The 55,603-nt window shown below is 37.6% G+C and overlaps 3 protein-coding genes across 6 annotated transcripts; 2 read left to right on the forward strand and 1 right to left on the reverse strand.

Moving 5' to 3' along the window:
* The first annotated feature begins 2,970 nt into the window (after nt 1-2,970).
* On the forward strand, nt 2,971-17,390 carry LOC129358705 (high affinity cationic amino acid transporter 1-like). The gene is made up of 12 exons (XM_055027794.1): nt 2,971-3,056; nt 9,089-9,489; nt 9,575-9,730; nt 10,386-10,557; nt 10,644-10,777; nt 10,861-11,083; nt 12,145-12,284; nt 12,875-12,977; nt 13,423-13,601; nt 13,684-13,835; nt 14,300-14,408; nt 14,497-17,390. Exons 2-12 carry the CDS (start codon nt 9,120-9,122, stop codon nt 14,664-14,666), a joined length of 1,908 nt encoding a protein of 635 aa, XP_054883769.1. The 5' UTR covers nt 2,971-3,056; nt 9,089-9,119; the 3' UTR covers nt 14,667-17,390.
* Nucleotides 17,391-18,108: 718 nt separating this feature from the next.
* Nucleotides 18,109-43,287, forward strand: mtus2b (microtubule associated tumor suppressor candidate 2b). Of its 4 annotated transcripts, XM_055027789.1 has the most exons (16): nt 18,109-18,213; nt 18,916-19,049; nt 25,300-27,249; nt 27,429-27,612; nt 27,943-28,122; nt 30,906-31,088; nt 32,796-32,894; nt 33,711-33,898; nt 38,250-38,316; nt 38,587-38,801; nt 38,933-39,038; nt 39,110-39,183; nt 39,262-39,360; nt 39,442-39,561; nt 39,845-39,942; nt 40,884-43,287. In XM_055027789.1, the coding sequence occupies exons 3-16, from the start codon at nt 25,516-25,518 to the stop codon at nt 41,089-41,091; spliced, it is 3,555 nt and encodes a 1,184-aa protein (XP_054883764.1). In that variant the 5' UTR covers nt 18,109-18,213; nt 18,916-19,049; nt 25,300-25,515; the 3' UTR covers nt 41,092-43,287. The 4 variants fall into 4 exon arrangements, with proteins under 4 accessions (XP_054883764.1, XP_054883765.1, XP_054883766.1 ...); XM_055027790.1 differs by lacking the exon at nt 30,906-31,088 and having other exon boundaries at nt 39,842-39,942; XM_055027791.1 differs by lacking the exons at nt 18,109-18,213; nt 18,916-19,049; nt 25,300-27,249; ... (3 more) ...; nt 32,796-32,894; nt 33,711-33,898 and adding an exon at nt 35,841-36,043 and having other exon boundaries at nt 39,842-39,942.
* Nucleotides 43,288-43,302: 15 nt separating this feature from the next.
* slc25a15a (solute carrier family 25 member 15a) lies at nt 43,303-54,353 on the reverse strand. The gene is made up of 14 exons (XM_055028094.1): nt 54,044-54,353; nt 53,826-53,888; nt 53,070-53,328; nt 51,753-51,893; nt 51,486-51,661; nt 51,250-51,408; nt 50,818-50,936; nt 49,123-49,222; nt 46,915-47,018; nt 46,116-46,188; nt 45,923-46,005; nt 45,624-45,827; nt 44,948-45,082; nt 43,303-44,831 (listed from the first exon to the last, which is right to left on the reverse strand). The coding sequence occupies exons 2-14, from the start codon at nt 53,878-53,880 to the stop codon at nt 44,640-44,642; spliced, it is 1,800 nt and encodes a 599-aa protein (XP_054884069.1). The 5' UTR covers nt 53,881-53,888; nt 54,044-54,353; the 3' UTR covers nt 43,303-44,639.
* Nucleotides 54,354-55,603: the final 1,250 nt, after the last annotated feature.

Raw genomic sequence — 55,603 nt, forward strand, 5'->3', positions numbered from 1 at the left:
TCCACATTACACACCACTGTGCAGCTTTTTGAGGGAATGGTACATGATGTTTATGAACAATAAGCTCCTGTAGCTTTGAACACCTGTTACACACAGCATGAAATCCTATTCCATTTAGACTAACAACTTTAGATGTTTTTTTGTGGTTGCTGTTCTTTGAAAAGAGTGCTCCCTCAAGATGTGTTGCTTCTAATATTTCTAGTTTTGATATATATTTTTTTTAATTGGAGAAGATTTGAAAAATTTGAAACATAATTTCTAAACATTTCTTAAAATTTCAATTATCACCACACATGATTGCAGCAAATGAGTCAAAATAATATGAAGCAAATACAGACACGGCTCTGTGTTATTTCAGTAATTTAATCGAATAAGTGAAATTTGTATTTTATACAAATTAATTATAAGGTGATGGTTACATATTTTTATGGAGACTCAACCATTGATATTTTTAAGCATATCTATTAAGCAGATGGCACATTTTCATGTCTTGATCAATAAAGAAATGGACACTGTACGCACTTAAAAAAATCTAAACATTAGTTCTTGTACAAATTTTAGTAAGCTTTTCATCTTTTAACAAGCTTTGACAGTATTTTGTTTTTGCATGTAGTTGGCTTTATGATGTGCAAACTGAACACATGCATAATTAATGTATGACTTCAGTTTGTTTTGATTAGGAAGTTAAATTGGAACTTGGGATATTGTTCTTTATCATGCAAAACCCCTTTTTCAGTCCTTTTCTGTCCAGAACCTTAAGAGTCTTTGAAAGTCTGAAAATATCAATAGATGTGTTTTTAAAGCATGCTCAGCTCTGTGACTTTAATGTAATTGGTTTACACAACAGACACAAACAGAAGCTTTTGAAGCGCTTGTATGGCTTCTGTTTTTACAGAAGCTTGCACATTTTTCTTTTCTTTTTTTTTTTTTTTTTTGCTATAAAAGTGAATCAATGTCAGTCTCTTCTACTAAAACTTTTGGGAATGGTGATTAATCATATTTTCCGCAAATCTTGTGATATTCTCCGCAGCACATAGCTGTGAAGCTGAGCTTTGTGGTTGTTGTATGACCAAATGTGGAACAATTCTTTCGTATTAGTATTTTGCGTGGTACTACATGTTATATTTTTTTTCTTCTAGCTGTATTAATTATTAGTCTTCACATTGCACAAATATTTGGGATTCAAAGTTAGACTTTATGTTACTAAGAAACTAGCTTCATTTATTAAAATGATCATTTACAAAGAGGGAACTTCCCTCAAGACGTGTGTCTTTCTGCTGAGCCGGAAAGAAGTAGAGATCTGATTTAATATGTCTTTTGAATCCCTTCCTTCCCTGAGAACTTTGTTGCTACAAAAATCACCTAAGAGCATCTATTACCATTCATCAAGTATACCCACAATTGGCCTACGGGGTGTGTAGCAGTTAGTAATATATCTAAAAATGTCAGACGAGGCAATCCGAAGTGCTTCTTCTATTCCAATAATGTTTTGATACATGGTACTAGCTGTAGTGAAGTAGCTGTAGTAAAAGAGGAAGTCATTCCAGTAATGAAAGAATCCAATTGATGTCAACAACCGACACGGACAAAATTACTTCTCTGGTTTGCAGACATATTGTCAAAAGCATTAAGTGTTGAAATGGTTGGTTTTACACTCACCATCCACTTTATAAAGTTCACCATATTAGCTGCTTGCTAACACACAGAGCCAGTCAGCCAATCACATTGCAGAAACATTGGTCAAAGAGAAAATTACTTCCTTGAATTAAAACCAAACATCAGAACGGCGAAGAAAGAAAATAATTTCAGAAGCAGTAGTTCTGAAACAGCTACTGGAATTTTCACGCACAATCATCTCTCAAGTTTACACAAAGAGATTCTCAAAGAGAAAATAATAAATTGGGCAGCACTTATGTGGATAAATTCCCTTATGTGGAATTTATGCACATAAGTGCTGCTGTGGTAGCAGTGGTCTTCTGCAAAATCAGATGTAAAACAACAGGAAGAATGAATTCAATGAGTCTTGTATCAACAAATCAGGATGGTGATTTTGGGATAATTTCTTGGCACACCCTAAGAACTGCTTCTCAAATTGTCCACCTCTTTATTTTAGCAGCATCTCTGTCTTCTGAGGACCGCTTCCAGGAACATTCTGAACTCTGTCACAAAGCTTAAATAATCTCAGACTAGTTTCCAGTGGAATGCACAGTCACAAGATCCCAACGCAATTGAGAAGTTTTGTGAAGTTGTGGAACAAATACTTATCACGGATCGCCACAGAAATCTGCAGTGACTGTGTGACAGTGTCATGTCAATGCTGACCAAGATCTCAGAGCAATGTTTCTGACACCTTGAGGAATGCACTCCATGAGGAAATTAGGCGGTGATGAAAGCAAGGTGAAGTCCAACTCATTACTATTAAGAAAGATGTACCTAATAAATTGACCTATGAGTGTAACAGTGACTTTTGCATTAAATGCTGGAAAAGTTGTGTAGATAAACCCAAATCCTGATGTAGATTTGTGTTATCTATGAAGATCCAGGCCGGGATAAGAGGATCACCACCACTCAGCCACAGCAGGACACTGAGAATGGAGGTAGCAGCTTTGTTTCCCCCCACAGAGTCTTTTACAACTTCACAAGAAATTCCTAATCATCCAGCGTTGAAAAGAACAGCAGGGACAGATGTGAAGGCATGCATACTGATGGGCTATAGGGGTAATTTTAAAAGTGAGACAAGGCCGCAGGGCACCGTGTGCTCTGATCTCCGTCCTCGGTACCTCGGAGAGAGAGATCCTAAGGACGACCTGGAGGCGCATTAACTTGTGAACCGCGCCATCTAGCGGCTGTGCGAATCACCTGCAGCGCACAGCATCGGGTGGAGCCACGGGCGCCACCGACAGCTGGGTGGGTGGAGTCCTTCTTTCTTTTTCTTTTTCTTTTTTCTTGTCTGTGTGTGAGAGAGAATACTGAACACCTCCACGAGCCTTCCTACGGAATCATCTATCAGTTTCCTAAAAGGGGAAAAACTAAAGCTGTTTGTTGCTGATCTGAAAGTAAGTGATTGATAATTATTTTGTTTTAGAATGAAAGAGGAGGAAAAACTCTGCAGCAGCAGCAGCAGCGGCGCGGTTTCTTCTGAGCCACGCTCAGTTGTTAATGAGGAAGCAGCAGCGGCGCACATGGACTCCGAAAAGGACGAACGGATCATCCGGCTGACGCAATAAAACTTCAGGGCATCTCAGAGAAGATCCACTCTCCACATTAGCAGACTTTGAAGCCGCAGAGTGTGGTGTAAATTGTCAGGAAACCTAAGCATCGAGGCGAGTTTAAGGAGGTTTTTTGTTGATGTTTACACTCTTAAAAAGCGTGAGCGCTGCAGGCGGAGGAACATTTCCTTTTATAGGAGTCCGCTTCACAGCTGTAGTACTGGCGGATGAACTCACGCGAACCCAAGACACGTATGAATGAAACTTCCTGTTCTCGCTGGCAGGTTTAGAACCTGTTTTAATTTATCTACAGTGAATCAGAAAGGAATCCAGGTCACTGAGATCAGAACGTTTTAAAAGTGTCACATTCTAAATCAGTTGTGTTACATTGTGAAAGTTAATTATTTCCAGAGATGACACAAAGTTATCTGAGGTTATGATGTGTGTTGGGGAAAGCATGGTGTCCACATGAGGAAAATGTAGTGCAGAATGGCTTCATTTAATGTAATAATGACAAAAGGTTAATAATTATTTCAGAATAAGTTAGGCGATCATTTTTATATATTTTATCTGCAGATGATATTTGTTGATTTATTTTACTATCGGCCTTCCAGAGACTGAATGCACCAAACTTAACTATGCCGGTCAGATTTCATACCATCATAGCATCCTGACTCTTTGTAAAAGGAAAACAAAATTCAAAGCGGAGTAACAGAGTTCTTAAATTCAGCATCCGCATCGGTCGCTCTTTCTCCCAACAGAACCCATGCTTATCCTAATACTTGGCTGGAAATATGTCTTTTTTGCAGAGGGAATGAAATTAGGGGTGTTGTTAACAAATATTTTAGTAATCGAATAATCGGATTTAAAAAAAAAGATACAGTAAAACATTGGTGTATCTAATGTAACAACATCAGCTATCGGATATCAGCATCAGTCTACTTTTACACATTTGAGCTTCTGTAATAATAACTTTTCTGTAGTTTAGAAAATTAACCCGTAACAATAAAAGCTCACTTTCTGAGTTAACCTGAAGAAAAGTTATACAAAAATCTGAAATCATATTCAATTCAATAATAAAGAGGAAGGCTTAAAAATACGCTTATAAAAAAAATGTCAGTACTCTAGATTTTCATTTATGTATTCATCTTCAGTCAATTAAATAGATGAACTTTGACCTTGCCCAGACATTTCTAGCTTTTCTGTTTTCTGTTAGCGACAGGATTTGACATCTTCGTTCGTCACATAGCATGTGTTCGCCGGAACACGGTGCGCTAAATAATAAAATATAACTTAACGAAGCTTCGAGGCAGATGCATTTTCCTCTAAAAATTCTAATAATCAAGGTACTCAAATCACTCGAGGAATAGTTTTCATCCCTAAATGAAATGACACATTATTTGTTTTAAAGTTATTGCTATGATGATTGTGTATTTGTTTCTACAACTTGAGTTTGAAAATGAACACCAATTACTACAATGAAGAAATTAACAAATAACTCAAGCTTCATAGTTTTTGTCATAACAGTTAATTAGCCTTACCAAGGTTCATAAAATAAATGCAAATACATTCAAGGTAGTAATTAATCCTCCTAATAAGTAGTGTTGCCACCTGACAAGGAAACATAAAATTAATAGTTCTTTTTTAATATATTTTTGGAACAATGCTGCAGGCAGGGTTATTACCAAGAGGTCATGCACTTATCAAGGATACATGAGGAGATATGAGATAAAGTTTCTGTTTTATATTGTGCTGTAGCTTCCCTTGCCTCCTTCAACCTTTTCATTCTGTTGGAAATGTATGCTGCAACATAACTGGAAAAACTGCAGAAAGAAAAAAATATCCATACTTTCGAATATTTTTTTTAGAAATGAAAATGTAAACTTTGCCATTGGTATTCAGCTGCCATTGAGTCAATGTGGTGTGGAACTACCTTTGACTGCAGTTATATCTACACATCTCCATATTGTTTTCATGTTCTCGTGTAGCAGGAGACTGAGATGTTTGTCAATTTGTCTTTAGCTCAAGTTCAGTCATGTTGGATAGAAAACATGGACATAGAGTTTTGTCATAGATTCTCGGTTGTGTATGCACCAGCTTGTTTGGTCTGTCTCATAAAGTGGCAATAAATTGCATTGAAGTTTGTGGTTTTAATGTTGCAAAACTTGGTAGACTAGGTGCTACGTGCTAGGCACTGTAAAGTGTAAAGCATGTGGGTAATTAGCTTGAAAAAATTTGAAGTAGCTATGGTATGTCAACATTGCATCATCAAGCTGAGCACCAGTGATTGGCAATCTTTACTCATGAATATCTTTTGAGCTCAGCCATTCACTTGTAGATCTAGCTATAGGGTTATTCACCTGGAAAGATGTAAATCAAATACAAAGACAAATACATGCCACACTTCTCAGATTTGTGTTTGTGGAAGCATTAAAACATATGTGTTATGCAACAAGCTGGTGCATAATAACTTCACATTATGCACCAGCTTGTTTGTTCTGTCTCATAAAGTGGCAATAAATTGCATTGAAGTTTGGTTTTAATGTTGCAAAACTTGGTAGACTAGGCGCTATGTGCTAGGCACTGTAAAGTGTAAAACATGTTGGTAATTAGCTTGAAAAAAATTGAAGTAGCTATGGTATGTCAACATTGCATCATCAAGCTGAGCCCCAGTGAGCAGGCAGTGTGTGTACACTTCCAGTCCACTCACATTCGCTTTATATTCAAAAACTTGTGTCTGAAACCAATGTTTACATGAAGAGAGGCTAATCAAATGTGTAATTACTTTGTAATTTATGCATTCCTTAGCTGATCTGCTTTTAGAAGTTGTCTTTGAGGCCTAAGTGTGACTGTAGGTATAAAAGTCATTTGAAGGAGTAAATGTATTGTGCCTGCAGGCAAACATTAAAGGCTATGGGACCAATTGCCTTCCTAAATTCATGCACATGCCGATATGAGTCATCAGCACAGAGATTGGCTGAGATGAGGGCAGGGTCCCTTCCTTCCCACCCCCCTTTTTTAGCTCAACTAAGACACGTCACATCATGTTCATTCTGCTGTGTATCTGTGTTGTTAATTCGGAACCACTGACTCATCTCAACACTCCTTTTTTTTCCCCCCGGGACAGAGATGTGGCTAATGATCCCAGTCACCAGCAGCATATAAGGAAACATTGCTGCTAGCCAATTTTAGCTCCAGAAGAAGGAAACACTTATAGTTTCAGATTTTTTTTTTTTCCATTAGATTTTTTTTTCCCCAAGTGTCTATATTTGACTATTTGGTTCAGTTTGTTTTGGCAACTGCGTATAAGTCAGTGTAACAGTTCACTGCGACCTGGGCATGCACCTTAAAATTACTGGCTTTATCTGAGGTTTGTTCACTGCTTGAAATAGATAATGAGCCAGCAATATAATACCATTTTTTATTACAAATATTACAATATCATCCAGGGAAATTGTAAATTGCATATATTCAGGCAAAAATACAATGGTAAAGTTGCCACAGTATCTTTACTGAAACTTATCATTCTAGGAGCATTTCAGACCGTCCTATACTTAGTCACATCCCAGACTATAAATGTTGTATAGGATATATAAACAGATATAAAACTTTGGATAAGAGCTTGCTTTTCTGTTTCAGTTGAATTAACACAATCCTGTACTGTGTTACTATGACTGTCACATCAGCAAACAAAAAACACGACTAACTTTCTGCCCCCTCCAAAACCGAGATGGAAATAAACTCTGGTTGTAAATATCTATTTTATTCATCAGTCAGATACTCATATTTTAAAAATGACTAATACTTGATACTGATGTTAGTGCCACTATCTCATGCATTTATTACAGGCATATTATTCTCTCTGCTTTGTTCTAAACCTTCGAAATCAAACAGTATCCTTTCAAGAAAAAAAAAAAATCATCAAAATGTTAAGGGATGTTTCACCAATACATTTTTTAGACCACATTAACATAACATTTAAAATCTGCTCAGGATTTGCTTGATGTAAGTTTCTAGATGTTGCTGCTATAACAAAAAGAAATAGTCCTATTAAGTTGTCTCTACCTTTATATGAACTTGAAATGGTCTCAGAAGAGGCAGGGGGGTTATTGGTGTCAAGACAGCTGCCTCTGAGGCCATGTGATATATCACTGTTCTATTTGTACACCAAATACCTGAATGGTTTGTACACAAATTGGCATTTGTGTCACATGTCAAGCCCTTGAGTGTAAATATGTCATCTAAAACTGGTGGTAAAGTGATGTACCATCTGGACAACCAAGCTTGGGAGCATTGTGAGGTTGTAGGCAGCAGTGAAAGCCAGGTATCTGTGCTGATTTTGTTGTAAAGCAGATGTGAGAACTTTTCTTTATCATTTCAATTGCTGATGTATTGTTTTTAGCGGAAGCTTGAAGCGATGACTGTTGTATCACAATTGTTTAGTAGATTCTGTTGATGAGAAATTGTCTCCTTCTATTTTAACTCTTTTCAGTAGCAGAATATTGTACATGTTAGCTCCCTTAGTAATTGATATAGAAAACTACAATAAAGCTGCAGGCTCGAACAAATTTGAAAGGAGCTAATTTAGCTTTCTGGAAGAATGGAGCATAATTGATGTAACTAATTGATATTCAAATGGTTAGATCACCCATATTTTAGGTGTGGACATCAAACGTCAATCTCTCACTGGTTTCTGATTGAGGTGTGTTCAATAACCAGAAAGCTGCCCTAGACATTTTCAGATTAAATGCTGGATTTGTGGCATTTAGCCTGATTGGATGTTGTAAATTAGCACCATAAACTGATGAGTCTCTTTCCTGGAATGCCCTGCATAGACGGTAAAAAGATGTGATCTTAAGGTCATGTTTTCTACACTGAGCACGGACGCAGTGCCTTGTAAAATCTTTGCACTCTTTTGACATTTTGTCGTGCCGTGTCACAACCACAAACGTCAATGCATTTCATCAGGAATTTACAAAAAGGATCAGCACAAATGAGTGCACAACTGGGAAGTGGAAGAGAAATGATAAAGGGTTTTAATTTTTGTTTTACAAATAAGATTGTTAAAAGTGGCACACACATTTGCTATGAGCGGCTCTGCAATTTTCTGTAATTGTAAATTCAAGCCTTTTCAGTAGAGTTGGATTTAAATAGTCGATATGGACTTAAAGATTTATCACAATATTTTTTGTTACCACTTTGATAACCACACAAGGAACAATAAGAACTATTGTTTTGGAGAATGTCTCCCTCCACATGTTTGCTGTGTTCCATGCTTTTAGCGGCAAATACAAATAAATACAACTACATGATACACTTTCAACCATTTTTGGTAAAACAACTTAAATAACTTCCCGTTCACTTGACAGCTATTCACTACTTTTTGATGTGTCTTAAAAAATTCCAATGAAAATGGAATGCGTAAGAGGTCTGAATACTTTTTGCAAGTCAAAAGCATTGAATATAAGCCTTTTGTAATAATCTATCCATAGTAAATTAAAATGAGCTTTAAAATTTCTACTGGCATTTTTTGAAGAGAAAATTTGTTTATAGACTTTATAATTTGGTTTCGGTTGTTTGTGGTGTTTATTTTGATTTTTTTGTGGTCATTGTGTTTCATTTTGGATATTTAAAATATATCTAGTTCCATTGTGAAGTGTTCTTTACAAAGTTAAAGTTGTTGGTCTATGACAGGGCAAACTTGCATTTTTACACTATCAGCGATATGTTTCTTGAAAATGGTCTGGAAACAAAATTTATCTCAATAATTTCTGGGACAATTTATCATTCAGCAAATTTTTATATTGTGACAGGCTTGACTGAATATCTTGTGTTTACAATTGTGTCATAATCCCATTCCTGTCTTGTTCTGTCCACAGGTATTTTTGTGTCCCTTTGGCACTAACAGAGATGATTCTGGCTAAATTACAAGGCATTGGGAAGCAGCTCCTGAGGGTGAAGGTTGTGGACTGCAGCACAGACGAAACCCGGCTAGCCCGATGCCTCAAGACCGTTGACCTGGTGGCCCTGGGTGTTGGAAGCACATTGGGTGCCGGTGTTTATGTGCTCGCTGGTGCCGTAGCTCGTGATGACGCTGGACCTTCCATTGTCGTCTCATTTCTCATCGCTGCACTAACTTCTGTGCTTGCCGGTCTGTGCTATGCCGAGTTTGGAGCCCGTGTCCCGAGAACCGGGTCAGCTTACCTCTACACTTATGTGACGGTGGGAGAACTGGGGGGGTTTACCTCGGGCTGGGACCTCATTCTCTCCTATATCATTGGTGAGATCACGTAAAAACAGGAAAGGGAAAGACCTGGCTGCTCATTTCTGTGATTTGTGAATTACCTGAAGATTTCTCTGTGCAGGAACTTCAAGTGTGGCGAGGGCTTGGAGCGCTACCTTCGATGAGCTCACCGGAAGGCACATTGAGCAATTTTGTAGACAAAACATGAAAATGGATATACCATGGCTGGCAGAGTATCCAGACATATTTGCTGTCTTGATCATACTCTCTCTGACAGGTTAGACACAATAATGTCTCTCAGTGACTCCAGTACAGTGTGAATATATTTAGAAAAATAATAATTATTTTATTGATCAGAATAAGAAAGACAAGTTAGTCTAGGACATCAGTTTTGTTTCTGCTTTTTATATACATGTTTTTCTAAACGTTGTTGCTATTCGTCCATTTATTTGTTATTCCCTCCTTCCACTTGTCCATTCCTCCTTTAATTATCCATCCATCTAGGGTTACAACCTAAAAATATTTTACTAATCGATTATTTTATTGACTATTCTGATGATTAAGTGCATAAAAAGTTGTTGCATTTTGCAGAATTCTCTTTCAGCTACTTACAGCTTTACCATAATTACTGCTCTGTGTGTTATTTCTCAGCAAATAGCGTTTCTTTGAGTCTGTATACTCCATTTGACAATCAATTGCTAAATTAGTTGACGACTATTCCATTAAACGATTAGTCACGATTAATCTGATTGTTTCAGTTTTACATCCATCTGTCTGTCACTCCTTCTTTTCTTGTTTTTTTCCTTCCTTTGTTTAATTTTTTTTAATTTTTGCGTAAACAATGGGCTTTAAAATTACAAGGTTTCTTCTCTCCACCCTCTCTGTTTCTATCATATATCCTATCATATTTTTTCCTTTTCAACTTTTCACAGCGTTGCTTGCTTTTGGAGTCAAAGAATCGGCCATGGTGAATAAAATATTCACTTGCCTCAATGTGCTTGTCCTGCTGTTTGTGATCATCTCTGGACTGGTTAAAGGAGACTTAAAAAATTGGAAACTGAACCCTGAAAAGATCCTCAATGCCACTGGAAACGCCACCCATAAGTAGGTTCAATGAAGATCGGTGTATCAGGATTATCATCGCTAATTATCTTCATAAAGTAAATAAGTATTTTCTGTTTTACTTCCAGCACCTCATTTCCCCAACCTACAAAAGGAGCTCTTGGTACAGGTGGCTTCATGCCGTTCGGGTGGACAGGAGTCCTCTCTGGTGCTGCTACCTGTTTTTATGCCTTTGTGGGGTTTGACTGCATAGCCACTACAGGTGACAGCAAATGCATTAACATGGATAGTACACACACACGAGCTGTTACCTGACATATCATTTTTTGTTTATGTCCCTCTCAGGAGAGGAAGTGACGAACCCCCAGAGGGCCATTCCCATCGGCATTGTGGCCTCTCTCCTCATCTGTTTTGTGGCTTACTTCGGCGTATCGGCGGCTCTCACTGTTATGATGCCGTACTACTTGCTGGACAAGAACAGCCCTCTTCCAGTGGCCTTTCAGTATGTGGGCTGGGAGGGAGCCACTTATGCAGTAGCCATTGGCTCTTTATGTGCTCTGTCGACCAGGTAAGTGGGTCTCCTACTGCCTCTCAGCATGAGAAGCCACAGAGGGCGCGTAATTGTTCAGCAGGAATCTTTTGAAAATGAATAATTCATTTCAGCTACCCAGAGTAGTGAATTCTTTTACATAACACTTTACTCGTAGCCGACAAGCTGCAGTTAAAGAATAGTAGGTCGGAGGAACTGAGGCAGGAGACAGATTAGAAAGATTATCGTAGTTAGAAACATTTTCTCTGTTTTTTGGTACAGTAAATGCAAATTTAAAATAATTTAGATTCTGAAATTAAATAATGATCCTTGTAGTATTTACTACACAGGCAAATTTCTGGAAAAATATGGAATTTAGCTAATTTCAACGTGTGGATAAATATGGAAAAAGAAAACGATATGAACCTTTTTTTCCTTCTATGTTTCATTCTTTGTTTTTTATTTCTTTGCTTTTTGGTTTCTGTCCTTGTTTGTTTCTTTCTCTTCTTTTTTAATTTCTTCCTTTTTTGTTTGTTTCTGAGGTACTTATGTGTTTCTGTGTTTTATGTTACCTCTTAAGTCTCGATTGAATATTACTGTCTATCTTTAAACAATTAGTTCCCACATTTATTCAAGAGTAGCAGTACCCCATGTGGAGATGCAGAAAGCCCTGCATGGAGGCTTAGGGAGAATATGAAATACTTCAAAAACAACTGGAGTTGCTCAGGAAGCATACAAAAATAAGTGTAATACATTTTTTGCTCTTATTAAAGTAATTGCATATACCACAGTTGGGTAGATCCAAATTTACAACAGACTGGGGAATTATGCAAAAGTTTCAGTGGTGCATAATTTACATTTGCATAATATACTTGCAAAAAACTAACGAAAACCTTAGAGCCATAAAGATACAGCAATGAATTTTTGATAGCTCTTTAAGTCACAGATAAGCATACAGTAAAATGTTAATAAAATGTTTCTGTTGTGACATAAATGGCCTTCATTATATGCTTTTTCTAATATACGTGTACATATTTGAGCTGTGTGTGTGTCTTTTCCTTGACATTGCATGCTCTTTTCTCCCTCCCTGCACCAACCAGCTTGCTGGGCTCCATGTTCCCAATGCCAAGAGTGATCTGGGCCATGGCAGAGGATGGCCTGCTCTTTAAACCTTTGGCTAAAATCAACAAGCGAACCAAAACCCCCCTAACTGCTACAATAACCTCCGGCATAGTTGCAGGTGAGCTCACACCCTAAACTTACTAACTGGCAGAATGCTGCACGACGTGTGGCCAAGCAGGCCCTTCAACACCTAACATGCAAACGCAGCACAAAGGCAGCAAACTTCAGCTGACGCAGCAGCTGTTCTGTTGGGCTGACAATGTTTGAGGGCTCGTGTGGAACAACAGCTATGTTCTAAAGTCTCCTCCTCCTCCCTTCATTTGTGACGTAGCCTCTTTGGGTCCATGTTTCCACTGCCACGCATTATCTTGCTATGGCTCGTGACGGGGTAATTTTCTCGTTTCTGGCTCGTGTCAGCGAGAGGAAGACGCCCATCGTCTCCACCTTGGTGGCAGGGCTGATGTCTGGCAGGTGGCTGAGATAAAGCCAAAGTCAACAGTGCCTCCATGTGGAAGGAGGAGGGAGGGGGAAAAAATCACACATTGTAAATATATTTGATCTTTACAGTAATAGATTGGCAGTTTCCTGCTGTATTGTTAGACATTATTTTAATTAAACTAATGTGTCAATAATATTTAATCTAATTCTGCTGTGTGTTCTTGTTGAAGTCACTCTGCTGATGTGTATTTTCTCCTCTGTGCCCCGCAGCTGTGATGGCTTTCCTGTTTGAGCTAAAGGACCTGGTGGACCTCATGTCTATTGGCACTTTGATGGCCTATACTCTGGTTGCTGCCTGTGTGTTGGTACTGAGGTAATTGTTTTTCTCACCATGTTTCATTAGACGTATAACCAAAACCAAATGCCAAGAAATATGCAATACTCCTGACTTTGAAGTTTAGATATATGCCAGGAGAATAAATGAATTCTTAGATCAGAAATTGAACATTTAAATGACTACCTCTGAATTCTCAAACTTTAGCACATACCTGAAGCTAGATGGTTTAATTATTTCCCCTAAATCTTGATTTTCTCCTAGTTCTCTGGCCTGCTCCCTCCATCTCAGCATATATTTATAATTTTAAACCTACTAGATTATAACACAATCTACAATGAGCTAGATTTTGTATTCATGCATCCAGTTCTTGATAATAAAAAATCAAACATTTGTTTATTGATAAATGATTTCACCTCATTTTTAAGTCCCGCCTCCCCATCCTTAGTGACGTGTCTGCTCTCTGTTCGCCTGTCGCGTGAAGGTACCAGCCTGAGCAGCCGAGTACGGCCTATGAGATATCCAACACCCAGGATGAGCCTGAGTCGTACAGCGAAGGGAACTCCGAAGATACGGTCAGCATCAAGAATCTCCTGTCCCCGTCCAACTCTGAACCCTCTCCTTTGTCTGGTCGAACCGTCAACATCTGCACCAGCATACTTGGTGAGCCACGAGGATGAAAGTGAACAATTCATGTTGAACTGGCTCAAAGTCTGACGAGGTCTCCTTTTTTTTTCTCCACCAGTTGTTCTGATGTGTGTTTTCAGTGTAGTTGCTGCTCAACAAACTCTGGCCCCTTGGGCTGTGGTTCTGATGTGTGTTACCATGGCGGCTTGTGTACTTCTCACCTTTATTATATACAGGCAGCCTCAGAGCAAAGCCAAGCTGGCCTTTAAGGTGAGTTTGAACTTTAAACCTTTTGCTAATGTTTTATTCCTTTAACCTTTTCACTTTCTGGGATGTTACCACCACAAACTTCTGTGCATTTTTGGGACATTTTATGTGCTAGACCAATGCAAAACAGCACCATAGCAGTATATTATTGAAGTAAAGCAGAGGTAAACATGGATTTCAAACTCAGTGCTCCCAGCTGCTTTCAGAAGCAATCCAATTTTGAATAATGTAGTAGCAAGAACAATGTCAGTTTTGAAGTAAACCTGTAAGGCGCCTCAGTTTTTGTTTGCTTCAATTTCTTTTAGAGACTTGCAAACAAAATAAGGAGTTTTTGTCAGATCAGGATGTTGGTTTGTGAACTAATCACACTGCATTTAGTTGTCTGGATTGGAGTTCATTTCAGAACTATGTTTTTGTGAAGGAGTTTTTTTTAAGGACATCGTTTGAAATGGATTCTCTTTCCACAGGTTCCCTTGTTGCCCTTCATTCCCATCCTCAGCATGTTTGTCAATATCTACTTGATGATGCAGCTCAATAAAGGAACCTGGGTGCGCTTTACCATTTGGATGTTGATAGGTACTGTGTCTCAAGAGTGCAACATTTTCTGCCGGCTTTTCTAAGTATAGTCTGACCTCTCTGACCTGATATTCCTCCACTACTACAGGTATCTTCATCTACTTCCTCTATGGCTTTCGGAACAGTGCAGAGGCGACCAGGTCTGATGCCTGCTCAATAAAAGGAGAGCCAATGACCAGAGAGAAGGAGTCCTCGAACACACCAAACTGCATTCGAGATGGAGAGACTGATGAGGAAACGAGTGCTTACACACTTTGAGATTTTCTGAAATATTTGGACAGATATGCTACAAGTTCGCTATCTCCAAACTGACAACATGCCAAAACAACAAACACATTTTCAGTGATATATTTATTTTGCAGAATTAGCTGTGGCTCATAGACTCTGAGCCTAATGTTTTAATATCTGTTGCTTACTGTGAATTACAGAGATTATTGACAGAGCTAACAATCACCCACTCAGTTTTCTGCCAGAACACTTAATGCATATATTAGGTGTTAGGTGGATTGAAAAAAAATTTATTTACGTTACTGAAAACATAGTTGTTTTATGCATTAATTTTACATCTCAAGGAAATGCATTATCCTGCCTTAATGAGCTGCTCAAATTTGAACAATACGTTGACGTATTGCTCTAATCACAAATTAGAATAATGCGTCAACGTGTTGCAAATTAGCCCATCAAAAACAAGTTTGTTGGGTTTAAAGACGAGTATTGTTTTTATGAGGGGAAATTGCAAGTTTCATCTGAAACCTGCAAAGCTGCTAATATGGAGTTTTTATCAGATACTTGAGGGATTGTTTTAAGTGTCTTTTTCCCAAAGAGATGTCACAACTTTAAAGGTGAGAACATTTGATACTTGTTATGAGATGACAATGCAATTTATTGTCTGTACAGTATGCTCTGGTGTATGAAAATCCAGTTTTAAGTAATACGGAAAATTTTATTTTTGGACAATTTTTACATTTTTTGTGCATGTTCATTTAAACAGTAAGAACAGTTTTAGTGTGGTCAGGATTTGTTTGAGTGGTCAAAACTTGCTTAATTTGCTCTTCTCAAACTCACTGTAGCAACTGCAACAAGTGTCTCTTTAAAAAAATTTCATCCCAGGTACAGGTAAAAGCCAATTGTCCAGCAATCAATGCTGAACTTATGCTTCAAAGTTTAGTACCTTTAAAGTTTCTGATTATGTTTCATAATTAATACGTGCTTAGCATTATCACTGTGACTGTGTTGCATTTAACTCACTCACTAGTGATATTCCAGATATTTTTTCACAAGAGCAGACAATATTTTGACCTTTCTGGTATTTTGCAGGTCAGTCTTGCATGTCCAAAAATATGTCTTAGAGCCACAAAGTAAATTTACATATTTCTCCTGTTAACTGTGCTTTCATGTGGAACATGCTAGGCTAATGCTAGCATGTTGATTCAATTTTGATGCGACTCGTTGATAATTTGGGAAAATATCTGATTGATTTTAGAAGAAACATGCATTCAAAGGATTACTCTCCTGTTTTATAAACTTAGTGCACTGATCTGATCACCATAAAATGTCATGATCCATGTTTTATCTGCACTCTTGTCTCCATCAACAGCTGTCTGTTGTACAGCATGTAGAACCGGTAATATGATAGACGGACTCAAAGCTGAAAGAGTCTCTTGTCTCTTGTGGTGACCTTCATTGCAAATTATTTTAAACTCTTTTATTGTTTGTGAATATTCAGATTGTTAGATCAACAAAATAATCTGGAACAATTTTGCAACTTCATCTCCTCTGGTTTTATAAAGCTCAGTTTCCTGGGAGGTTGGCTAACATAAAATCACCGTCTGTACACAATTAATGGATATAAAGAGTGAAGCTTACCGACAGATGCCTACACCAGTCATGTAAATGTCTTGCTCTGGACCCTCTTCAAATGCTTGGGATTGTACTAGGACATGCCTAATTAGGATGCACCCCAAGCAGGACTATGCTATGTATGATACAGTTTACTGATGAAAGCTACTGTGACTGTGTGAAGATCCACCAGGCAGCTCAAACATGAATGTTACATATCAAAATGGCAACTAGGTGAAATGTGTGCGTTAGAAAATTTCCATTTTCAAGTGGATTTTCTAACTCAGTTTTCTTGGTTGGATACCATGGATTTACCAATAAACTTGAATATGAATTGCTTTAGGATTGAGTTCTACTTCCGTTTACTTGTCTGCTGGACTTGAATTCAATTCTGGTAAATTTATATTAGTAGAGCAGGATACTGCTCTACTAATTTACATATTGTGTTGATCTTTTTCACAGTGTCAGTGCGCGCTGTCTTTCATGTAAGATCACCAACAATATACATAAAATGTAACTATGCTCAGATTTAGTTAATTGTGTGATTGTGCTTAATAGAGTTGTTTTACCATGTGGTAAATACCAATAACAATATAAAGGAATATGCCAAATTTACTCAAGTTTGGTTGGCTCGTAAAGGTTTTTTTCACCTTCTAAATGAAGGATTTTCCATACAACCTTTAGAGTACAGTGTTCAAATGCTATGTGACAAATTAACAGTTTGCCAGGTGCTCGTTTATATTCATTAACCTAAACGTTTTGCGGCATTCTGGTGAATATCTACAATATATTCTGAAAGTATTTGAGATGCTGTTTTCTGTGTCCACCATCTGTTTATGAATTTATTTGGTTCTGTAAATAAATCATGATGAATGTTAAAACCTAAATTTTCCCTCATTATTATTTTTTTTACATGGTATCGGATCTTCTAATTGCCAAAATTGGAAAAAAATACACTTGAAATTATGTTTAACAATTGTGATGTGACAGTTAAATCTCTTGAAATGTTTCTTATGCTGCGCTGCACATGTCACCTCTCTGTACTTTATGTTTTAAGGAGTCTGCTTTCCAATTTTTTGTAAAGAATCTTAATCATTAGGTCTACAGGCTTTCTGAAGAACTTTAATAAAAGATTTTCACTCATTCTTAGTGAAGTTCCTCATCATTTCAAATGAATATTGTTTATTAAGCCAGTCCCCCCCACTTTCCTACAAAAGGCTGCAAGTCAAGACGTGACCTTGTTATGTCACAAGAGATAACTTAGCAGCCTTTGAACTTTTTCGCATTTTGTCTGATTAGAACCACAACCATTAATGTATGTGTTTTTGAAAAGATACGACACAGTAGGGAAGTGGAAAAGAAAAATGTTTATGAGGTGTTTAATTCATAAAATTCAGAACAGTGTGTAGGACAAATGTGTTTCAGAAATACGTCCCCACAGCATGATTCTGTCACCACCGTGTTTCACCAAGAGGCTGCTGTGGTTAAGGGGCTGTGCGCTGTGCAAAATTGTCCACAGCGCACTTACGTTGGCTTTCACAGAACGTCACTGAAATATTTCAACAATTCAGATGTCATTAAGTGGTTTAATACAAAAAGTAAAGGGCAAAGTCCAAACAAAGCAAATGAATTTTGATTATTTTTGAAAGACTGCCAGAAAAAATCACCCCTACAGGTACGAAGATGTATTCAGTGTTTTATTATTATTACTGCTCTGTGATTTACTTCTGAGCAGTACTTCATCTTGTGTTTGTGAAGTTATTGGATGTAATTACTGGTTCAGACCAGCAGGTGGCAACCGAAACCCACCTCAGCGTCACCTCTCGTCTTCTCACCTCCTCCCTATTTTCCAACAATCCTGCAGACTGATTCCTCTTCATCTCGCCTTAACACCCGATGTTTCGCTTCTCTTCCGTCCTCTCGTCGCCTTGGAGCCCTTCAGGAGAGGACTTGCAGAATCCAGCCGGTAAGCGTCTCCATTCCTGCTGAAGGACAGCAGGTGAGTCCTGCTTGTCTCCGTCTCACTCTCAGGCTCGGGAATAAATGGGATTGATGAAGGCTGCTGCATCTGCTGGGATGCTGCGGGTGAGCCTGTTGGTGCTGGTGTCTGCAATAAGCTGTGGTTAATTGTTTTTTTAGGAGTGGCAGCTTGATTAATATTATCTCCTTCCTGTAGGTGTGCTGACCTTCATTCTGTCAGATTCTGAGTTATCCATATCCTGTATTTCATCTGTTATGTCTGCATTTGCAATATACCTCCTTCCTTTTTCTTTTTTGGATGATGAATATGGATGTATTATATTTGGAAATGATATAAGGAAGGACTGGAGATGAGTAAAACTAAGATGACAGATTCAGCTGGTCACAGTTCACAGTTAGTCCAGATGTGACAGTCACAGCAAAGAACGAAAATGGTCTACATGTAGGGCCTGAAAGCTATAGCTTATGTCATATTTTTATTCATTAACACAGCAAACCATCTGCACACCAAACGCTGCAGACTTCCAGTGGGCACACAAAGAAATCAGAACTACTCAGGCATTAAAAATTGGAGGGAGACTGGTGCCTCCATTTTCATACATCTTCAATATTTCATGAGAATCATGCACAAACCATCCAGTGAAGCTAAGTACACTAAATGTGGGTCTTGATCTCTGTTTTGCTTCAGGATGATAACTCCTGACGCAGAGGAAGCCTCAGCTTCACAGAAGACTACAAGTTATTGCAGTCCACAGTCAAAACAAGTGTACAGATTTCATCACAGCGAAGGTCCTTCCTGGTTGTCAGGAGGCAGGTGGCAGGGTGAGTCGCTGGGTTATGGGGGATGGTGAGAGAGAGAAATATGCTCAGGGAAGCGTGTTGTTAAGACTGGCAAAAATTTCCTAATTATCCCTTGTGCTATAATTATCAGGTTGCCTGAGGTGTTTGAGGAGCTCAGCAACAGCAGGAAAACAAGAAAGAAACTGGCGCACGTGCTAGCATTAATGTAGCGTGCAGCTATAACTGTCCAGCAAAGCATGAGTGTGTTCCCTAAGGAACTGCACTTTATTTGGAATATATCGTATGCACTTTACTTGAGTCCTTACATTTATGATACTTTACTACGTGTTCCAAATTATTATGCAAAATGAATTTAAGTGTCATAAAGATTAAATGTTTTGTTGACTATTAAATTTGTAGATAGTGTGTGTCAGGGCTGTTTGAATCACTATAATTAATTTCAGAGAGCTGGTTGATTAGTTTGTTTGGTGAACTCAATTAAAGGAAATCCACTTCAGAAGGATGTTCCATATTATTAATGTGGAACATTGTAGGTTTAAAGCAATTTGGGAAAGAGGAAGGATCTATCTGCTGACGAAAATCATTAGATAGTGTAGTGCCGTATGACAAGGTTTTACATAAGGGAAAAAAGTTTGATTTCTAGTCTCTTCAACTTGTTTGTGACAAACTTTAAACTTTTGTCTCTTTCCATGATGTCTTTCTGATTTACATTGTTCCATAAAAGCTAGATTTCCTGACTAAAAGTTCTCCTGTCAAATAATTCTCCTACTCAGGCTGAAGAGGTCTGGATTATGAGCTTTTCAGTTTTTTTCCTTTGTATTTAAAAAAAACTGAAAAGCCGTAGGTGTTGCTTTTTTCAACTTTACAGGTGTTCCATAATTGGTCTGTCACATAAGATTTAGATAAATTACATAGACATTTCTGTCTATGTAAAACAAGTTCAAGGAAATAAATGTATGTGCAACATACTGTAAATAATAATTCGACATTGGACATGTTCCGCCTGGGAAAAAAAAGCAGCTTATTTTTTCTTAAAAGTGTGAACAGAATCAAGTTTATCTCTTCAATTACTGTTACACTGTACAAATGTTTTTCTAACTCAAACTGTTCAGAGTTTTGATTGAATAAATCTTTCAAAATGTAATATTGAGAGATACATTTTCAGTATTTGATAGATATGATGTCATATCTGTCACCACTGCTCTGATAAATACTGATGGCCTGGACTGTCTGTGCATTGACTTTGTGCTGGATTGATTTCAAGCTGGAATTCAATTTAAGGCATGGGAAAGCAATCAAGACCATAGCAGAAACAAGCCTTTTTACCCAACTGCAGCTACTTTCTTGAAAAATGATCTCTTGTCAGACATCCCTGGATGTCTGGTTGCCCTAGGTGAGGTCTTAGCTTTATTTGGTGTGAAGAAATTTTATGTGAGCTGGCTCGATACAGGCTGTTGGGATTGATCCGCACAATGAAACTTTAAGAACCACAAAGAGAATTGTAGATAAAATGCTGCAGAGATGAGCTAAACAGACTCGTGCTCATTTCAGAGTTTCTTCATATTTATACGCTTTCAACAGAACGCTTAGGAGAAACTAACACAAGGTTGTTATTTAGACATAACACAGCAGTCATTTGACTATTGTGTTTTTATTCTAGGAGTGTTTTCCATTGCATTTGCTTTTTAGTGATCTTTGACACAAAAAGATACTAATATAAATTGTTGATGTCTTATGGCATGTCAATGAATTCACATGATACAATAAAAACTTTAGATTGTCTACTTGTTTTTGAACAAGCATGTGTGCTTTACACTGACTGGCACATTTATTTGTAATGATGTGTGGGACAAAAAGAGATAAAATAAAGTAACCATTTATCGGAAAGACGAAATCTCACATGGACAGCACATCTCTCACATGACATGTATGTTGCACATATTCTCATTTGTGGTTATAATGTTGCAATAATCATAGAGACTTAATAATAGCATATCACACTACAGCTTGTCTGCACTGCAGTAAATTCAGTCAACTTAGGTGAACATGATGGGATGAACTGCTATGAAATGAATGTCAACAATAAATGACATTTTATTTCCAATGAGTCAGTTGAAATAAAATAAAGCCAAATGGGGACTACTGCTACTGAAAAAGTAAAATACCTGGGTATGATGCACCAGAATACTGTAAATTACATAGTGCATGCGTATTGAAGTGCAATACGCATACACTATGCACTTCAAGTGTGACAGTAATTCTATGACATGTCAGAATTTAATTTTTCTTACATTTAGACAAACATAATATACTAGCAAGATAGGTGACAATATGACAGCAGTTTAAGAGAGCTAAAAATGTGTTCGAATCTCAAACAAAGGGTTCTCAGGTCACCATGTCTCCTCTAGGCCTGTAGGATTTTTCACACAATTATCTAGGTTGCTGATAAGTGTGGAAATATTCAACCTATAACCCACCTGCGAGACCTGAAAGCAGAAATAAATTTACACTTTGATTTCAATAAAACCTCTTGCGTTGCTGTACGAGACCTGATCAGCAGGGACAGGAAGTGCATGTATAAAGGAATCTGATATGTGATTTATCGGTTTGTGTACAGCAGAGGGCTTTGCTGAATCATCTTGTCTCATGTGCCTGCAAGTGCAAAGTAACTGGGGTAAATCTCTGCAGCTTGTCTTCACCTAAGTAACCATAAGTGAAAAGAACTAAACTAGTGAACTGCATTACCTGCATGTAACTTGCAGGCACATGTTTTTGTTCTTGTTGTAGACATATGTCAAGCCTTCACAAGACTGTTTTTATTTGTACTGTGTAAGGCACAGGAATGGGGAGTAAAACCATGAAGCAGAGCAGCATTCAGTAGTTTAGCTTTTTGCTAACAGGCTGGTGTGTGACAAAGACATTTACTAATGTTATGTTGGTGCACAGAGCAAATCAATCAAGCCTTTGTTTAACTCTTTGCAGGTTCACATTTTTGTGAGGAAAAAAAAACACTTATCATTATAATGAGGCTTGGTATCAGGACAGTTTTATTAAATATCCAGTTAGATTTTATGAGCTGAATGAACTTGTAAAACAGCAGCGGATAAATTCTTAGATTTGCCGATGAGAGCTTAATGCAGGTGGATTTGTGGGAACGGCTGAGATCAGAGGGACTTTCAAGGCTCTTTTACTGCACAGGAATTCAGTCAGGAAATCCTTTGCAGACATCCTTTATTACATTTTTTTAACAAAAAGATGAAGGGAAATGGCAGGAAAGTTGTGCCTCTGATTTCCTCCACTTTGCAGAATTGAGCAGCTGCAAAACTTCCTTCAGCAGAGAAATTTGAGAAACCTGTCTGGCACATATGAGCTCATGTGGGTCAAAATGATCCAAGTAAATATTTTGGAGCTTTTTAATTGTATTGTGATCATGTAAGTAAGTAAGTTGGTAAAGTCCACAGATATAAAAAGTATGGAAGTATAAAAATCTAGATATACGCATGTGGAAAAAGGCTCAACTTAAAAATGTATCAGATGTTTTTCTTCTGTGTCAAAACAACTTAAAGACACATTCTTACAAGATTTACCTCTAACCTCACTCCATCTTGTTACATCACTCATGCTTTTGTTTGCAAAACCCTCAGGGAGACTCTGGGCTGTTTTACATTGCAGTTTAGTCTTTAATATGTAGTAAACAGTTTATTAAATGCCAATGAATCTCCAGCCCACAGAAATGAATGAAGTGAATCTTTAACAGCTCTCACTCATGTTACTGCTGTGATATATATGAATGTGCTCAGCTGTTACTAAAGCTATAACCATGACCATGCTGTGGTCAGTGGGATAATGGCCAAGGTGCAGTTGTCTTCTATAGCTGTAACACCATATAAGCATCAGTCATGTAGTCTGTCAGTACATCAATACTGTACTTCGGTGATATGTTAAATTCAAATAGTCCCACAGCTGGACAGGGATCCTCAGCAGCCGTTTCAAACAATATCTCCGTACAAAGTGGGCCTTTAAATGCACAAAGTGCAGAGAAGCTCAAAGTCTGTTAAGAGACATATAATGATTTAAAAATGATCTGTATCATTTACTTTATTAAAGATTCCCATTTCTTTAAAATATTAAAATATCAGAATATCATATCTGGGGTGGACCCAAACTCCAGCTGCTCATGAACAGCAGGAGTGGGACGCCCACTGAGGGAAAAACAACATACTGGATTCCAGTTGGAGACGGATTAATCAGGCATTTCATTGGCTACTTTCAGATGTTTTAACAGTGGCATATAGGATACAGTGCCACTGTATCCTATATATAACCTATGCATCATTTTCTGTGTATTATTCTAATTCAACAAACAAATGTGACACATTATTGGCAATGCCTTGATTAGGGTAATAAAAGAAAGAGATTACAAGTACATCAAGCATTATGACTGGATTTATAATTTCTCAACTAGTGCTCCACAGTACATTGTAAATATATCACAACATTAGTGTCTGCAATAATAAATAATATTACAAACTGTTTGGAATCCACTATCTCATGGTTGTTATATTGCAAGTATCACAAATTCTTCATTTCACTGCAATAAATGTCCACTCTTCACATAGGTGATAGTATCTAAGATTATTAACATTCATCATAATAACAGAAAACCTTAACATGGATTTATTACAATTGGTCACATTATCGTTATACTTACAGTAACATTATGACCTCTGCATCATTTTCAGATATGCAGCCCCATTTCTACCCTTTTTCTATAAGCTCAGACAAGAACAAAAAAGCATTTGCATTACTGAACAGATTCCTACTTGCTATGCTAAATTTATGGTAGAAAATTCAAAATAATATGGCAATGTAACAAATCTTTCAGTGACCTTTTTTGAAGGATTCATCCACCCAAGTTATTGCTTCTGCCAGTATATTAAGAGAACCAAAAACCATTAGCAGTGATGCACAGCTTGAACATGTCTTACTGTCCCTTTAATTCCACAAAATTTCTGAAAATGCAGACCTTTTCAGAGTAAATGCAGCCATCAACAGAGCGAAGAGCCTCCTGTTCTGCCTGCAGCACAGCATGCAACTCTTATTCACTTCTCAGAAGAGACCATAGTTTCTTTCATGTCAGACAGTGATGTAAGCTCTGTCGTTCTTGTTGCATTTACAAGTGCTTGCAAGAAGAAAAAAATCTGAAATTTGAATAGAAAACGCAGCACAAAGTAACAGCTGCCACAAAATGCAGTATTTATGACAATATCTATACAACTGATGGGGAAACAGATAAGTTAAAAAAATTACTTGGCGCATTCTTTGTTTTGTTTTTCTCTATGTTAATGTTACTCAACATTGGAAAAAAAACAGGGCAGATATTCAGTCATTCCTTGATTGTGTGGTTTAAAAATATAATTTGATCATCTCTTTGTTTCTTTCCCTTCAGTCATCATTACTGATAATGTTGTTGTTAAATCCTTCTTTTAGGGCATTGTGGGGTCCAGTGAGGTCTGTCCTAGTTTCTGCTTTTGTTTACAGTCATATTTATACAGGGCATCTGAAGCTTCTGATTGATGAGCTTCTGTGTCCTGTTTTTATTCCACATAGTTTTATCTATGCCACACATAGACCTGGGCAAGTAGCATTAAATATTCATTCATACTACACAATATATACTTCAGGTTAACTTGCTTAGAAACAAGTTTTCTAAAAACTATAAATCCTAGCAGATTAATAGTTATCTGGGGGTCCTGCAAGAACCACTGATATAATTAAAATAATTAATGTGAATCTGTAATACTGAGTCATAGGGACTCAGTATTATAGTGATAGTGATACTGAGTCCCACTATAATGCCTCTTCAAAGTTAAATAAAAAACAAAATTTGATGAGCAGTCAGAAAAAATAATTTTGGATTAACCAATTAATAAATGGATAGTAAAAGGTGCAATATTTAAGCAGGATGAAGTTAAAAATATGCAACCTGAGTTTTGAGTGGAATGTATGTGTACAGATGTTTTCTCCTAAATGCAAAATGTATATTCTTTGTAGAGTTTTGTCTTAATTATGTGAATGCCTGACTTTTCTTGAGTCGGTATACTCCAGTTAACGTTGAATCAATTACTAAATTAGTTGACAATTATTTCAATAATCAATTCATCATGACTAATCCAATGAATCATTTGAACCCTGACGACAAGTATTGTGGGATTAGGCTGTAATACCAACTCTAATGTCATGCTGTTTTTATTTTGCTCTTGTCTTACAGACTCCAGAAAGATCTAATGAGGACATCTCTTCAAAGTTTGCTCTTATCTGAGACAGTCTGATTCCTTCAATGCTGGAAAAGAAAAGCATGTCATTATGTGCGCCTCTTCTGCATGTAAAGCTTTTTAATGAGAAGGCAGAGATTTATAACTGATGCTATGGATGAGTAATGTGAACAACCTCCTTAGGGTGCCACAGACTCTTACCTTTGTCCATAATGTGTGATCAAGTAGAGAAAGCTGATGACCGGGAGTTGAGGAACAACAACCAGCAGGGTGTTGGTGATGCAAACGCCAACAGAGTTCAAACAGAAGAGGATGATGGAAGAACTGGACATACTGGCTCTCTGTTAGGGATAATGACTGAGACAGCAGAGCAAGACAAAATTGTCATCTGGGGCACAGACTCGCAGTGTGACGACCCCGAGCTGGCTGAGTTTGAGATGTTGGAGTGTCAGGAGCTGGAGGCTTATTTAGTTGAGGATGGGGAAGATTTTGTTGGGCTCACAGAGAGGAAGAAACATCAAGAGGAGACCTCATCGTGCAGTAACACCACAGAAAAACAGGCAACAGGCGGTACAAATCGTAAAGGAATGAAGTCTGTTGTGGATGTCGCCTCTGAGCAGGAATCATCAGCGTCTCATGTCTCTGATACTGATGTTTTTGTGTCCTGCTTGTCCATCACTGCTACTCCGACGACAGATTCCTGGCACGTTCCCCCTGGTAACCACTCTGCTCTCTCAGAGGATCTCACTGTGGCCTCCCAAACCTGTAGCATCGTCTCTGAGCGAGACAAAGCCCCCCAAAAACCTGATCTCTCCTTGTCTGCTAGAAAAAGCTCAACACACCAGCAAGATTTAGACATGAATTTAAATTCAACACCTCACCCAGAGATTATTGTACCGCAACAGCAAGTGGAGAATGGTGTCTTAAGCAAGGATGTAAGCAACGAGCAGAACACGGATAATAACCAGAGGAATGTGGAAGGAAAACCCATTTCAAAGAGAAATTGTGATAATACAGACCGCAAAGCTTTATTCTGTGCAGAAAGCAAAACTAAAATGGATAAAAGCACACAAGCCAGTGAAATCCTTGAGTTGATAAAACCAATCAAAAGTGGTGCCAAAGCAACTCAGCCATCAAGTGAACCAAAAGCCATAAGAAAACAAGGCTCATTTGATAACAGTCTAAAGAAACAAAACTCTTTTGACAGGAGTTTCAAAAAGCAGCCGTCCTTTGAGAATTCTTTGAAGAAGCAGCTTTCTTTTGATAACAGCCTGAAAAAGCAGGGCTCCTTTGAGAATAGCTCCAGCTTGTCATCTCAGGAGCGGAGGAAGACGTGGGGAAGCCCTGGTCATTCTGCAACCCCGGCAACTCCCAAAACTATCTCCTGCTCACCTAAAAGACAACCGCCAGGATCTCCAGCTAAAGTCCAGGGCACCAGGGCTTTTAGTTTGGAAAGAAGTGGCGCTTTTCAAAAAAATATTGGTCAGATTGTCAGACTTCCAAATAAAATAAACATAAATAGTGGCATTCCCAAACCTATAATCTCTCAACAAAAAGAAAATGAGTCCAAAATTCCCCTTCTACCACAGAAGCCCAAAAATGTGAGACCAAAAATCATTACATATGTTCGTAAAAGCACACCAACAAAATCACAAGACACCAACAACCAGTCTGAAGGCTTAACAAAGGCAACCCAACCACCATCTTCTTCTGGTGCACAAGCTCAGAGGGACTCAAAGGGGGTTCCTCAATCCAGATCCACTCCAGTACTCAGCTCCTCCAACGTACTGTCCGACAAATATCGACAGGAGTTGCAGAAAGCAGGGTACTATCCGGCAGGTGCAGCTCCAATGGGCGTGAAACCTCAAGGGAACACCACACCTCAGAGGGTGAGCGGGAAATCAGAGAGCTTTCATGAAGAAATGTCGAAGAAATACGTCCAAGAGGTGAGATGTGGATTATGGATTTCACCTATTCCTGCCATACAATGACAATCAAGATGTAACATTATCATTCTTCCTTACCTTTTTCATTTTTTTCACATTACAACCCTAAACTTCAATATTTTCATTGTGAAAGGAAACAGTTCTTGTAACACTAATTGGTTGCTAATGTCCTTCATCAGCATCTTTACCAAGATGGTGGAGGCGTCTATCGCTCACCTAGAACTTTGAGGCCTCAGCTAGGTTTGGGGGCAGTCAACAGACAGCCTGCAGTCAAGACAAAAGTCCTGCAGATGGGTCAGAGGTCAGCTCCACTGACCTGCCGTGCAGCAAGCGTGTCCACCCCAGGCTCCCAGGACCAAACAGGTGAGATGGTGGAAAGTTAACCTCCAACAGTTTGAGAAATCTTTAAAAGGTTAACATTAGGACTTTTTGATAATATTCATTGCATATTTCAACTCTTTCAAGCCCTGTTGTGCTTTGGTGCATGCTGGTCTCTTCTATATCGTGCTCTAAATTTCTGAATAGATGGGTTTTTTTTACTAGGTTTATAATTTTGTGCTTTTATATTTATTTATTTATTTCCATGTGTAAATTAGATACATTTAACCAGTCTTGTCACAACAATTGTAACCTGAAAAGGGTTACAATTTCATGTTGTATTCCACATGAAAAACTGCTTATATTTCTGCCAAGGTCCAGAAATCACGCCCAAACCTGTCCTGCTGAAGTCGGGCCAGTCCGGTTTACGTCCTCCAGGCTTTTCCAGCCTTCCAGCTGCTCAACTAGCTGCTTTAGGCGTCATACGCACCTCCAGCGCCTCATCGTTGTCCAGCAGCCGGTCCAACGACAGCTGTCACAACGACCAATGTCACTGTGAGTCATTATGCTTTTTCTATTCGACTGTGCTCTGATTATACAGGCGCAAGTCAATACATTAGAAAACTGTCGTAACATGTTTTATTTCAGTTATTTGAATAAGAAAGTGAAACTCATTCATTAAACACAGAGTGATTTATTTGAAGTGATGACCATTGGCTTACAGTACTCATGGAATTTAGAATATCACTTCACACAATTAAAAAGTAATTTTATTCCAGAAATGTTATATTGTAGCAATGTTAAAAGTTTTTCTCTCTCCACAATGAGGTGACTTCAATGTTTTTTTCATTAAATTTTGTTTGTTTTTTTAACATTGGGCAACAAACTGAACCTGAAAGGCTTGTTAAGATGTACAGATTAACATCATAATTAAAGCATACCCTTCTTAATATTCACAAATTTGCATCTGATCATAAAAAGAGTGCTGCAGTATTTCAAAGTGTTTCATAATTACAGCTTACAGCAAATACCCCAAATTGATGAGTGATCAATTTGTAAGATTTATTTAAGTGTGATCTATTTTCATAAAAGGATGCTCATTAAAAACTGCAATGTGTTCCAATCAATTTATAACAATTTTATCTTTTGGCTGCAAAAAACATAGCTTTAATCCATCCATGTATGGTCTCCTGAAAATGTGCTGTGGTACCTGGCAGCTCTAACCCACGTCCCTACTGATCCATCCTCTCCTAAGAGAAATTAAAGCTGCATTATGTATCTTTCGTCTTTTTTTTTTTACATATTTGTTAAAACTGTCATTATGTTGTGACAGTATGGCATGAGAGATAATCTGTGAAAAATCTATTTCCTCTGCTTTCTCCCAGTGCTTTCTAGAAACAGCTAATCACAGACAGGAGAGTTTTAGTGCTGTCAATCACAATCTCTGGTGGCTGCTCACCCCTATGCTGCAGCTAGCGCTGCATGTTGTGAATGCTCAGACTAATTAGCTAATGACAGCAATGACAGCAGGTAAATATTTTTCCTGTAACAATATGTTATTTTTCCACCATTAGCACATTTAGTAGTTTAGGTTGATTGTCAGCACTAAGACCCTCCTCCTGGTTCTGATTGGTTGATTTGGCTGGAACATTGCATCACTTTAGCCAGTAATAGTAGTTCAGGAAGGAGGCGGAGGAGATTGATTGTTTTCGCAGATTATCTATTTCATAACAAACTGTCACAACATGGTGACAGCTTTAACAAATATGGAGAAAACATATTTTTTTTTATTAAAGTTATATACTGCAGCTTGAATAAAATGCAACTGCATAGCATTTTTTGAGAAGTCTGGATTACTTCATGTATATTTTGTGTCTTGCCTATGACTGTTGCTCGAGGGGAGAGACATTTAAGTAATATAAAACTAATAGAAAAAATTTAAGCAACCTCCTTGCGTGCTGTGTGTGGACCTTACATGGAACAATATTTACTAGCACAGTAAATATTGTGCTAGTTATCAGTACTGGACCAAAGAAAGCAAGGCAGTTGCAAGCCTTTAAAATTGTGATGCTTTTGGTGGGTCAGATAGACTCAAAAAATTGTAACAGCAGCTGCATGGGGGCTGGTGGGTGGTGTCAATTAAATTTTTTGTAATGGGGCCCAACATTCCTGGTGGCCCTCCACTATGTTTGGTTTTAGCTTGAATAGAATTTTAGCTAAAATAAAAAAAGAACAAGAAAAGAAAACTGATCATAGTAACTAGAATCCAAGAGTTTGTTGCAACTACTAATAGAAAGGTACCAATCAGAGTGCCAGAGGCCTCTTTCTACTCATCGTGTTGTTGTTGTGGAGGTTGAATTAATATTGCACATGCAGCCACGCATGCAAACAACAGCATAAATTGCTGTACAGCTCTGCCTATTAGTAAGTGCTCTTCCTGGGTTGGTATCTGCTTCAGTTAAAGTGAAAATGTGCTGACTCTCCCAGGTGGATTCAGACTGCTGCAGTGTTAAGAGATGCTGCGGTCCCTGTGAAAGTATCACACAGACCTCCACGGTGTTCATTTTAGAACCAGACTATATTAAGCTGCAGCAGTTGTAAGATTCAGGCAGTTAAATGTGTGGTAGTGTACAGTAAAATCTGATCTGGACTAAGGTCACAGTAAAGATGCTCAAGGGCAAAAGACTGTTTTTTTCTTTTTTTCAGTTTGAAAGTGTCACATTACCTATAGAAAGTGGAGTTGTGTCAGCACAACCATTGATTTAGCAGCTGAATATTTTATAAGTATTGTAATCTGTCTGTCTGGTTTTTGACTTCCTGTTTATGTAGACATAGTAAACTTTAATCTGGACATGTTTGTATGTATAAATGGTTAGAAAAAACTCAAATTAAAAACTAGAAATGCACTATGTAGGATATTCCTCGCATTTCCAATTTCACATTATTACCATAATTTATAGTGTAGCAGAGCATAAGGGGGAGGATGCAAGGAGTGCATACTCAAACATGATTGACAGTTCTAAGTAAGACCTTCCTCGTGGCTCTGATTGGTTGTTTCTGAACAATCAATGTATCTCTGAAAATGGCAGTGGTACCACAGTGAGGAGCTTAATTTTTTCCCCTTTTTTGTCTCATTTTGTACAATCATGACAAAGTAACAAGTTTTACCAAATATGTATGAACATGCAATAAAAATGTTTGCAGCAATGCTTTGTTGAGTTGGTTATTTAGAAAATTTGCTACTGGAGTTTCTTTAAGCTGGAAAGACTTCTTTCAATTTGAAATCATATTAACATCAGCTTAAATAGTCTTCCTCTAGCATGTCTGTGTTTTTCCAGACATACCTGCAGGTAAAGCACAGAGATTCACCTTTGTAGATCCCTGCTCTGGCAGTGATGAAACACTTCCACACAAAGCCGTCAGAGGCAGCGAAACCTCCCAGGCTCAGGGCCGGGTCCAGCCCTCCAGCACTACGAGTCTGCAGCATCGTAACCTATCACCCCAACATGGCTCCTCCCTTGGTACAGTCACACATCGCACAGACAGGAGGAAATAGTTTTCCGATATCGAGTTTCAGTGTGTGTGCCTGTGAGCGATTATCAAATTAGAGTTATCCGGAGTTGAGATCATGTTATCCCCATGCCTAGATGTGAATTTTGAAAGATGGGCTGGTTTAGACCTCGAGTTGTGCCCGATCATTTGATTTTGTCACCAAAAAAAAAAAAACATAAAAAAAAGCCATAAAAAAGAAGAATTGCAGAAAAATGCTGCAAACCATTTCTTATTTCTCTTTAATGAAGTTTGTTTTGTATTATTTTTAGACAAAACATTTGAATAGCACTGTTGTTTTTTAGGAAGAAAGAGCTAGGTTCTGGGATCTCTCCAGGTATTCCAGCTTCTTCCCAAACACATGACCATTTGTTAATTGGTCTTTTTATAGTGAATGTGTGTGTGCACGTGTTTTGGTCCTGCTGTGTTTCTGTACTGTGTTGTAACTGGTGACGTGTCCAGTTACAAGGCTACCCTTATCCAATGACCACTGGAAATTGACACAGGCACCCCATTGCCTGGAAAGGACAAACTGGCATAGAAAATAAATGGATAAATTAACTTTTTTTTTCTTACCCAAAATGTTTAAAAAAGGAAAAACAGAAATAATAATTAGGCTTTTCATAGAGCATTGTGTTTTTGTTGAGAGGTTGTGCTTCACTTTCTGCTTTTTTAAGTTGTATCTTACCATGATATTTTAAAACCAAAAACAGAAATTATATAGTGCTTCCTTTATGATCAATAATGCCTTAATGACCAGTTTCCTCACTGATAGTCTAATTAAGGATTTCTGAAAGAATGTGCAGAAAACACCACAACTGCAGGCCTCGGTGCTGTTGTAACTATTGCTTAAGGCTGCAGTTCAGAAGTGATGCAGCACCATACACTGCACTTCCTTTCTGCTCCTGTAGGAGGCAGTGAGCTCGATCAAATTCCTCATGTTAATATTTGATTTGAATGTTGAAAATCAGCACCATCTAGTGGTCATCCTCTGTAATTGGGAGCTGCCTTGTTCATCTGTATTGTCTCCTTTTTAATGGGCAACGCAGCTATGATTTTTACTGTCATACAATTGTTATTTATTCAAGGCAAATATATTTTTAATGTTTTATTTTAATGTTTTTATTGCTTTTCATGAGTCGTAAATGTAATTAGATTACATTTATAAGCTCAAAGTTTCTTACATAATTACACTCTTCAACAATTTTCACATGAATTTAATTGAATTTTGCCCAGACTTCAAAGACCAGCGGAAAGTTTCGGTTATTCAGTCTTTACTAAAAATTGTCTCTTATACTTCATTTTAGTACATAATCTACACATGTTGAAACTATTTTGTTTTCACAATTCTTTTCTGAAAAATTTGTATGAGTTGAAAAGGTTTCAACTTTGTTAAAACCTCTGGGTTTTGACATGTATGCCATGCTGGAGTTTTAGCAAAAGAAGGATATACTTTGAAGAAAGCAAACTCTAAGAAAGAACATCTCTCTAAATTATGTAATGTATTCTTATCGGTAAGCCATTATATAGTAATAATGTTTATTTTTACTAGAATCTATTTTGGAACTCTTGATCTTACCTCCTAATTTTTTAGGAGGTAATTTGTATTGTAGAACGCTTTGGGAAATCAAAGAATGCTTTCATTTTTCAGCAGATTACCAGTTTTCTCCTCTGCACAGTATCAAGGACAGAGCTGCAGAAGGACACAGAGGCTGTGCTTTCACCAAGATCTTCCCCTAAAAGATGTGCTGTGGTTCCACCAAAGCCACAGTCACCCTGTGAGTCTGTCATGTCACACTGCTCACACATCCTCCTCCTCTCTGCTCTACATGCATAATGTACCCAGGTTGTGCCCTATACGCTATGATGTCTCTTAATGTATAGGGCTAAGAGACCCTGTCAATTGCTGCTTCCGTTCCTTTAAAATTTTTAATTACGTTCACAATCTCTGCTCCTCATTTCTTGATCTTACACTGGGCGACCAGACGTTGTCATAGCAACAAGCTACAGTATGCTAGCAATATTGCTGCTGTGGCTCCCTCTGCGCCCGTTCTTCCGGCTCAGATTACATCAGTGCTCGCCACCAGTTTTTGCTTTATTGAGAGACCACTGAGACAGAGTGGTCTCTCAGTAGTAGCATATAGAGTTTCAATACAGGACACACATCATGCGGTCCTACTTGAAAAGTAGGGAAGCTGCTCCTCTTTCCACCATGTGCAGAAATAGATCTTATTTCCTCTTCCCTGCTTGGGGATTTGCCAAGAAAAGAAAATTAATTATACAAAGCAAACGGAGCTCATTGTTATGAAGTTGTATGACTCTTTGCAGTCAGTACAGGTGCACCCCATTAATTTAGAATATCAGCAAAAATAAAAAAAAATTTGTTGATAAAAAATCTTCAAAAAACAAAACCATTCTTTCTTAGATTAAAGGACATTTTAATCTAAGAAGTAAAGTTCATGTATATTATAGATTCAGAAAGAGGGCCATAGTTGCAAAGAAATATCATTAATTAGTATATTTCCTATGATTATTTTTATTTTGACTCTCATCTGATTCTAAGCAATAACATTTTTTGTTATCGGTGCTCCCAGCTCGCGGTCGAACAGCAGCAGTTCCTCGGACAGGACGGTGTCAGGAAGTGGACCGGGCTCTGATCCAGCGGCTACAGGAGCGATGTGAGCAGCAGGCCCTGCAGCTGCAGACTCTCCAGGTCCAGCTGAAGAAGGCCTCCCTGTGTCTGGATGTTTTCAGCATCACCACTCTGCACTTTTGTGATAAGGTAGAATCTACAGAAATAAATACACTTTTAGAGCTAAGATTAGATTCTGTCAGTTCTATGTGAAAAAAACAAAAGTTGCACATAGGGTCAGTTAGTTGTGTTGTCTAAGATTTAGGAGCTTCAGATAAGTAAATTGGTTTTTAGAGGAGAATTTTAAGAATTTGTTTGAATTAGCTTTCTTGTGTCAAAGGAAGCTCTGGGTGAAGCAAATGAGCACAATCACATCATAAGGAAAATGCACAAATTTTATTGTGTAAACAGTATCAGCATTGAACTTGCTTCCATTTAGATTCTCATTTAGCTGCATGGTTTTAAACTATCTATGAACAATAGTGTCTAACTGAGCCAGCTGAGAGAATCTCACTGTGAGCTTCAATGCAACTACAAAACATCCAGCATCCCTTTGTTCAAAAGACACCTGTAGCATCCAGTTGTCTTTTAAAGAAATCAAAGTTACTTTGATTTCTTTCAATCTTTTTTCACATTACGCGTGAGTCTGCAGGATCAGGCCTCGTCAAAACTACTTTGAGGACTTCCCAAGTTTTATATTTATTTAAAATGGGAAAAAGAAGATTAGGTGTATTTTGCCTTTAATATATAAAGTTTGCCTTTAATAATATGATGTTTCAAACTTTTGGTGTGTTTTAGATTGTTTTATGACACTTCAATATAATAGTTAAAAGGGAAGTGTACATTTGGGTGTTGTTTCTACTTAGTCAATAACAAGAAACCTGGTCAGAGATTAGATGATGAAGGGAAACAAATACAGAAAATAATAGATATTCAAAATATCTTTATATCTTTATTGTCCCTCGGTGGAGAATTTTAGGTGTACCACTAGCAAAATAAGAGTCTTGCAGATTTGTGCTTCTATTATTGGATTCATAATTAGATGTGCTAAACAAGTAAGGGCACTTACTGAAGTCCAGATGTATTTGAAGGAAGAGGAATTGACTTAGAGAGTCTAATACAACTATGTGCCACACTTTTCAGTTTTCCAGTCCCATTAAAATACACTTATAACATATATATGTATAAGTTTGTGAATTATATGTGACACTAGGTGAAAAGGTTAAGCTTGAGAACTTTTGCAAGTATTTACTGTGCACTAAGATGTTTCCACTGTGTGATTTGTTGCAGATGTTTTTTTGTGCTTTGTTGACTCTGGGCTGCTTTGCAAATATATTAGTTTGCAATCTTCAAGATATTTAAGAAAGCAAAAAAGATTTCCAAATTAAAGTGCTATACCAAAGTCTGTTTTTATGCTGACATAATAGTAGAGGACTCATTCATTCTCAAAGAGGTCTATGCTAAAATTTGGACTGTGAAACACTTTGGGTATTCCCTGAAAAAACTAAAGAAAATAAAAAAGTTATTTCAATTAATTTCCTTATTATACTTTTGCAAATGTTGATAATGATGCTATGTGTGCTGCTGCTTTTAAACTACTGTCTTGTCCTTTTATCTCTTCTTCTGATAATATTTTATTTATCCTACTATGAGCCCAATTCATTATGAGTAGATTAGCTCATTCTGGGTTGAATTTAAAAAACCCTGTTTGATTTAAAAGTATGAAATGTTTTAAACTGTGCTTGGACTGAACTATTTAGGCAGTTTTTGTCAGATGTATGCATGTCATGTAATTCTGTAGCTTCTGTAGGAGAAAAAAAAAGCCAATATTTCCCCCTAATCTGAAAATCGGTACATTTATCGATCAGGTTACTCACCGGTTTCTTCGTCTGCCGTCAGAGATTCAAAGATGCTGTGTGCGTGTGTCTGTGTGTGCTGCTCTCTGTCATACTTATGACTGTGGTATGGGGCGTGTTGGTGGGGGGTGGAGAGGAGGACAGTCAGAGCTGGGTTGGGTCTAGCTCTCTTTGTTCCAGCAGGGAGAAATGATTCTCGCAAACCAAGAAGCGAGGTGAGTTTTTGGACTTTCCCTTCTCTCCTCTCTTCTCCTCCCTCCCCTCCGCCTGCCTCATCCCTCCCCTCTGCTTTGACATTCTTTCTGCATCTTTCTTTTCACTTCCCATCTATCCCTGCTGCCTCCCCATCAGGCTAAGGGATGCTGCCGTTTGCTAGCCTAATATGGGCCATTGCTGCTGCAGGCTTCATTTTCTCCCTCTCTGCTGTCTGGACCAAACGGTAAAGACAGAGTCTTCTGCAGGCAGTGAGCTTGTTTTTGTCCTGCACCGAGGATTCCTTGATGCATTTGTAGCTGTGCTTGTGTGTGTTTGGTGCTGTGGGAGTCTGAATGCTTGCGTCTATATGATCATCATGTTCACTTGTTTCCTAGCGACAGAGCTGGCAGAGAGCACGGAGCTGGGGATGATTGTGCTGAGTCAAAGCTGCCTGAGTTTCCAGGAAAACGGCATGGAATAATTTTGCAGCTGTGCTTCTTTCTGATATAATAATTTTAGTATTTGGGAGTGTGTGCGTGTGTGTATGCATTTACCGATCAGGTTTCTGTCTGCTGTCCAATGTAAACTTGCTTTTCTGTCAAAATGTCAAATTTCATCCAACTTCCCACACAAGTGATTGCATGTTTTTCAGGAAAATTATTATCCAGACTTCCAGATACAAATTTACTTGACATTTTGCAAATATTTATTTGCAATAGGATCTGAAAACCATGAATCATCTTAGTAATTCTGCATTACATTGTTTTAGTCAAACACAAAATCTTGAAAACCCAAATTAAAAGTTGTTATACTGTGAAAAAAAAATGCAAAGGTTCAAGGAATATAATTACTGTTGCAAAGCACAACAGTTTTAAAATAACTTTTGAAGGAAAGTTCCAACTTTAACAAAAGTTGAAGCTTTTGTTAAAGTTTCAACTTTAACAAACAGGATTTCTTGCAGCCACTCTTGTTCTTCCTGGTCTTTAAATTGTTAGAAGACAAAAACTCCCACCAAATAACAACTACACCACTGAAGACTGAAACAAAAGCTGCATTTAAGCTGGAATAACTGACTGCTTCAAGTTACTTAAACACTCGGTTCAGTGGTTTTCAGAAACTTATTCAATTTATTACTCTGTGTAGTACTACACTAAGCATATTTAGTCAGACATATGTAAAAATGCATTTATTCAAAAATGTAACTTTCCCCCCCTGAAACATTACATAAAAATGTGTTGTTCTATTTCACTGAAGGATTAGCTTGATACTGCCCTTTTGATACTACAAGACAAAATAACCATGAAAAATCTGAATCAACAATTTTATTACATACATATATACTCAATAGTTGCATTTCTAAATTAGATTAAGTTACTTTGCCGGGCAGGAAAAAAAAAAAAAAAAAAAAAAACAGAGAACTGAAAAGCAGAAACCTGGAGGATGGGTGGAGATTCTGTGAATAAAATGATGCTGAACTTGTTTCATCCTTCTTGAGATCATTCCAGTCTCTTAGTGATGATTTTCTGCTGCATAGAAAACCTCTCAGATGGTGACATCATTTCTAGTGGGACATACTGTTGACCGTTTCATACATTTTTCAAAAGCTCCGCTTTGTTCCCCTCTGAGTCTTTCTCTCTTCAGGATCGTTGAGTTATTTTTGGATAAGAGATTTTTCTGCAGACATTAATTATGATCAGATATCTCGTTGCTGTCTTTTACCTCTCGCTCTCTTAAAAAAGCTTATTGGTTCATTCATAATTTGGGTCATTCAATACCTACAGGTGTGTGCCGTACAAATGTGTTGCAAGATGTTAACCTCTAGTAAAACCTAACTGACCCATATCGGCGCAATGCATCTTGGGTCTGTGTAGCAAGTTGAAAAAAGCTTAATGCAAGCCCCGTACCTCTCAGAAAATGCTTACAGTTGTAGATAGCTTAACATTTTTAAGAGATTTGCAATATCTGTAAAGGTAGTATTGATAAAAAAGGTGGAAGTTTATTATTGGAACTTTGTTCATCATCAGATAATTACATTATCTTATTATCTGTTATTACTGACAGGAGGCACATCAGTGTAATAACACCAATTAAATATATCTCTGCTACCAATTACAAGATATTTTTAGCAATAATTTAAAGTAAATCAGGTTTTAATCATTCTTTTCTTTTTTTCAAATATGTTATTCTTGTTAGATCTGGAACAAGGACTTTTAACATCACTTTTTCCTGTTAGTCTCTCAATAAATTTAAGTTTAAAATAGTTAAAACTGTGACAGGCAGAGCCCCCTGAGGATGCAAGTTTATCTTCCAGCCAATGTCTTGACCATTATCTATCATACTGAACATACTGAACATGATGGAAATAAAATTTTGTCATTTTGCAGTTTGCCTTATGAAGTAGCCGCATCAGTTTGTCTCCTTTGAATGTGTCATGTTTTGTTTTTTTCCAGAATGAGAGCGCCATTGTAAAAGAGAGGGAGCTGTCCCTGGAGCTGAGCAGAATCAGGGATGAAGTGGGTAAGTGGGAAACCTCAGGGAGCCAGACTCCCAACATGTGCGTGATAGATGACATCTTCAGAGAATAATTTATATCAGATAAGCACTTTTCAATTACATAACTGCATAAAATGAGTTAAATAAACATGCTAACCAGAATGGTTTATTTAAAGTCAACTATTTATCAGCTGAGGCATAGTACTGAATCTATTATTTTGAACATTTGATGAGAAGCTGATTACCAATATGAGCAATCTGGTGAAGTCAGTTTTGCCTCTGTATGTTTTCCAGCCGTTAGTGTCGCGCACTGGGAGCAGCTGCAGCAGGAAAAGGAGGATCAGGAGCAGCGTTTTGAGGCTGAGCTGCAGGGGCTGCAGGCTCAGCAGCGGAGAGAGCTGGGAGAGCTGGAGGAGAGGCTGAAGGCTCGGCACACAGAGGAGACCGAGAGCCTGCAGGCCCATCAGCGAGCTGAGCTGGAGGAGCTACAGTTCAGACACCAGGAGCAGGTGCAGCATGCAGAAACAGACTCTAATGTCTTAACTTGCTCAGGATTTGAATGATTTGGCATGAAAACTGAAAATGAAGAACTTTTTGTTGAAAACAAAACTAAAAAAATGTTTCAACATTTTTGTTGTAGCTTGAGGAGATGACAGAGAATCATGAGGCATCCTTGACAGAGATGGAGACAGCCCACAATGACACTTTGGACACTTTGCAGGAGGAGCATGCAAGGACAGTGAAGAGTAAGAAGCACTTTAAAAAAATTTCCTTTGTGCGTATTCTACAGTTTGAGATATGTTATGCCTTTTAACAGATCTGAAAATGGCTCATGAACAACAGAAAAAGTCTCTAGAGGAAGAGTTTGAGAAAATCAGACTTTCCCTTCAGGTATGTGTTTTTTATTGTAAGGTCAAATTTACCACCAGAAAAAAAAATCCCTTGCAAATGTGTGTGTTTGATTTCCAGGATCAGGTGGACATGCTTACATTTCAGAACCGCAGCCTGAGAGATCGAGCAAAACGCTTTGAAGAAGCTCTTCGTAAGAGCACAGATGAGCAGATAGTTGTAAGTTTTCATGAAGCAGAACACTATAAGACACTGACAGCTCTGAAAATACCTGCAGAACGAACAACGCTTCTCTTTCAGGACGCTTTGGCTCCATATAAGCATATTGAGGAGGACCTGAAGAGCCTTAAAGAAGTTCTGGAGATGAAGAATCAACAAATTCATCAACAAGAGTTGAAGATTTCAGAACTGGAGAAAATAGTATGCTTCCACTTTTATTCAGAATATTTTGTAAAGTAACAGCAATGACTTTTGAGTGTCTTATATTTATTTTGTAATATTAAATAAAACAAAGATATATTTGAATTTTATAAAATTGCTATACAGTTCTATCCTTTCAAAAACAGTCAAATAGTAATGATCTCAATGAAGTGACCATTTTTGACTGTAAAATCAAATGGCATTACCATCTATATCACTCAAAGCTTTAACTCATTTAAAGACTTTAATGTTTCGCGCTGTTTTCTCCTGTGTTTTTGAGCAGGCTGAAAAGAATGTGCACCTGGAGGAGAGACTGCAAGTGTTGCAGCAGCAGAACGAAGACCTGAGAGAGCAGATAGACAAGAATCTGGCTGTATCCAGGTCTGTTTTATGTGCGTATATTTAGTTCAACATTCCAGGAGCATTCCTTTTTTTTTCATTTCTTTTATTTAAAAACTGAAGTTTTAGTTTATGGATAGTTTTTATGGAGCTAGTTTTTGCTATAGTTACTGCTATATTGCTATATAGCAATTTCTTTCTTTGGCGTATGTCTCTATCAATTTCTTTTCATTGGCGTATGTCTCTATCATTTTTCCACTTCTAAAACCAAATTTTTGCAGGTTTTTCAGTACAATGTGGCTCTTGTTAAATTGGAGAGTGAACATCTGTGAACATCAGTTTTTAGATCTTGCTCCAAATTCAGGATTTTGACTGGGCCCTTCCAACACGTGAGAATAGTTTGATTGAAATCATTCCATTGTTGCATGTTTCGGGTCATTGTCCAGCTGGAAGCTGAACCTTGGTGCCATTCTCAAGTCCTTTGTAGTCTGTAGCTTTTTTTTATAACTGTTTTTTCTACTTTTTTTAATTTTGCAGAAAAAAATAGCACAACACCAATCCACTATTATGTTTTATGGTGGGGGTGTTGTGTTGCGTGTGTGTATGTGTGTTATCTTTTTCACAAACACTGTTTGCTTATAGACCAAAAGGTTTCATCCATGTTTATTGTGTCCCTTATTTGGGTTGACACTGACTAAATGAGACCTTTTTTATCTCTTTTTTTCCTCCCATCAGTGCTGAGAATCTCTGCAGCTCCTTCAGAGATTATCTTAAAAAGTATTAAAATAAATGAGTGTGAATAGAGATGCCACATTTTATATACATTTTACTGTCACTTCAGTAATGGATGTCACATAAAATCTTAATAAAACTCACTTTTGTGATTATAGCATCACAACAATGCTAAAAGTTTAAGGGGCATGAACATGGTAGCTATCAAAATGACTTAAGTTTTTTTTTTCTTTGTCCCTTTTCTAACTCAGGCAACTCTCTGAAGAGAACGCCAACCTGCAGGTGCACGTGGAGTTGGAGAGCAAAGAGAAGAAGCGTCTGAGTCGCACCAACGAAGAGCTGCTGTGGCGTCTGCAGACAGGCGAGCTGAGTCCACACATGACCCCCAGCTCCTCCCCCATCCACCACCCAGCCTCTGGACCGGGCTCCCCCGCCCGCCCCCACTCCTACCACCAGTGACTGTTGGTACCAAACATCTTATTTTACCAGTGTTTTGTTTAACTCTGAAACATTTTTCCTCTATTTTAAAGGAATATTGTACAATCAGTGGACAAAGAGACAGTAATGTTTGTTTAGAGAGAATCTCCTCTCATTTGATGCATTTCCAAAACACGTTTTTTTTTACTTTGACTTCATGAATTGTACGGATAATTCCACAAAGAGTAAAACCTTAGCTTGTTTCTCCAGCAGGTGACAGTTCAGAGAGCATCGCAGTGCCTCATTTACATGTTTTCGCCTCCATCTACATTTTCATCTTCTCCTCCAGCTCTCAGGATGATGGATAAATAAGACATAGAAAACTCAAAAAACATGAAGCGCCTTCCGTTATCCATTCGCTCCCACCAGCAAGGTCCACCTGGGGCTTGGCAGTATTATCAGAAAAAGCCAACTTCAGTTCTCAACATTTTCATGTAGAAACATTTCATTTATCGTGAGCGTATGATTTATACCAAGCCATCTAACCACAAACCATTCATAACGCCACTTTACTGCCAATACAGTGTATGTATATTATGAGTTATTACATGTGTAGACTCTGTAGATGTATGACTATCTTTGCAGCATGGGTTGTCTTCCGATTAGAACAGATTTTCAGATTATTTCATGTATGTATGATGATGAGAAGAATTAAAAAGAAGCACTTCAACATATTTTGGAGAAGAAAGAACCCTCACCCTCAGTTGAATTAAAGAAAAGGTAGTCATCTCACACAAAATAAAACCACCAAAGATGAAGTTCTTAAACTGTAACACTGCACATCAGTTACATGCTTGGAACTCAATGCAGAACACTCGTGCTTCAGACGAAGCCCCTTGAGTTTTTTCACATTTTGGGATGTTTCAAACACAAACTTGAATGTTTTTATTTGGATTTCATAAACTGAAAGCTGAAAAGTATTCCATACATATGTAAGCTAAAAAAAAAAAGTATGCATGTAAGATTCTAACATATGATTATTTCTTCATCTAAGACATTTCAATGTAAATCTGGCGATGATTTGGGCCTACTGGAACCTTTTCACATTCTGGCAGGTTCATCTTTAATTTAGCGGCATTCATTTTCACATCAACTCTGATAAGCTTGAAGCTGCTACCACTGTGTTTCCACAGTGGAAATTGTATTTTTTTCTTTATTCAACCTTTATTTCACCACAATAAAACTTCTTGAGACAAAAATTTAACGTTAATACCCAATTGCCTGCATTTAGATGGGATTAAATCACATATAAATATATATAGCATTACTAACTTTAGAAGTCTTTTTTTTTAATTTGCGAACTACCAATTTCCTTTCATTTTACAATTATGCACTACGTTGCCTTGGTTTATCATATAAAGTCCTAATAAGAAACATTTAAGTTTGTGGTTTCAACGTGACAAATTGTTGAAAAGCTTAAGGTGTATGAATCCTTTTGCAGCAGTAACAGTTTGCTCTATCTTTTCTGTGTGCTGTTCAGTGTTTTTTCATATTTCCATATGTGCAGTTTGAACAGTTAGAGCAATTATAAAGTCTCTCCACCATATCTCTAGCTTGTGTTCCTGTTTTGTAACATTTCTTGAGTCACTTAGAAGAAAGAAATGCAATCTTACCTCATTTTTCATTGTTTTGATTAAGCTCATGTAACCCAGTGTTAAAAACACAAGTGAAAGTTAATTATGTTAATGTGATGTTTTTATTCACAAGATTGGAAAGTATAAATAGATTTTGTGTTTTGTTTTACTTGGAAAAATATATCAAAAAGTGCTAAAAATCTTTAAAAAGCTGGGAAGTAGGCCTTTAGTGATATTTTCTTACTGTTTGTCCAGATTTTATAAGCTCTTTCAGGCTCTTAACGAAAACAACAGTCAGCTGTGAGTAGTGAAAGGGGCGGGACAATCAACCCCATTGCCTGACGCAATATCAGACTACACCAGCCATTGGTTGCCCAATCCATCAGCAAAACAATCACTTAAGGCCTACTTCCCAGCTTTATAAAGATTTTTAGCACTTTTTGATATATTTTTTTAAGTAAAACAAAACACAAAATCTATTTATACTTTCCAATCTTGTGGGAAAAAAAGACATCAAATTAACATCATTAACTTTCACTTGTGTTTTTAACACTGGGTTACACTCAGGATTTGAGAAAATGCATAAGTCATCAAAGGGAAGCAACTGCCATGGTTTTTATTTTATTTAAATTTCATTTATTTTATTCATTCATGTTTACATAATGACAACCAGCCGTCAGAAGTCTGTCTTGCTAAACATTTTTCTTAGATGTTAGCAGTAGGTAGAAATATTCCAAATAGGTCTTTGAAATATATCACTACATAAAGTTGCAGTGAGTAACTTTTAGAAACAATATGTTTTTCACATGTTTATTAAAACATGAGAGAGGCAATCTGTGAAAAATTGAGCTCCTCTGTTTTCTCCCTGTGGTCCTACTGCCATTTGCAGAAATACTCCGCTCAATCAGAAACAACCAATCAGAACCAGGAGGAGGGTGTTACGCTTCTGTCCATGCAGCTCACACGCTCCCCTTGCTCTCAGCTAGTTTGTCACACTGGAGCCTGCCATGAAAGCTAAGGCTAGTTAGCATGGCCACTGATGACAATAGATGACTGGTTTTTTCCATCGAGGAGTGGATACATCAGCATGATTGACAGAATTAAGACCCATGTCCTGGCTCTGATTGGTTGTTTCTGAGTGAATGCAGTATATTACTGCAGATGGCTGCGGAACCACGGAGAGGAAACGGAGGAGCTCAATTGTTTCCCATATTATCTGTCTCATGTTATAATATCATGACATGGTGACAATTTTAACAATTATGCAAATAAATAAATAAATGATTAGAAATGTTCCCTACTGCAGCTTTAAGCATTACAGTATTTCATTTATACATTTCATCTATTGTAATGTGTGTAAACATGTTTAAAGCAGGTATTTGGCTATAGCTGTGTTTATTGGTAGATAAGATAATTACGTTTATTGGGAAGAGGATTTGCTGTATTCTGACAGTGGAAGTTGCCTTTCTCTACATCAGGTACTCCAATTGCACTGATTGCCTCTGTGTCCTGTGGACACCGTCTTGTACACATTTACTGAATGAATAAGAGTTAAGCTTTTGTTTATAGTTTTCATGCAATATCAGAGAGAGGTTGCTGCATCATGTGGATGTTGCTACTTCTGTGGATTGTTGTTAAAAATGATTGTAATCAAATACTCCAGAGAAGTCTCCATGAAAGCATGTCTTTATAAGTTATTTGTGAATTGTTTTTGTTCCTTGCCTACTTCATATGCCCTTCTCTACTGAAACTGTAACTTAGCTGAGGTTAGTAATGAGAGGCTATGGCTATGTATGTTGCACTTTGTATTTAATTATTAAATCACATTAAGCATAATAAGTACACAAAAACAGTGTTTGGTTTGTATTTGCATCAATGAGTAGCTCTTTTTCCTCCCTATTCGAAACATGCAAACTTACTTTGGGACGAAAATAATTGTGCAGGCTACATGGTTCATCACTTTTTCTGCATGAAACTCTGCATCATGTCTATGGGCAGAGGGAAGATTATGGTGGAGTTCTTCTCTGCAGCGATGGCGTTGAGACTCTGCAGGTATCGCAGCTGGAGAGCAGACGGGGCTTCACTGATGACTAGAGCCGCTTCTTTCAGAGCCCGGGAAGCATTCATCTCACCTTCTGCAGCGATGATCTGAAACAGACACAAACAATAATAAGCCTCGCAACCATTTCCCACAATTTTTTTATTTCTATTTTCAGTGATGTAGAGTGTGATATGGAAAGTAAATCTTCCACTGCTGCTCTCACTTTAGCCCTGGCCTCCCGACTGGCCTCCGCCTCTGCAGCCATGGCTCTCTGCAGCTGCTGAGGCAGCTTCACATCCTTGATCTCCACACGCTCCACCTTGATCCCCCATGGGTCAGTGGCTTCATCCAGGGCCGCCTGTGAGAGAACAAATTCTCCTTCAGTTTCATTTCAGAAGTACTGCAAACTCAGACTAAATTATCAAAAATATTTTGAGTAAAGATCTTTGTAAGGCTGCTACTACCTACATAAGTACTCACAAATTTTAGCATTCGATAAAAATGTTTTCACATTTTCTCATGCAACTACAAAATATTTCCCTCTACTGGGATTTTAGTGGTAGACAAACTGAAAGCAGTGAATAGTTGTGAAGTGGAAGGAAAATGATTCATAATTTTGACAAATAAAAATAGTGTAAAGAAAGAACTCCCCTTTGAAGTTAGAGCCATGTTGAGATCACAACAAACATGGAAAATTAATTTAGATTTGTACAAAACTTTGAAAAACCTGCTTTATATCATTTTTCTTTCTTCTCACAATTATTACTATGCTGACTATGTTGATCAGCCGTAACAAATCTTAATATTTTAGTTTGTTGTTCTTGAGGCAATCACTATGTTTCCATGGGACTGTATTTCATTTCAGTACAATTGACTGTTTGTGTCGTCTTTTATCTCACCTGCATGCTCACTGAAATTCCTTCTCTGTCAGACAGTAGTTCTGAAAGGTTTTTGGTGCCGAGTACATTCCTCAGAGTGGTTTGAGCAAGCAGCCGTGTGGAGGAGTGTGCGTTGGACACGTTGGCCACAGCTGAGATGGGACAGTGAATGCGGAAGTAGACGACTCCATCCACGGACACAGTGACCGAGTCTTTAGTCAGGATCTGTGACAAAATACAGATACAAATGAACAGTACATTGGAAGGTTTATTGGAAACACATCCTGGCTTTACATTTTATGTACAAAAGGAAAACGCACCTCTTGTGGAGGGATATCAAAAGACACAGTCCTTAGATCAACTTTCACAAAGTTATCAGTGCAGGGCAAAACAAAAAATAGGCCTAGAAAGAGAGAAACATCAGACTGCATCTGTTTCAAGTTCAACTTTTTTTCTGAAAATCAGTTTCTGGAATGATCTGGTGTGTACAATCCGTCATGTAAAACTGCAAACCTGGTCCTTTAGGTTTCCGATCGGAGATTCGCCCAAGTCTGAAAATGACTGCTCGCTCATACTCCTTTACTATCTGGAGACCAATGAAAGCAAACAGTATAAAGAGCAAAATTATTCTGGGAAGAGTTTTTACTTCTTGGATGTAAAAGAATTCACAATAAAAAAAAATTTCATAATCCTTATTGTAATACTTCTTATTACAATAAAAATATTAAACTAAAAAGTATGCATTTTATATTATATCTAGCTATATCCATCTTTCATTAATGCTCCCACAACATTTTCAATGTGGATAGTCTATAATGTTTTATTATTATTATTATTATTTAGGCCCAAATTCTTCATCTTCATCTTTCTGGATTTTTTTCATAAACCTGAGTTGTTAATCCCCACATCTCCTCTAGAGATGGCCCTCTTGGCTTCATCTCTGGTACATGCTCTCGTTTCACTTGTCAGTTTAGGGTTTTGGGTGTTGTTCTTTGACCTAATCCTTCTCTACACTTCTCAACAACAGTGTCCTGTTTGCCTTGTTTGCTCTTCCTTATATATTTTGCTCACTAAATTGATCTAAAAATCCTCAGAGAAGATAGGATTACCTGATTGTACCAGATTTCATTTAGGGATATTTGAGTAAAGGGGACTAAAAACAAATCCATGCCACACTAAGGTTTTTATTTTTTTGTAAAAGTAAAATGGAAGACATGTGTGTATTATTTCCTTCCAGTTCACAATGAAACCCTCCACTGTTTTGGTCTGTTGTATGCAGCCTGATTAGCAACAAAGAAGAACATTTTCTTACCTTGACACACAGAAACAATGTGATTGGGAAGGTTAGCGCTATAAACAGGAGGGATATGATTACCAGCAGCCAACCAAAACATCCCAACCTGCCTGCATTTTTATCTGTGGAGAAAGAGAAGTTCAAAGTACAACAGGAAGCGTCTGTTTTGTTAAAATTAGATTCTGTTCAATAATAAATACACATCTCTTGCAGTAAGATTGTTGATGGCAGATTAGAAAGTAGTACGATCCAGTGGGAGAACATGGAACATCTTCGCTGTCACATAAGGGCTGCAGTAAATTCACACATCTCATTTGTAACTAATGATGTAATTAATCTCACAGGGAAATTATGAAGAACTAAAGGTTGTCTCAATCAAGACATGTTTTGCAAACAAACTGATATATCATTGCAAATAACCATCATGTTTTCTAGTAACACCAACAAGGAGGATTTATTTGTCATCTCTTGAATTTCTTAAACATTCATTCAATCACAGCACTTTGTATGATCAACTCTTTGAGGTGAGCATATTGAAAGATAAAGAAGGGGAGACAAAAGAGTGGCTGGTAGTGATTAAAACCTCCACCTCTTTGCTGGCCAACATGATCAAGGCCGAATTTTAAGCAAGAGGATAATTCCTTACTGTCCTATCTCTTATTAATTTAGAATAAGAGGAATGAAAGCATACAATTGTACTTCCATAGCTTTATTTTACATTTCTGTGCAATAATAACTGGAAAAATTTACATATTTATCCAAGCTCAAATTTCAATACAGAATGTGAATTTGGATTATGGATGAAAAGAAATAAATCAATTCAGTAAAGCTAGTGAGAAATGTAGCAGCCAATGAATGGTGATCTAGAACACTAGCCATCAAAATCAATATTTATTAGTTTAGCTGCTCCAGGCAGGTGTTGCAGATTTGCAACATCTCAATGCTACTTATCTAATTACTCCACATCCATATTTTAAGAGCTTTTGTCACGCAGCAGTACAACAGAAGGGTTTAGTTGTGCATTTGCAACAGTTTCCCTCCAGCTCTCCACATGGCACTGCTGACTCACTTTCAACATGGCTGAGTCCTTGGTGTCACCGAAACAGATTTCTTAAGCATCAATTTCATGTAAGTATCACTACCAATTTCCATTATTTTGAAATCAATACTACATAAGATGAATCATGAATGTGTATAGATATGACACATGTAAATTAGTAGATTTTATCTCCTCCGGGTTAAAATCGAGCATCTCGATTTCAATGTTGTGGATTTGCAACGTGTGCCCAAACAGGTACCAATGGATGCTACATGCAGATATAAAATTGCAGATCCAGATTTTGTGGAAACTCCTGAAGCTTACAAGTCAGACTCCAGCAAGGACCTGCGTTCTCAACTCCACCAGACGAAATCCCGAGTCCAAAGTGGTATTTTGATCAGTTCGTGGACAAATTTGTGTTTGAACACATTTCTCACCAATCTAACCTGTATGCCATTATAAAGAATGGCCCAGAATTGAAAACAACCCCTGCTGAAATGGAGCAATTCATTGGCTTACACATCTTGATGGCCATAGTACATATCTGTGCAAGGATGGCTACACACAAACGGCCTGCTTGAAGTGCAAAGTACTTTTGTGCTTCACAAAGACCAAGAATTGCTTCATGGACTACCACACAACAAAGTGACTTGCAAAAACGGCCTTCTCAAGAGGTTTTGAAATGTCGGTGGAGAAAAAGTCTGAGAAAAAGTTGTATCTAATTTTGAGAGAGAATTTTTTTTTTTGGGATTTTGTTTTGTTAATTTTTTTGTTTGTGACATTCAGATAAAGTTAATGTTCATATCAGATTCAGTCTTCAGTGTTAATTTACCATTCCGGGCCGTTGTTGCAAGTCTGCAACATCCCAGAATTCATTGCATGTGAAGGTTTCTCTCAAAAAAAAGTCTGAATTGTATATTACTACCCCATATGATTATTTTCTCCAAATATCAGATTTTTCCTGCAACTACAACTTAATTTGAGCCTGAGAGGGTAACATATATTACAATGTGAAAAAAATACTCACTTTAAAAAATGTAATACAATAAAAGGATAAAAGCAGACATTTGCCTCGGAATAATAATTTATTGTACCTCCCTCAACAGGACTCATTTGGAGCTAACGAACATTTCAAACCTACAACATGTATCCATAATGGTTATGGGAAGATCTTAAAAAGTACTTACCTTCAACATTTTCTTCACTGATCTGAAGTTTGCGTGGAGTAACCATCTCCACTGTGCTGCATGTAGTCGAGATCATCCGTGAAGAGTCTGGCGCTTGGAGCTGCAGCAGCACACTTGTTTACTTCCCTCCTCTCTCTGTGGGGTGTGGTCTGTCCATTTCTCTCATCTTGCCTTCTACAAATCTATTGCTGTGGTAACCCGAACCACAGTGCATCCAGCCTTTGCATGCTTCCCACAGTTGAGAACTCCAAATTCAGTCCTCTTGGTATCCTATTATCTTCTTGCCCTCGCAGGAGTCGGCCACTTGTTGACTGCAGGCGATGAATAAGTAATTACGTCCTGAAACATGAGGCTGAATGTGGTGAGACAGCGTGACCATTCTCTCGTTTCACTTTAACGAGAAAAAAATTAAGTCCTTCCACAGAAATCACTTACAGAACTTTATTTTCTTGCTAATGTCTTTTTCATCGACTGCAAAAAGGAAATACAGCCTTTCCACAAAATGCGGGGTGTGATAACCACATTCATATTGTTCACAGAGAAAGTAAGAAGGCTTGAATGGGAAATTCAATAAAACCCGTTTACTCTAAACATGTCAGTTATCTTGGACTGAGAAATGTTTCTGTTAGACTAGAATAAATTCACTGATTCACTTTAATAAATAAGCAAGGTTCTCAAATTATTATTTTTTATTGAACAATAAAGACTTCACATCATTTTAATTTGGAATAAAATACAGTCAATTCAAAGTCTTCAAGACGTCAATGACCTGTGGTTGCAAAACAACCAACATTGTTTTTTTTGCCAGTAACCTGCATTCGCTTTTATTGTCTCTTTTATTGTTATGAACTTTGTACTGTGCATTATCAAGCATAGATCTCCACTTTGGTGTCATCTATATCTAAAAACAGTCAAGAATATGGACATGGTTTCATCCTGACAAACCTGCTAAACAAGCCATAGTTCAGTTTTTTATTTATATTATTTTACTGTTTTGACCTTCAACATGCCTGAGGCTTATAGAGTCTGAGTCAGAGTTTGAGTATCTTTTGAAATTTCTTTGAGTACTCCACATTAAACGTTGTGATGTCTACTCCTGGAATAAATGATAAATGATTTTCAACCTTAGAAAAATCCTTCTTAATGCAGAATGGACTTCGAGTACTATAGAAATGGCAGTATGGCAAGATCACCAGTGATGTTTATCTTATTGACTTTGTGTTAAAGACCAGCTAAATGACAGAAGTCCAGGTTTTGATGAGCTGCTAACACTGCCTTTTACCAGAAATTTTCCGAATGTAACTCGAGAAGGCTACACAGATGTATTTTTGAAAAAAAAAAACAAAAAAAAAATTTTTAGGATATGTGCAATGCAAGATATTTTCCCTGCAATAAGAGCATGCCATTTCCCATTAGAACTTTGTATAGTTTGCAAGTAAAAGTAAGTCTATGCAAATATTCCATGAGATAAACTGACATTTTTAGAGTTTTGACATTTTATGAAAGATGAAGAAATGAACTGTTCAGTCACTTTGATCCTTCAGTTTTGCTACAGGTAGATAATTATCCATTGATTAGATAAACATTTTTTTACATGTTTATACCAAGAAAAAAATATGAAGCCATGACATGAATATTTGTATTAAAACTTTATTTAAAATTATTTTGACCAAACATTTTGTATCATCCCTATCAGCCCCCCACTGTGTCCATCATAAATTTACGGCTGAACTCATAAGCTAGGAAGAGCGCTCCGTTGGCAGGGAAGGTGCGTATCATGGTAGGAGTCAAACCAGAGTACAGAGCAGTGAGACCTGTAAGGCAGAAACAGTCAAACAGTGGCTATGATTAGCTATATTAGCAAAGCTGCATATAAATGCAAAATTATTAACATTAATGTTAAATATTTGTGCTTCTCAGTGTTTTAGGGCTTAATTTTTGCTCTTGATATTTTAGACCGCAACAACTGAATGTGTTTGTCGTATAGTATCACCATAACTCCAGCAAGAGAAACGTGTGATGTTGTCTCTATTGAGGATTTGCTGTGATAGCAATCAGCCATGCCCAGTATTCTGGAACTGCTAACTGCATTTGTAAGCAGGCAAACATTGCATCATCAAAGCTTACCCTCAGTGCGTATAATACCCATGAAGGTCTTCATGAAACCCTCTTGCCTTCCAGCTAAAGAGTAGACTTGGATCCTAGACTTTACACAGTCTATTGGATAGACCACTAGCCAAAGACAAGCCCCTCCAAATCCACCACTGAACATAAGAGGCAGAATGCCTGCAAACAAAGATGTAAGTTTGCAAGATAGCTTTAAGCACAGACATGAAAAATAAAATAAACTTAAATGAACCTACCTATACTGTCTTTGTCTGTCCCCATATGCTGTGCAAATGTAGTCCGACATACTTCGTAGGCACCAAAGAAGCAGAAGTATCCTGGTATCTCCCTGACAATGGTTGAGGTGAGTCCCTGGTAGAAACCCAAAGGACCATTTGTCCTCAGCACACTCTTAACCACAGACCAGACAGTGCTAATGTCCCACCACAAATACAGAAAGGAAAGGTGAAGTCAACTGAAACTGAAAATGCTTTGTTTATTACAACATCTCTGATGAAACAGACCTTCGCTGTCCTTTTGCAACCTTTCCAGTCTCCTCCATTTCATGCATGGCCTGCAGACGACATTTCACCAGCTCTGTGGGGCAAAGGGCCATAGAGGAGAAGATGGAAGCTAAAGACCCCGCAGAAGCTTTTTGGACATCACTGAACACAAACAGAAAATGTTTCAATGTATAAAGATGAGTGACAGTCCTCAGACACACATTGATGCTAAGGTTGAAATGATTGCTATGAATTTGCACAGAATAATCAAAATTTTATATATCTATATAGTTACGTGCGTTAGGTAACAAGAATCAATTTTAATTCAGTGTTTTCTTTTGTTCTTTTTTTTTTTATTAGTCCAAAATACTTTATTAATGCCAAAGAAAAATTAAGAGGATTTTCTAACTCATATTATCCAGGTTTATTCAAAAACAGTTTTGTTGTCTGAGGCTCTGCTGAGCACTGACTCTGTAGGACGTGCTTTGCCCAATGGGCAAACTCACAAGTTTGAGGACCCAGCCCTTGCTGCAGACTTTGCTGAGAAAAACATTAAAAATGTGGTTCATCTGGCCACAGTTTCATTCCGGAAACCTACCATCACTAGGTAGGTGATGGTAGGTTCCCATTTTGTTTACGAACTGCAATACTTTGTACAATACAATGATTATTTAATACATTATTGTTCTCAACAGTGCTTTTTGAGAACTTTGTGAATACACTGTGGATATAATTCCTATTTTGAAAATTTATTTATTTATTTGGCTCTTGTTTGGCAACCGAGTGGAACATTGTGTGTCCAATTGGACTTTATGGTTTATAAAATATTTAATGTTTTTACAAACCTGTTGTGGATGGTGCATTCTGTATATATTGTTATATTTACATCACATTCCCAGAACAGTACATCAGTAGTTAAGAGTATTTTCTTTTTTAGTCTCTCGTAGGCTGGATGCTGTTTTTTCGTTTTTTTATGGAGTTTTGCACATCCTGTTTGGGGGGATGCTTCGGCGAAAAAGATCCTGTTACTAGCACTTCTTCAAAGAGATCTGCAAACTTTCCAAACTTTCCAAAACATTATTGTGGTGGCCTAACACATTGCTTTTCACACTCCCCTGTATGTTTTAGGCATTCCCCTATATCAACATATATGATTTCAATTGATGGCTGACTAACGGGGCTTTGCTGAATTGCAATCATCTGAAGGTGGTGTCTTGGAACAGGGGAACGTCTAAAACATGCAGGTCAGTGTTCATTGAAGACCAGGGTTGGGAAACAAATGGATTTGTCCACAGTGAAACATTTAGACAGAAACAGAAATCCTCATCAGTATCAAACCTGAGCTCTGTTCCTTTATCCATCCTTAACAAAAGACGGACAGCGTCCTGGCACAGGCCATAACTCAAGAAGAGCACCGCATTCTCACTGATGTTGGCCAGGAGGGCTGGTGTGGTGCCTTTGTAGAGACCACGGAGTCCCACCTGTTTGAAAGTTGAAACGAAGCAGTGGATGAAGCCACGGTACATGCTGGGAAACGTCTGCATCTTCACCTTGGCGGTGTCAAACGGCTGACCGCTCAGCACGCAGGCTGTACCACCTAAAGTAGGACAGTTTAAGTTTTACAAAGCAGAATAGACATTTTTTACTTCACCATTAGGGTATATATAAAAGTATAGCTAGAAAATATTCAAGTCAGTTGTATAATATTGGACTTCTATATTACAGATCAACAAACAATATGTCTTAGCAAATAAATATCTGAAAAGTGTGTGTGGCACACATTTGTATCCAGCTCTCCTGACTAAATATATTGTAGAACCACCTTTCACTGTGTTTTGGATCACAGTTGAATTTGGAGTTTTCTACAAGTCTTTGTAGTGACTTGTAGAAAACTCCAAATCAGAGCTCGTATTGATTTCTTCCAAAAATGCTTTTACTTGCAGCCATATCAGAAAAGCGAGATTTGTAGTGGCCAAAATTAACATTCTATAGATCTCTCCATCCCTGGTCCTTAAAAAACATGAATATGTAGTCTAATTCGACTGATATACCTTTAATTAACAGAATGAGGGTTTAAGAAAGTAATGAACTCACCTGCTGCTCCTGCTGAAAAGTCAATGAGAGCCTGTATTACAGAATGTGGAGCCATGATGAAGCCTGTGTACATGTAAACAAACATGAGGGTCAAATCTTTTTTTTAATTCATAAAAGTCACAAACCCCAGAGCCCATGTAATTTTTAGAGCAAAAATAGAAACGCTTGACACCCACTAAAAGGAGGATTAATTATATACCTTTATATTTCACACTCACCTGTTCTGTAGTCCCCTTAACTCGGATTTAGAGTATGACAGGTAAGACGGTGTTATTTGTTCGTCGAAGCGTTACTTCACTGTTTGTCCCCACAAGAACCCCTCGGGCGAAACTGTTCACCCCAATCTCCGGGAAAGGTTAACAGAGCTCTCATACAGCCCGAACAAACGAGCTAACGTCGGTGTTCCTGTGCTTAACTTCCGTCTCCGTTGCGCCCTGAAGATGTGGCGCAGCCCTTACGTAAGCGCGTCAAGAGACTGATATCTATGACAGAAGACAGAAATGAGACGCTCTCTGCAAGTAACATGGAATCAATTTAGACATGACTACAAAGGCTCGGAATAGAAAGTTAGTATATGTTTATGTATTCTCGTAAAGCCTCAAACTCAGAATGACCGAAATAACATCTGCTAAACCCTCTTATAACAATAGGTTATTCGAACACAGTTGAGATTGTAATACCTAATATTATCCACAAGATGTCAGCAGACTCCACGGATGCTGGATGAAATTTGTAGCATCTATCTATCTATCTATCTATCTATCTATCTATCTATCTATCTATCTATCTATCTATCTATCTATCTATCTATCTATCTATCTATCTATCTATCTATCTATCTATCTATCTATCTATCTATCTATCTATCTATCTATTGAGCATTTCAGTGCAAAATTAGGGTAAACAAAATTACTTGAATGTATTCTTATTTAGAAATATATATACATTTTTAAGAATGAGTTGCTGTACTGATGCTGTGATTCATACAGATTAGAATGCAAACCTAGCAAAAAAAAAAAAACCATAGTTGCATAATAAATCTTTTTTTTTCTTCTTTTTGCTGCTGCTTCTTGTTTAAGAAGCTGCTTCTCCATTGTGTTTGGATATTTGAATCATTTGAATCATTTTCTGAGAGCCAGTGAAATATAAAACTATTTGGTAAATGGGTCATCCTAATTTCTTTGTGCAAATATGGCACAATTCTATTCAATTCTGAAAGGGAGAGATGGTGAGAGAAAAAAAGAGAGAAAGAATGGGAGAGACAAACAGAGAGAGAGAAAGAAAGAGACTGTCAGAGAGAGAAAAAGAGAGCAAGATCAAAAAGACGTTATGTTGTCCAGATGTTGCAAAAGGGGCTTTTATGATGAATCATTATGTGCATCACAACTGCACTGCACTTTTGATCCATTTAGAACATACACTCTTAACATTTCTTGCTCTTGATCATTATGGGGTCTCAGCTAACATGTTGCCTGAATTTTTTTTATTTTATTTACCATTTAAAAGCTTCCGTTGTATTTTAATGTAGTCAAAAACAAAACAAAACAAAAAAAATCTGAACTGAACAAAGAGCATTTTTGAATAGCAATTATCAAATCTTGCCACAGATGTTGAAGTGGGTTTAGGTCTGGACATTGCCATGGTCATGTTGTTCTATGACAGCTATGATTGTATGATCTGTTGGCAGGTAACTTCAGCTATTGGATAAAGTGTTTTGCAGATTTTCTTCCCTCAGCTTTAACTACATCTTGCTTCCTAATGAAAAAAAAAAATACTCC

Source organism: Poeciliopsis prolifica, unplaced genomic scaffold (genome assembly GCF_027474105.1).
Source record: "Poeciliopsis prolifica strain line A6 unplaced genomic scaffold, Auburn_PproV2 SCAFFOLD004, whole genome shotgun sequence".
Lineage (NCBI taxonomy): Eukaryota > Metazoa > Chordata > Actinopteri > Cyprinodontiformes > Poeciliidae > Poeciliopsis > Poeciliopsis prolifica.

Excerpts from the sequence above, each read along its gene's own strand:
- slc25a15a (XM_055028094.1), bottom strand. The coding sequence starts at position 53,880 with ATGGCTCCACATTCTGTAATACAGGCTCTCATTGACTTTTCAGCAGGA. Across the intron at positions 51,409-51,485 it reads GACAGACAAAGACAGTATAG|GCATTCTGCCTCTTATGTTC; the intron begins GTAGGTTCATTT and ends CTTTGTTTGCAG. Across the intron at positions 45,083-45,623 it reads GAATTTCAGTGAGCATGCAG|GCGGCCCTGGATGAAGCCAC; the intron begins GTGAGATAAAAG and ends GTTCTCTCACAG.
- mtus2b (XM_055027789.1), top strand. The coding sequence starts at position 25,516 with ATGTGTGATCAAGTAGAGAAAGCTGATGACCGGGAGTTGAGGAACAAC. Across the intron at positions 27,250-27,428 it reads CGAAGAAATACGTCCAAGAG|CATCTTTACCAAGATGGTGG; the intron begins GTGAGATGTGGA and ends GTCCTTCATCAG. Across the intron at positions 31,089-32,795 it reads CCAACATGGCTCCTCCCTTG|TATCAAGGACAGAGCTGCAG; the intron begins GTACAGTCACAC and ends TCCTCTGCACAG.
- LOC129358705 (XM_055027794.1), top strand. The coding sequence starts at position 9,120 with ATGATTCTGGCTAAATTACAAGGCATTGGGAAGCAGCTCCTGAGGGTG. Across the intron at positions 9,490-9,574 it reads CATTCTCTCCTATATCATTG|GAACTTCAAGTGTGGCGAGG; the intron begins GTGAGATCACGT and ends TTCTCTGTGCAG. Across the intron at positions 12,285-12,874 it reads AACCTCCGGCATAGTTGCAG|CTGTGATGGCTTTCCTGTTT; the intron begins GTGAGCTCACAC and ends TGTGCCCCGCAG.